Source organism: Triplophysa dalaica, chromosome 11 (genome assembly GCF_015846415.1).
Source record: "Triplophysa dalaica isolate WHDGS20190420 chromosome 11, ASM1584641v1, whole genome shotgun sequence".
Taxonomy (NCBI): Eukaryota; Metazoa; Chordata; class Actinopteri; order Cypriniformes; family Nemacheilidae; genus Triplophysa; species Triplophysa dalaica.
The window spans coordinates 531,999-604,087 of NC_079552.1; the positions used below are offsets into that span (position 1 = coordinate 531,999).

The following is a 72,089-nucleotide window of genomic DNA, read 5'->3' on the forward strand; positions in this document are numbered from 1 at the left end:
TTAATGGAGTGTTACTGTTACATGAACAAAATCAACAGTCTGTGAATCAGTGTGCACATGCACAGTCTCATGTAAACGCATTAAACGGTTTTCTTTTATCGGGGAAAGCTCATAAACGCTTTAAGCAAAAACCAATGGGCAGAAGCGGTTTTTTGCCCATTACTCAGATTTCTGCACGTAAACGCCTTTACCAGTTTTCTCTCAGTTTTGTTCATGTGCACATGTCTGAAAGTGCAGTTGTAAAAGTCCCAAACCAAAGTAACAGTAAAATATTGTATAAAAGTCCACTCTGGAATCATGCAGTTGATGTAGAAACATCAAAATGAAGAACAATTGTTGCATACGCAGGTACGGCAGACATGAGAAGGGATATAAAAATACAGCTTTTGACCGTTTTCATGCTTCATTTTTAATGACTAAACAGGCTCTCCACCGTGACCTCACTGCACACGAGAAATCCATGTAACACGTTTTTTTTTGCGTAGCTGGTTTATTACCATTCATGTAAACACATGAAAACAGTTTGTTTTTTAGCAGATTTTTGATAGATATCTGTTTATTTTGCGCATGTAAACGCACTCAGAGTGATGGAGAGCAGAGCTGATGTTCAGTCATTAGTGATCATCCAGCGGTGTGTAACGCACGATGAACTCAATAAAACAGCAGCTCATGTTGAGAATGAAACATGCGCCGAGTTCATTTGATCTACAGCTTCCTACATTACCACAAATAAAACCTAAACAAAACATGATTACTATAGTAAAAACACAGTAACCACAAATTCCACACGGTTTTGATACAGTCCCATACAGAGTGGTGAAGGGTAGTCAACTGACCCCCTCCAAAGCTGCTGTACTCTCTACACTGTTACTGTAATAAAACCCATTGGGAATTTCATCAGAGACATTATGACCGTATTACAAAACACATCTGTCATTTATTCCAAACAATAAACACAAATGATGATGTTTAAACAGAATTGTGACTGACGGCAACACATCCTGCTGAGTTTCTTGTCATCTAACGGTGAAAGAAAAACACAATGATGCTATTCAGAAATAAACTCAAACACAACTCTGCGTATCAGACAGGAAAACACAGAAGTGTGAAAGGTCGGCTTTGTATCCGCAGTGACATCATGTCTGTCTACTTCCTCTTCCTGTTTGCCTCCTGTGACAGTAGCTGCCGATCCGATCCTTAATAGAATTTGAAAATTGAATCGGTACGTCCCAAATCATAGTATGCTGAAATGAGTATTCTCAAAGTACCCTGGTGGTCTACTGCTTCCCGTGAAAATCCCACAGGAACATTAACGGCTGATATTACCAAGAACTGAAAGTATAGTGACGCTGCACTGCATTAATACAATGTGATAAAAGATGCTTTGCTTAATTAATAAATAAATGTAAGTATACAGAAAACATTACAGAAGGAATAATGAATGATTAAATACTTAAATGCAGATGTATTTTGATGTTTATGACAGCAGGCAACAACGGCCACTTCTGTTTCGTGTCAGTATGTCCCATTGAGTGCCGTTTTACTGCGCACTAAATATACTTCTACATGAGAAAGCAGTTCAAACTTTAAAGGCAGAGTATACGTAGGTGAATGAGGACACAGCGAGTCAAGAAGAGCAAACTGCTCGACTGATGACAGATCCCCTGAAAATCATTACGTCATTGACATGAAGAATTCATCTAGATTGTCAACATGCTTGAGGTAACACATGTGATGATGCAAATATTGCTTTAACTATGCTTGATGGGGATTACTCTGTGGTAAAACCCTGATGGTACTTTGTAAAAGAAGCAGATGAGAGTGGATGACATTAACAGGTCATGCCCTTCACATGATTTCATCTGAGAGACAAACATCAGCAGCATCTGAACATCTGCTGAGAAGATAAGAGTTTGATTTAAAGGGTGACGACACAGAATCCATCACAGGTCACAGAGGAGACTTTCTAAACACATCTCACACTCTCTCCTCACACAACAACACACTTCTGTCACCCCTCAGATTTCAGAAGACAAGGAACATAATGTTCAAGTCTGAAAATCCAACAGGTTTGTGTCAACATGAGTGTGAGAGATTATCTGAGGTGAACACGTCTCGCTGCATGATGATGTCACACACATGGAGACGTTTCCATTTGCTCTCCGTGTAATCTCACTGATGTCCAGAATAAATAACTGGAGACAGTGAAACACAAACCTCTAAAGTAGAGGCTCTAATCATGTCCTGATACTAGAAGCAGATATGATTTGAAATAACTTTTTTTCTCATTGATGTTGATTCTCTGTGTGTTTTATTGATAAATGCACATCAGCAGGAGCCAAACACTGTGAGTCAATGATGATGATGATGATGATGATGAGGGTGATACTCACAGTTTCTCCAGAGCTCTTAGGCCGCTGAACGAGTGATTTCTCACCACTGAGATCTTATTGTTGCTCAGGATTCTGAGGAGAGAAAACAAACACAAACCCATAAATACAGATCTGCTCTGGACATTTTTAGGATTTACACAAACTCACACAAACAGAAAAGAGGAAGATTTATATGACGCAACGCGTGCCGTAAATCTCCTGGTGGTTTGTAACAACAACACTTTCTCTGGGAACAGAGCCCTTAAAAAACATTGCACTTGGTTATGAGGGCTGACGTCTCGTCTTCCTTGTTCTTTTGAAATAATAAAGATGATTTTAATATACTTTTTTGGGGGGGGGAAATAACCATAGAAATGTTAATGATTTTACTCTGTAGGTACAGCTCTGTGCTGCATTCATCCTCTATACACGTGCACTGTAAGTGTGACAGTAACTGGGAGATTGTTTGTGTAGTTTTGTGTCTCGTTGTGTGAAGCGTGAGGTCGATCACCTCCTCGTGCCTTATACAGACATCTGTCTAACGTCCAGGAAACAGCTAGAAAAACATAATTGTACAGAATGTAAACAGTGCATGACGAAAATCTAATGTCCTTCCAACTCTCTATTTACAATATCAATAATGTCCTGAGAGAGTTAGAGAAAGAGAGAGAGAGAGAGAGAGAGAGTTAGAGAAAGAGAGAGAGAAAGAGAGAGAGAGAGAGAGAGAGTTAGAGAAAGAGAGAGAGAAAGAGAGAGAGAGAAAGAGTTAGAGAAAGAGAGAGAGAAAGAGAGAGAGAGAGAGAGAGAGAGAGAGAGAGAGAGAGAGAGTAAGAGAGAGAGAGAGAGAGAGAGAGAGAGAGAGAGAGAGTTAGAGAAAGAGAGAGAGAGAGAGAGAGATTGCGAGAGAGTTAGAGAAAGAGTGAGTGAGTGAGTGAGGGATAGGGATAGAGAGAGATAGTGTGTGTGAGAGAGAGAGAAAGCGAGAGAGAGATATGTAAGAATAATCTCATACAGTTACTAGAGAGAGAGAGAGCAAATGCTTTATGTCATTGCAGTCTTTGAGTGTGATTGCTCCTGGAGCAAAAGGCTCAACACACACATCAACAGACACATGCGTGTGCATGGGTGTGTGTGTGTGTGTGTGTGTGTGTGTGTGTAAGCATGTGTATGCTAGCTTGTGCATGCATGTGTGTGTGCTTTGTGTGTGGATCAACACTGCTCACTTCTGTTTGAACACTACACAATAAATCAGAGAAGCAGATAGTGGAGCAGCTCCTTTAGCAGCACATGATGTGGATCAGATCTTTCTGTGTTCAGGTTCTGAGCGCTTCATATGTGTGTTTGTCATGTGTTGACAGCTGAATGAGAGATTCTGTGTTTTTACATGATTCACACACACACACTAAACTCCACCCAACAGCTGCTGGATGTCCGTCCCGGAGCTCCGCCGCACCTCAACTCTATTATTATATGAGCGACAGAATAAAATAAGCTGAGTTTCAGCGTTCCGCAGGCACCAATCACAGGAAGCAAGCGGGCTAAAGATCACAATCTGAACTATTACAAACATCCCAAAAGATTTCTACCCTGCACTGCTGAAACCCTCCGGCCGTGTGTTTTTCTAAAATATCAGGTTACCGGGAACATCTAACCAAAATAACATATTTCACATCCACGAACGTTGACCTTGGGACACGCGGGACACGATGGAGTTTGTGTTTGTATTTCAGGAGCTCTGAAACATTCAGACACACACATGCAGTTAAACAACTGAAGACACAAACACACACTCTTAAGTACATGTAGAGGATGCTTAGCAATTATTTGTGGGTGTGTTTGAACTGTGACCTCATTTACATCACTTCTTGAATCAGATGATAAAATGTCATAGATGAACTTGGGTCAGTGCGACAGGAGCATTAATCTCCATCAACAGCGCTCAGACTCTTCCAGCACATCCTCAGCTCTTCAGAGGTCTGTCTGCTGTGGGGTCACACAGAGTTAAAGGTGACGTTCTCTGGCTGTTTTTGAAGCTCAGATGATGTTTTTGGGTGTTTAACAATGGAAAAACGCTATAGATTTCACATATTTCGAGTCTGTTGTTCACCACTGTCCCACATCTAACAAAACAACTGGATTTCTTCTGGTCTATATAAAGTCCGTCCTTCTGAGACATTTTGATTGGTAAAGCTGACCAGGTCTGTCGTGATTGGTTCCCCGGTTAGTGTGTGTGTGAAGATGTCCCACTCATACCATATCAGCGAGCTTCAGCTTCTCAGTCTGTTGTGATTGGTCGGTGCCCCTCTCACATGTATTCATAAACTTTGGCTTTGAACAATAAACAGTAACAATAACGTCATCTTCACTTCATCAGTTAAACACATGCAGATCCATAGAAGTGTAATGAGGTCTGCTAGTGCATGTGCGAATGTCAATCTTTGTTAGAGATTGTGTGTGTGCGTGCGTGTGTTTCCATGTGTGCGTGTGTGTGTGTATGTGTGTGTGCGCGCATGTACAATTTATAATAACGTCCTCAAGAAATCTCATCCTGAGGTTTTAAAGTGACAGTTTTGACTTGATATTTTTATTGCTTAGGATGCTGTTAAGAATTATTATTAATGTTTGTTTCTTTGTTGTGCTGGTCAGTACATTTCACATGCATGTATGAAAAGCTGCCAAACATCTCAGAAATGTATGAAATGACATAATGTTGACTAAATGATGTCGACAATTCTCATACTTACATCAAGAGTTAAGACTTACAGATCTGACTCTACAGGAGAAATATATAATCTATAATGCATGCAAACTTAGTTTAAAACAGATTATCTTAAAAGCACAAATAGAGCATGATTATAAAATATTGTTCATCATCTAAAAGAGAAAACCTTTAGGCTTCTTGTCATTCCACTAATGAATGAATTAAAGATGAGATTGTGCTGAAGATGTTTAATGGAGTGATGATGGCAGAATAATGTTTTCAGAGTTATGACAGAATGGTGAACATCATTAGATGTGAATGTTTTCCCCTCCACCGGCTCTTTATTTATTCAGTGCTCAGAAACAAAAGTGTGCCGGAGGAAGTTACGCCGGAATTATAAATGTGACGCTTCCTAAAGTGGGAAAAGATTTCCTGACCGACCAGAACTTAAACAAACACATGCAGGACTAACCTTTTAAACACACACACGCATGCTTGACTAAACTAAACTAAGCTTCACAGAATTACTCCATCACTTTCCTGTCAATCAACATTTTAATTTTCCATTAGAAAAGAAATTCCTTTCAGTCATCTTCAAAAAAATGAAACTGTATATGTTTTATAAACACAAATGCTGGCATTGCTCTGTTCTGTGATGCGCGTTCATGACTTCACGTAATATGTAATTATGTTGAAAATGTCACGCTTGATGTAGACGGGAGTACAAAGTCAGTGTTTATAAGTTGAACGTGCAAGTTTTCAACGTAACGTTTTACATGACGTCATGAACGCACATCGCAGAACAGAGTAAGACCAGCATTTGTGTTTATAAAGCAAATACAGTTTTATTTTTTAGCAAATGATGGTTTCTCTAGATAAGATCTTTATTCATGGTCTGGTGTGGTTTAAAGCTGCACTGAATCATTTTGACTTTTAAGAGTTTGGAGTCCATTGAAGTCACTATATGGAGAAAAATCCTTCAATGTTTTCATCAAAAACTTTCATTTCTTTTCCACTAAAGAAACAAACACATACACATGTTGGATGACATGAGGGCGAGTAAATAATCATCAACATTTCTTTTGAAAGTGAACTACTCCTTTAAGAGCATGATCAGCACATGTGTGTCCCTGAGGTCATAAACACAACAACATCTCTGTACTCTGAAGTATACAGTTCGACTTTCTGTTGTGAAACATCTAGAACCTGAAATCTTGCCTGCGTCAGAATGATGTCACAGCTGTCCAAACAGTAAAAGCATTCTTGTTCATTTACAATAAAGCTCACTGTACAATATCATGCTCACTATAAACCGTCAGTGTACTTCTGGGATTAACATCAGAAGTTCTCAAAGGGACCCACGCCATGAGAACTACATTCATCTCAATTCATATTTGCTGCTCCAGTCACCTGTGAGACTTTGCTACAGTTTAACAAATGATAACAGACCAAACAACCTACAGGTTTACTATCATACAAAGGACGGTAAATGTTCTTAAGGGCACAGTTAGGTAAACACAGATACTGTATGATGAAGTTACTCACAGTGACACCGTGCTGTTGGGTAAAGAGCTGGGCGGCATGGTTTCCACCAGGTCCGCATCGTCACACACTACCTTGATGCGCAAACTCTGTCTATCAAATCCCTTTGATCTCTCGGAGGTGCAGTGACAGCTGTCAATCATCAGATCGCGACAGTATCTGTTGCTCAGTGCGCATCTCCAGCAGCCCATGAGCGCGCACAGCACGAGCAGCGCGTTCATTGCGCACGGAGTTTCATCTATAAAACACGCGTTCACGTTATTTCACCGCGGGTAGAAGAGATTCTCGAGCATGTCACATCAAGAGAGGAGGTCAGTGGATCTCTGGTGATCAATAAAGACACCTGAACATGAAGACTCTCCAGCACGCGCCATGCGTAATTTGCCATATATCACCGCACAGCTCTGGACACTCATAGCACCCCCTGCACTATACTGCAGTTTACGTGGAGTTTCTTTAAGGTTTGCATCCTTACATGCTTCCCGTTGGATCCTTATTCATCAAGAACAAGGAAAGAAAAACGTTTAATCCAATGCGCGCGCGCCGTCACTGCGCGTTTCTGCGCATGTGAGCCTTTAGATCAGCAGGTTTTGTTGACTTCTGTAAGTTTGTCCTTCAGTCAACAGGTTGAGTAGCCGAGCATGGTGAGGAACCCTGCACTCCACAAACGACCTGAAAGAAAGCCGTCCAAACTTCAGCCGGCATTTCCTACTATGGTTGCGGCGTGGCTTATAAATATTCATGAGGAACCCCAGTGGACCGCCCTGATTCGCTGATGTTGAAAGGCGGGCGCTCGTCTCTTTGGCTCATGACTAATAATAATAATAGAACTGGAGGCGGGACTGAAACTTCCTCACAAACTTAATCAACTTCCACATGACCACCACAGCACTGCTTGTTTTCTCTAAATGAGGCTTGACAGTGTGCATCCATTCATATCTGTCGATCTGTATGTTTATACTATTCATCATTGAAATGACCTCATCATTGAAATATAGCCTCTGTATATATTGTTCATAGTTCATACCGACTGTCATATTGCCATAGAACATTCCTTCTGTAAAGTATTTTCATAGTACATGGCCATTGTATAGTATTTTCCTAATATTGTATTCTGTATTTATTCACACTGTATATCCTGCACTTGTTAATTGGACTTCTGGTTAGACCTAAACTACATTTCGTTACACTGTACTTGTATATGTGTAATGACAATAAAGTTGAATCTAATCTAAAATGATTCAGGATTGACCTCATAACTGGATTGTCTGTAAATGCATTGAAAAATAGCCATGAAATAAAGGCGACTAACTCAGAGTGGAGAATGAAAAAAGGTGTTAATAAAAAGACAATGAAGAGATTCAGAGAGACCGTTTCCTGACCCGCTGACCGTTCAGGATTTCCCATCACTCCCTGTATGACAGCCAAACATGAGGCAGGGCTTCTCATCCACCGCCGCCAATTTCTCATTATCTCTCCATTTTTCTCTCTCTCTCTTTAGATCTCTAGGGAAAAGCAAGACATAAAGAAACATTGTTGAGTTGTGCGTTTCTTTCAGGTTCTCCTCTGGAGGAGTTGTTTGGACAGATGTGCTTTCACCTCACTTCTGGATTGTGAAGATCTTCTCTCGTGAGGCCGAGTGAGAGAGAGAGACAGAGACGTCATCGTCTGTAGTGATAAATGTTCTCATGAAAAATAAAAACACATTCATGGATTCAGACGTTCTCTCTGCACTAATGAGAAGCAGAAAACATCAGCTGCCTCTTGATACTCAACAAATCTGTTCTCAGTTCACTTAAACACACAGACCAACAACGAGTTTAGCAAAGATTGTGTTCTTAAAATCATATTATCTCAAAACAAGTCTTCATTTGTTGAATATCTCTTCAGCTCTGTTTTGTTTATAGGCTGTCAAGTGTTTTACTAGAGAACAGCAGGTTATTTTTTCAATGTTCAGTGACATTAACAAGAGTCTTTATGATGAAATAAATAATGAATATAGGGAGAAGACACGTTAACATCAGTGAGAACATCTCCAACATACACCACACATCACGTGTAAACTAATGAGTGCACTTGTATTATGTGTGTTCACTAAGCAGAAAACTGTCATGATATCACATGAATATTACATGAAGGGTCAGATGAAGAAAGGAATCTCTTTTAAACATGTTTCACTGAAGCAGAATGTTCCTCTGGAATGAGCTGGACTGGACTGGACCAAGAGTGAAGAGTCTGTTCCGTCCGTTTGCACTTGTGTTTTATGTTCCCTCCGTTTGTTCACTCTTCAGCCCATGTTTAGGCGCGGCTCACTGGAAAAAAAACAAGATGGCCAGTATGTGGCTACCAGTGGAGTCTGATCCAGGATCTGTTTCTTCTGGTGCCCGTGTGAGTCTGTAAACCACGTCTGTTTTAACCCAAGAACTCTGGAAGTCTGGAGGCTTCAGTAGATCAAATGTTGATGAGAACCCGACTATAAACAAGAAAACTTGAGCTCTGGGTCTAAAGTTGTGCTGAAATAAACCCATCCGTCGGCTCAGTTTATTAGATGTCAAACAAACAAATGTTGAACTAAAGACACTAGGATAAAAGATCTGCCACGCAGGACTCAAACATGAACCTTTTATCAACACAGATAAAAAATCGCTTGTATTTGTGATATATTTGAATGATGTTTGCAGGTCACAAAAAACAGTAGCATTGAGATTTCCTTATTATTTTGATGTTAAAATGAACACTCGACCTTCACAAAAAGTCTGTTCTTTAGGTGTTCATACTAATTATCGTAAAGGAAAACTTAGAAACAAGAATCATAAACTACAGGCGAAGTGTATTCTATCCATTTCTTTTATATATAAATGACACATGTTTGATACACTTATATTTTATATAAGGAGAAGTTGTTCAGTATCATTTAAAGATGTGTTCTTCTCTCATATATTGTTTGAAGAGCTTTTTCTTCTCTCATGTCTTCAGCTCTTTGTGACTGAACTGCAGCTTTGCTTGGGCATGTCATGATCATTCAGCCAATCACAGCACTTCGCCGACAGCGTCTCTTACTGGATCAGAACTACAAGAGGCTCCAGAACGCTTCCAGACAGAGACACAAGGCAAGATCACACAATCACACAACGCAATTGCTGCAGGAATGATCTCAGGAAATCTGGGGTGACACGTACGCACATATACACACACACACACACACACACACACACTCTAACCCTAACACAATATATTAAACACACAAGAATTCATGAGAAGATTCTGATCTCATGAACAGGGTGTGTGGAAGAAAACAAGTAAGTGTGTAAGAAATGTGCAGTCAAACACAGTGTGTGTGTGTGTGCATTAAAAATAATCACAAAACAACATACTGTTTTAATATGAAGGAATTTTCCATATTCTCAACTCAACTCAACTCAATTTTATTTATATAGCTGTACATGAGACACATTGAATAAAAGTATGAATTCTAAAGCAGCCCCCCCGGCCAGGCAAAACAGTATGCAAACGGTGGTGAGGAACCCAAAATATTCATTTTGACAGTTGTTTTACCTTTTGCACATTTAGCATTTTGGCATAAACGGAAATGTCCGTAAAACAAAGTAAAATGTACTGATCATTTTCTGCCAGTACTTCTATTTTATTCAGGATATTTTAACAGTGTGTGTGTATATATGTTTGCTCAAACTGAGCCAAGAAACGCTGGAGAAATCTGTCATATTGCTCAGGGACTGCAGAGGAGCAGCTGTGTGTGTTTGCACTGACAGTCATGACGTCTGAATTCTCCTCATGGAGAAAACTGTCTCAAATATTCAAACCTGCATCATGGTGGACAGAAGATTCAGAGTAAGGAGCTGTAGTGTCTCAATCAGGTCCTCTCTGGAGATTTATATGAGTCATGGTTCACTTTAGAGAATATGTGCACTAACATGCAGCTGTGTCGACACTCACACGCATGAATCAGATACAGAAGGACAGATGACACTCTCATGTACAGTATGATGCCCGTGAATCAAATGTTTTGACACATGACAGTATTCTTGAAAACAGCGGCGTAAAGAACATTTGAGTCATTCATTACCCATGAGAATCTCTCTAGAGGACATCAGTGTCTCACATCATTCATGCTCCAGTCCAGTGAGGTGAACCTCAACACTTCTCTTCTCATCAACTCATTGTTGAAATGCAAAACATGGTTCAGACAGACGGATGAAATGATTCAGTGATTTGTTCATGAAGTGGAAGGTGTGTATATTTAGAGCTCAGGTTATTATTGTGTGCTTTCAGTGCTCTGTCATCCTTCATTCAGCTTACAGCACACAGGCACGGCATTCTGGGATATTTTTATCAGGAGATGTGCTGCTCTGTGAGTGCTTCTCATCTGAACGTTCATCCGGTGAGAAAGAACAAAGTGTCAGACACACAAGAGCTCTGAGTAAAGACGACTCAGTTTCCTCCTCCATCGTGTGCTGAATCATCTTCATGAAGAGATCTGAATATTCCACAGAGCAAACAGAGCTCCACCAACACTCACATGCTGAACAAACCCAATCGTATACAACAATGTGTGTTGTGTTCATGAGTTAGACGTTTGGGGTGTGTGTGTGTGTAAACTCTACGGACAAAATGTCCCCACAAAGACAGCAATATCCCAAATCCTTGTCCTTGTGGGGACATTTGTTGGCATTCTGTTATACAGAATGAACTTTTTGAAAATCTAAAAGAGCAGAAAGTTTTGTGTGATTGTTAGGTTTAGGGGTAGAGAATATGATATACAGTTTTACAGTATAAAAACTATTGCATCTATAGAATGTCCCCATAAAACATTGAAACCCAACATGCGTGTGTGTGTGTGTGTGTGTGTGTGGTATCAAGTGTAACAGCACTCCAAACATCAGTTTGTCTTGATGCATAAATATTTGATTGGTCTGTCTGGTTTGTCGATTGCTTTTAAAAGCCTCACTCACGCAGAGCTTCATGAATTATTATTCTGATCAATCTGGAAAGTAAACACACATCCATTAAGGATCTTCAAAGCTGCTGTGAATTCAAATGTGCCGTGAGACACCTTTAAAACATCGTTTAGACTCTACAGTATCTTTCTTACAGCATCTTGTGATTGTCTATAGAAAAAAATATGCTTTCATGTGGAATATTATTACAATATATTTCATACAACATCAGGACAGCAGTGAGCTTCTTCTTTACCTATGAACACACAAGAGGATATACAGTAAGAACATCATTTTTCTTTCTATCTGTTTATGAATTACCACACACACACACACACACATACACGCACATACACACACCTACACACACACACACACACACACACACACGCACACACACACGTACACACACACACTCACGTCTTATTAGGAAAGAAAACTAGTTATCAAGTTTCCCCTATCATAGACAAAATATTTAACATTGCTGTAATGTGTCATGAGAACTGTGTTTATGTACTAATTTGTGAATAAACCTCATAAAACCTCCACATGATCTGTTTCTCAGCTTATTCAGAATAACATTGTTAATGAACAGCGCCGTCTGGTGGCCTAAATCTGTTTATATAAAGTCACTTTAGTCTGGAGTTATTCTGCAACTAACGCTCATTGATTGTAGATTTCAATCCATGATCTGACTGATTTCCACAAACACAACGGGATGTTTTGGTTATTTTTGTCAGCTTTTCTAAATAAGACTGATTCACAACATACCTTACATGCTGTGATGCTTTTATGGCAGAGACAGACAGAGAAGATCCTCACAGTCGATTGTTAAAACAACACATTTAAATGCACATTTATTAAGTGTTAAGTGAGAGTCTGTCTCACAAGCTTCTGTGATGCCAAACAACACATTCACATTAAAATCCAATAACAGTTCATGTAAATATAACATCAATAGACTCTTACAAGGGCAAACATTCATCAGTGTGTGTTGCGCTCATCATCATCACAGACATCATCAGTCAATCTGTTTGCATTTCATTATGATGAAGTCATGTGCATCCCATTAAAGTCTACTGATACTCACTTACTGACTAATCATCACTCTCCATCACACACACACACACACACACAAACACGCGCACACACACACAAAGCAAATTATAGTTGGGTAAACCCATATATATACATACCCCCCCCCCCCCCCACACACACACACACACACACACACACACACAACCACACACACACACACACACACGTGTGCCATGTGTTTGCTCCATGACTTCAGTTCATATGGTCAATCAAGCACATTATTTGTATATTAATGGAGGTTTGATGACATCAGTGAGTAAATACACAGATGAATAACTCACCAAATACATTGTAGATGATGTTTTGTGATGTTCACCCAGCAGCTCTGTCTCTGTCACACCAAATCAGTCATACAGTACAGAAACAACTTCTGTCTGCAGGAGGAGAAATGATGGGAACATCAATCACAGTCAAATACTTTTGCATCATTTTTTTTAATTCAATTAATATTATTTCAATCCAGTTGATTCAGATAACGTGCGTGCGTGCTGATAATGAAATCAAAGCTACATGAGTGCAGTAGTAACAGAGTAACTTACCCAACACCCTAAATCCTGTAAGAGTTTATTTAATGAGAAAACACATTCTGTGCCCACTGGTGGTTGATTTCTAAAACAAGGTTTAATTTCTCCACAAAACACTCTGGGTTTGAAAGATCACACTGTTGTGAGGTTTTGTTACTGTGCTAGAGTGTTGTGATGATCTTTAACAGTGCACTGGTGTTCAGTTCTGCAACTTCTCTCCCTTCTTAAACACAAAACACTTTCTCCAGGAAGAACAATATTCTCAAGCTTCTTATTTATTTATTAGTGTCATTAATATCAGAATCATTCATTTAACATCAAGTAAGCATGCAGAGTATTTCAGTAAAACACGGTTACTAAAACCTCTTATTGGGATTCAAGAATAATTTGACAGCTTAGTAGTTATAAGAATATAAAACATAAGAGTGCAGATAGAGCAAAATGCAAGAATGAGCTTTAGAAAAAAATACAAATATTACACTGCTTTAAAGTAGATGAAGATCCTACAAGACAAGAAAAGTTCAAAAACCACAGAACAATATGAACTGGTCATGCAACACAATACAGTACACAACTGCACAAATAACATTTACATTCAGGTGTTTAGCAGATGCTTTGATCAAAGCCACTTACAGAGAAGATAAAGGAAACAATACAGTGAAGCCATTTGTCAAAAGGAGGCGATGTAAAAAAATATGGCATCCTCAGAACCTTTTGCCCAATTTCTTAAAAGTATAATATTTTGTCTGCAAAAATACGGAACAGGTAAAAAAGGGTTTACACAAGCTACAGTTTACTGGACATGATGATTCTAGGATGAGCTTGATATGATCCTGACATTCTGATGTGTGTGTCATCAGTTGTGCTTCTGAATGTTTACTGATGGACAAACGTGGGTTATTTGAGTTTACATCTTGACACTTTAGTTCAATATATTGTGTGTTTGTGTTTTCTGAATGAGAATACGATCAAACCTTTGTGAAGTGATGCTGTTTGTGTGGTGTTTGTACAAGTTGGTTTGTTGTTCTGAGAATTTGTTTTTAGTTGTCAGAAAATGGTGAATTGTGTGTTAGCAATCGAGAAAAACTGTAATCCTCAACCTACCAAATTGAAATAACGTTATCTTGTATAACACAATGTTAATTTACAGTATAATATTATAAATACAACTGGTTTAAAGTGCTGAAGAGACATGCATAAAATCAAGCACTTTGTAGTATGTACTCCAGACAGAAGGCATCAGACATATATTGAAGAATCTGACTGCATATGTTCAAAATATCTGAGTGAAAGCCTCAAAGTATGAAGAATTACTGAAGCCGGTTTTAACTCCAACACAGCCCTGAGAAGAATCTATCATTGAAAGAAATGCACTTCAGATGAGACTCATGTTCCTCCTGAAGGGGGCACTATTGTGTCCTGTTTCTCTTAGAATAAAACTGTGTAAATACTCTCTGAACCAGACGATTAAGGCCACAGTACAGCGCATTCAAACATGAATCCATATGACAAGAGCTATAATGTGCATCAGGTGTTATAGATGTGATGTGCGGCAGATGAACACCTTCAGCGCTCAGCTCATTTTACACAAACCTCCTGTAAGAGCTGCTGGATTTATTGAAGCCATAATCAGAGAGCGATGTGATGGCTTGAGTGTGTCTTCAGCACTGCAGCTGTGCAGTCATACTAATTACTTAATATATCCTACATGCACCTTGATTAGTTCAGTGAATCAAGGATGGACATAAAACAGCTTATTTCATTAATTGAAATAAATAATTAATTGCTACATAAATTATTCTTATTACTGACCAAAGTATACAAATGTGAGAAGGATAAAAATAAGTTTTAAAGTTAGACTTATAATTTTGCTGTTGTTTCTACTATTGAATATATTACACAGTATTTAGCTTAATTACTTTAGAAGTAGCTTTAAATTACAGACACAATAAGACACTTTTCAAGTGAAAAGTAATTAAATTACAGTAACTACTAGTTACACCATCACTGAGTACTGTACACAGATCCATCCGTCTGATCGTGATCAGCTGCTTTTACTGCATCAGATCCACACGCTTCAGCCTGAATGACCTCAGATAGATGGACATCAGTGATTAACACACACACACACACATCTTCAGTTCTCTGATCCTCCTGATGGCACCGTTACAACACAGATTCAATGATGAAACAGCAGCAGCATCTCAGTGTGTGTAATGTGAACGTATGACCTGAAAGTCTTTCAAAGATTTGATCTGTGTGAAGAGATGACAAATAAAAATAAAGCAAACTACACGTTCACCTTAAAAACCTGTGTGCATATTCTCCGGCTCACGTGACACAAACAGGTTTAAATAATGAAAGTGAATCGAGTTTCAGACATACATGCTAGTGTTGAGACTCAAACCTGTATGTCCCTTCCTAAACACGTCTCACTTTCACACTTCAGCTCGCCAAAACCATCATTCACACATCTTGTCTTGACCAGAGTCGAGCAGCGGGTTAGAAGTACAGGTAGTATGTCCAGTAGAGCACATTCACCATGATGAAGGACAGCGGGAAGGATAACCGTGAGTAGTTGTCTATATAATGCGGATTCTTCACATGACAGCAGTTGGTTGACCTCACAATCTTGCGCAGCAGTGAAATGTTTTTGGAGCAGCAGTTTAAGGGCTCTGACGGGACCTCCGGGGGCGTGGCTTCACTGGCAGACGGACCGGGATCTCCTCCATCGCCTGTGCTCACATCTGTGGCGTCTTTGCATCTCTTGAGCCGTGAGGAATTGCTGGCGATGGTGGTGAGCATTCCGTTCATCTCCTCCTCACAGTCGTGCATGTGGTGACCGTACTGCCAGACAAACACACACAAACTCATCACCATCAATGACGTTCTGTACATTTAGGAAGTAGAGTGTGAAGTGTGCTGTTACCATGAGGGCACCGTTACAGTCGGGGTGGTGCAGCGTGCAGAAGTGAGCGACTGCATACTCTATAAGTGCTCCAAAGATGAAGCTGAAGCAGATGCCCAGATACACGTCTATAGCCTTGATGAAGCAGTTAGCGTTGGGCAGAGATGTCCTGGCACCCATCATCAGTGTGGTCATCGTCAGGACAGTGGTCACTCCTGAAACACACACACGCAAACGTCACTGTTATGTGCGATTAATCTTGATTAATCCGCTTCATTTTTTGAATTGATTGTCAGCACTAAAAATATCACAATCAAACATTTCGCCTTTTCTCAGAGTTTATTCAACTTCATGAAGTTTAAGCTCAACGTCCTAGATTTTCATGTAAAAGATATTTAGGTTTAGTTCTGACCAAGGGTGATACTTTGGTTTGAGAAGTGAGGGGACACAAAATGGGGGAAATGTGTTTGATTTGAATCCTATCACAAATTCAACATTTTGATTCAACATTTTTGATTTTGAAAATTCAACAGTTTTTAATTGTTTAAATTGATTAAACCATGAAACCAAAAGGTGTTTCTATTGTGTAGCAAAAGTTGATGTTCATGAAGAGGAAAATGGGAGTATTGATGGAGAAACGGAGGAAAATATGGCTTGTAAACCTGAATCTGCGGTCAGAAGGAGACGAGCCGGATGACTTTATTAAAATGCTTAACATACCTAAACAACGACCAGGGAAGCCCACGTTTCTGTCAAGCCTTGTCATAAACACTAACTGTTGTGCAGGGCAGTGTTGGCTTGCTCACCGGGAGACTGCATTTCTTTATTAATTAGATATTATTTATTAGAATGATCTTGCTCGTTCTATAAACACCATGCAGTGTGCTGTGTTTTACCTTTTCTGTTTTTCCTGTTTGCCCCTTTAAAGCTGCTTTGGAACAATGCACATTGTGAAAAGCGTTATATAAATAAACTTGAATTGAATTGAAAAGAACCAGCCCTTATCAAACGAAAAAAATAATAAATGACGTGTTTCTTCCCTATATACGTCCATTATAAGGAAACAGCTTACCCAATCGAAACATATCGAACACGTAAAAATAAAATTCTATAAAATTCAATCAAAACCACGTGATGGAAAACAATCTTTCAGTGATGTATTTTTAGAGTGTGTATGCGATACGCAGGCAGACTCCTCAGTCCTTGTACTTCTCTGTGGCGATGACGGGGTGTGGTTAAAAAAAATCATTACAAACAAATTGAAAGAGAGGGAGACACAAAGGGGATTTTGAAATGTGAGAGGGACATGCATCCCTGTACCCAGTGGAAATAATGCCCCTGGTTCTGACTTCTATTTCTATTCTACTCTTTCTATCCTTAAAGGCGGAGTGTCCGTTTCCGTTTATGCTTGTTTAGACAAAATCAGGCAGAGTACCAAAACAACCTTGTAGCCAATCAGCAGTAGGGTGCACAGTGCACAGGATGGACATTAGTCGAGCCGAGAGCTTGAGAAAGCAAAAGATTGGGGTAGGGGTGTGTCTGTTTTGTTGAATTGAACATCAACAACGGCTATGAGAAAGCGAACATCCCGCCTTTAAAGCGCCACGAAACCTAAGAGCTAATTTTGCCTTCCGGGTTTAAAATCCTCATCTAGCCAATGTCAATACATGTGATGTGGTGATGTACTATAGTACATCAATGACGCGTCGGTGTCTTATTATTATTCATGAGAGTTTTCTTGACCAATGAGAAGACATTTCTCCTAATTATTCATGACAGCGCCTTGTGATTGAAGCGCCCTTCTCCCATGCCGGAACCTTCGGCGGTTTTTAACGTCTCTTCTTCTCACAGCGTTCACGCCCATTTTAATTGCTTTTTTCAAAATGACAGTGAGGTAGAATGATGATGAAAGGGGAGGTTTTGTGATGCTTTAAAAAAAAAAACTTTAGCTCTGTATACTGCTATATGAGACCTATGCTTATGTTGTGCCTATGGCTTCTATTGTTCACCTCATTTGTAAATGGCTTTGGATAAAAGCGTCTGCTAAATGACTAAATGTAAATGTAACTTCACTGTAACATTCTAGTTCAACACGAGTAGTTTAATCCAAGCGCTGAAAGAAACATCGTACCGATGCAGATGCGTGCGGGGACAGATGATTGGCTGATCCAGAAAGAGACCCATGACAAAACCACCAACAGGCTGGAGGGCACGTAAGTTTCCAGAATGAAGTACAAGATGCTTCTCTTCAGCTCAAAATGAAACGCCAGTTTCGGATAGTTTCCTGCACGGACAGAACATCATTCAGGCAAATAGGAGTCCTAAAGACATTGAGCTGATAGAGAGGACACAGATGAAGTGAGTGAGTTTACCCGTCTCATACACAGCCTCAGACGCAGACGTGTAGTGATCTTCAACAGTATACTGGGCCAGCTGAAGGGTGTCCAGACCGCTCACAGAATCATTCCCACGTGCCCAGTAAAACATCACATCGTTGACATTATAACCCCCTGAAATCAAACACAAACACATCTGACACGTGTGACAACAATGACTCATTACGTTTTTCTCTCATAAATAATTCAAATAATACTTTGAACATCATTATGACGCTTTCGGTTTTGAAGAGACCAGCCTGAAAACCTGTGTTTGTGACGAATGATGTTCTGGTGTGTAATATCATAATGTGTCCTCTCGGTGGCGCTGTATCACAATGAATGCTGATTTCTTACAGCAGGAAAATCTGGTTCTTGTGTTGGGTTGATCTGATGCTCATTGAAGCTTGTGTTCACAGATTTCTCATTTTAAAGGGACAGTTCAGCCAAAAAAGTCGGGCCCGATGGGCTGAAATACAGGGCTCTATTGCTCGCTGCGAGATGATAATGACGTCTCGCTGAAACGCTGCAATTCAAAGGGACTAAAATATTCTCATTTGAAACAAAGACGTCTTTGAACATCTCCTTAAAAACCGAACAAGCACAGCGACATTGAATCTTTCATCACACGCGGTCTCCGATTCTGTCATCGTCAAATCAATATTTTAACTCTTCAAACGTCTTCCACCTCAGCGTGTGTTGAATCTCAGAGGAATGCTGTACATTTCCAAAAAATAAAATGAGCTGGAAGACTGCGTAAGAAATGTGTCCCGGTCATATTCAGCTCCGAAGGGAGTAAGCAAATAAGCAGTGATGGTACAGAAAATGAAAACTGTTTCAGGATTATTTACCCATCAAAAACCCTACCCAAGAGTCTCTATGGCTCTTTTCCATTTCGTGAATAGCTTTTTTGGTTGACGATGGATGTTACAAAAAAACAGTAAAACCAAATGCAGCATGTTATTGAGAAACAAGGCAAACAATTCTGAATAAGACAACACTGGGCCATCAATCTGGTCATCATCTGTACAGTTTTGCATTAGGTGTCTTCTGGGAGGAACCGTACGGGTTCGTGGTCTATATTTTATATGGTCAGCCGGGTCCGGGTCAGGTCCAAAATGTATTACTGCAGGATCCGGATTTGATTAACATTGTGTGTAATACCAGAGATCCATGCGTGATGTGTGGAAAATGGGCTATTCCACTTTTTCCTCATGTTTATATTAATATGAATGAACCCTATGGTTTAATTTTGGTCAGACTCGGCTCAGAGATGATAGCAAACAAGTACTGCTAGTGTCAGCACTCATGGATGGCAATAAACCAGCGATCATTATTGTTGTTCAACAGGGCAAACAGTCAGAGCTTTATTTGAGTGGCCTTGAGAGAGAAAAACGAGGCTAACGTGCAGTCGCTGTCATTCGTCATCGTGACAGCTCGTAGACTTTTAAAGCTGGAATAATGAATGGAATTAAACATGTGCGTTCAATTGGCGAGAGAGGTGTAACATGAATGAAAGAAATGAGGATTCCATCACAGTCAGGGAGGAAGAAGGCCACTTACAGGTAAGACCAAAGGTTTCATTTTCGTATTTTGTTTACGGACAGAATTTGCTGTGGAATATGTGCAGAGTCGCAATTATTAGACGAGTCAGGATCAGACCTGTGTAGCACATTTACGGGTCTCTTCGGGTTCGGGTCCAGATTTTTGCACCGTGAAAACCTCTATTTTGCATATGTACAGAATACATATGTATGTAGTATGTGTATGTAGTTTTTTTGTCGTGCCAATAAATCACACTTAACATGAAAATGAGAAAGAGGATGAGACAGAGAGAAAAAGAAAGAGAGTGACACAATAATAATCACTCTCATATAAGCAGCGAGGAGAAGATCTGCTGCTAAAACTTCACACAGCGAAAAGAACCAGAAGATGAGAGAAAGACGGACAGGAAGATGAAGAGAGACATAGATTCTGAACACAAAACAACATCACTCAAATCTACACCGTATGAAACTATATTAGATGTTTGTGTTGATTGAAAATAAACGCTCATGTGTTCTGTACATGTGAGATGTTGTGTCACGTGATGTTTGTGGATGTATGCAGTTATTTAAGTACAGATGTCACACAGCAGAGGTCAGGAATAACACTGAAGCTGATGGAAAGAGAGAAAGTCTCACAGCTCTCCAGTTGTAAGGTGCAGGTCTGTTTGTCCATGGGATATTTGGTCAGGTCCATGTTACAGGCCACTGTTGTCGTGATCCTATAGTAAACAACACACACAGATGCACAGATCACATGCTGTACATTCTTATCATAATCTCAGATATCTTTTGTCAAAAACAAAAGTTTAATTAGATCTTTAGCTTATAATAAGGGATGGTTACCGAGAACCGGTACATAATTGGGTTGATACCAGAGTATGGATAAGCTTCATGACAAACGATAGTGTTATTGATACTTGTGTTGTTTTATCTCGGTGTAATCGGGTGTTAAATGGTGAATAAAAGTCTGCTGCTGCCGGTCATTTTTCATCCCTGAATGATGTCTGAATGGCCAAAGTTTGCTCTGATATCTACAGCCATTGTTATATGGCATTTTCTGTTTGCTCAGAACCATTTATAAACTGCAGTTCTAAAGCTCAGATGTAATAAAGAAACTTTAAATGTTTAACATCTTTCACATAATTTGTTTTGCATCAAATTATAGAACGTAGTATCAATAACAGTATTGATAAGTACCGGTATTCAGAAGCAGTATCCATAACGATGCCCATCCCTACATACCTAAAACAGAGATGGGAAAAGTATACACAACTGAACTCATTAGCCTTTACCTAAAATGTTGTGCATGTCTCCCTAATTAACACACCAAGGCTGATGAGTTGAGTCAGGTGTGTCATATTAGAAGCAGCTGGACGGTTGTCCAAAGATTTTTTTTTTTTTGAAAAAGTGATATACTGTATTTGTAGTGAAGTACAGTAAAAAGTGTCCAGAAAAAAATGATACTTAAGTATAGTACAGATACTCAAATAGTATACTTAAGTACAGTACAAGGAAATGTACTTTGTTACTTCCCGATGAAATTCGTTGACAACTATTTTCATTATCGATTATTCTCGATTTCATCGATAAATTGTTGCAGCACAACGGAAATGATTCAGATGGATTATCGCTTTAGAAGACATACTGAGAGTTAAATGTGTGTCTTTCACGGCAGTTTCTGGCAGCGGAGCATCTGTTCTACATCTCCTTCTGAAGAGACAAACCTCAGATGGTTTCAGTCTGATCTGAACAGCCTGTGGCACATTTCAACACTGATTCTTTAATAAATCTTTGAATAGCTTTGACTCCCTGTGCTTTTATCAAGTGTTGAACATGAAACTCCTCTGAGCAGATTCTCACCACACGTTTCTCTCCAAAGCCTGTCCGCGTACGGACCAATCAAACTCATTAATTGTCTGAACACACACAAGGCCTGTATGATCACTAAACGGCCGTTCAATATTTCTCATTGTGACACATACAGAAAGGCAAACCGGCCAGACGACTCACCGAAGGGCATAAAGAACAGTTCCGTTGGGAAAGATCCGGATCAGTCGGTTTTCCACAGTGATGTCATGGAGGAAGGATTTCTTTGAGTCCACTATGAAGGTGTCTGGTACCCACAGCAGCTCCACCAGTCGACCGTCCAGACTTAAACTCTTGTTACCCTCAAACACCAGCCTCTCATCCGTCCAGCGCTGTCGCAGGAAGATCGTGGCCGTGTAGTCCTGCACACAGACAACACATTGACACAATTTCTGAAACTTTTCTGAGGAACACGTGTGTCGCAGGGCTCTCCTTTAATGCTAGTCGATATTTTTTCGACGGTCTGAAGTCTGATCACTAAAGGTGATACAAGCAGCATCATTCACACCTGCAGAATTTAAACACTTGTAATCAGGGAATACGTGATGGTAACAATCCTGTCAAATATCACATCACTCTGACAATAAATCCTTTTTAGCTGTTTTTGTTACTCACCATGTTGATCTCTGATATTGTGTCAATGCTGGCAATGTCCAGACTCATGCCCACCGTTACCGGACCATCTGAAGACAGAAAACAGTGAAAATGTAACTAAATATGAAGAGTTTGGTTCCAAAAAAATTAACTAAACTAACACAATAAAACATAACGAAAACATGATTTTTCTCTCATTATGGAACCAAACTCTTCATATAGTCTTCATTTCCACTACACATCATTACTGAGAAGTGCTGTTCAGAACCTACGTTAGCAAAACTTCCAAAGGCACTTAAACCGCCAGCTTTCTTCCAATGAAAGAAGACTTTAATTTAGTCTGCCGTTTGACCAACTACAATGTCAATATAGCTTGATCTACACTAAACACAGTGATGATGAATTAGAGAGAAACGATTGGTGCTTTGGTACCCAGTTTTTAGTCAAGAAAACAAAAAAGAGCTGTGAATGAGAGGAACCATGTTTGGGAAACGCTCTTCTCCAGCAGCTCAGATCACATGAGAACAGGATTTGAGTGTTTTTGCTCATTGGCATCGCTGTGTTTATATGAAACTGCTCGACACGGAGCACAGGCGGAGGTTCCTGCATATTGCATAATATGTAAATGTCCATGAAGAACGTCTGCGCTTCAGAGTAACACAGCAGCACGCTGGAACTCTCTCATGATCCTCCTGGGTGAAAATATAGGATTCAGGCAAAAATGAATGTAAACGGACAAATAAAACCAACAGATGTGTCAAAACATGAGAACTGACGCAGTGATGTAAGCAGTTGTTTGAATATGATGATTGGTCAAAATAAATGAATTGTGGAAACGTTCATGAAACAGTACTATGAACTATGCTGTTAACATAGTAAAAAGTAAATTTTTTGGTGGTAAGGTTGACATTTTCACGGAATTGCCCTGTTGCTTTCTGATAACTTAATCACATTTAGAGAAACAATATCAAGCACAAACATGAGACATGAACTTCAAAACACCGCTCAAAACTCACTTTTTTCTTTATTGTTAAACTATGTTTTTTTTTACTTGCTGTCTGTTTTCTGTTCTATTTGTACTACTGTTTGCCTTATTTGTAAAGCTTCCTTGAGCCCTGGAAAGGCGCTATATAACTAAAATATATTATTGTTATTATTATGAAGCCTTCAATGAACTGTAAGACGTGTCATGTGCAGGTGTGGTCATGGACTCTCTCATACTAAACACTCATCATGTTTCTACAGTGTATGGATGGTCTGGCGTTTATTGATGTTTTCTTACTGTCAAAGAACGGCCTGAGGTATTTGTTGTATCCTTTTATGAGTTTCTGGATGGTGGGAGGAAGAATCTCTCCGTCTTTCACTTCAGCGCTCAGCAGAGAGTTCTCCAGAATCCTGTGGAGAGAAGGGAAACATGACGAAAGAGAACACGCCTCTTCTGCACATGTATTCACCAGGAGCTTCTCATTATTCGCTGATGAACTTCTTTCAGCCGTACTGATAACAGAAGAGTTTTCAGATCCCTCCTCATCATCTTCAAACCAGAGAAGAGAGAGAGAAGCTCTTATAATAATTGGATTACTTTGATCCGTCAGTGTGAAGAACGTATCATCACAGTTTGAGTTTTATCGCTGTTATTCTTTTGCTCGGAACAGCACATTTTCATCCCCCTCATCAGTAGGTCTGAATCCATGATGTCTAGAGAGTTACACTTTTACTCAAAGTGGCTTTATGATGCAATGCAACACAACACTGTATGCGTGTTTGCTTGATGAAGACATTATGGGGTGATTATATACAGTATATAAGGTTTAAGGGAAGGTGATACAACATTTGATTAGCTCAATTTTAACGCATTATGCTCATGGAATGCCCATGTGTGTGTGTGTCAGTGGTGAATTGTGTTTTACCATATGAACGTGTGTGTGTGTGCGTGTCAATGTGTGTTATCTCTCCCACTCTCTATCTGAATGTGATTTCCAGGGGTGGGTGAAAAAAATTATTCACATTTGAATCGCGATTCAGTCCTCTAGCGATCCTCACAGATTTAAAAACATAGATTTTGTAGTTAATATAATAATTGTTGATGTTATCAGAAACAAAAAGGCAGATTTTTTTGTGAGAGCGGTGTGGCACCATACAGTTGAGAGATCGCACAGCTTCATGGCGGGGGTTAAAGAAAAACTCCAGGGCTCCAGACTGCGACTGAATGGTCGCATACAAGTACTTGCACATGTGTGACCTGCAAATTTGTAATTTCTCCTAGTTTTGATTTCATGAGGAAAGACGAGAAGAAACGCCATCCTGCCATCAGTGCAGGCTGTGTGTGATAGTCAACTGCGCGTCAGTGTGTGGGTCACTCACATGTCACTGATGTTTCCCACGGACGCGCTCAATCCAGATCCTCATTCACAACTTTACACACACACAACGTGAGCGCATTACTACGAGTTGCTTTAACTAATTTCTTGAGCCTGCGGACGAACGATTTGATATAGGAGACGTTTAAAACGAAACATACCGCTTCAGAGTTCAGGACATGTCATTTATCTGTGGATTACATCGCTTACATCGAGAGACATCGCTAAATCATTTCAAATCTGTTCACAGCATGGCGACTGTTTTATTTTTTTGGAGAAGTTTTATTTGACGTTACGTGTTTTAAACATGAGGAAAAGTGTCCTTAATACACATTAAATCATTGAACATAACACAAAGCCTTCATTTTTCTTTAATGTGTAACGCTGTAAACAATTAAATGACATACTTTTGGAGAAGCACAATTTCTGTTGGTTCAAATGACTTCAGAATACAGTCTCTATTTAGCACCAATCAATAATGAAGCTGTAGGCATTGCCTCTTTTTAAATAAGCAGAACCAAATCTGTTGTCATTAACTTATTTTTCAGTATCAGTAATAGTTATTTTGGGGAAAATGTGAATAAATGCATTGCTGACTGATTTAAGGTGTTCCTCTACATTTTTTGCTTAAGTTTCTACAAATTCAGGGGCTACAGTGCTCCTAGTTACAGTCCCATTTTTAGTGAGGGCATGTTTTTGGAAATACTTCATATTTTATCAATGGTAAGAAGGAGCTTGACAAGACATATGCAATATATAAGGTTTGATGAGGGAAGATGAAGTAATTTGAGAACACTTAACGTAAAGACTCACATCGAACGCCATCATTTCAGCAAAATGGAATAAAATCTAAACATATATCACATCGAATTTTGAGGAAGAATCGTAATAAAAAAACGTGAATCGATTTTTTATTGAATTGTGACCCCAAGAATCGATACAAATCAAATCATGAGATAAAAAAGATTCCAACCCCTATTAAACTATGCTTACTATAGTCAAAAATATTGTTAATTTTCATAAGGGCTTTTATTGAGATATAAGCAGATGACACAAAGAAGACATGTGCATGGTTATCAGCGGATGCCACTCAATCCTCATGAAATCGAGGTGGCTGCGATAATGCAAGTTAACGATTATTTTATTGATGAGTAGTTTGTCGGTGAAGCACAGCTCTGGGATCACTAGGAAATGCTGCTGGATCTAAAAGCAGTGCGAGTTTGAATCGCTTATAACGTGCATTTAAAATAGCAACACCCGTCAAACATAATCATTATAAATATACTTTATTATCATGAAAATACCTGCGGAGGCTTGAGGATCAGTGATCAAAACAAGAACTACATGTTGTGGTCTTCTTCTGCAGTGCGTATTTGAAGTTTGTGAACGAGAGCGCCCTCTGGCTTTCAGATGTATTTTACCGTACTTCACTCACAAGTTGTGCATAAATCACGTGATATATTTTTTCGGTTAATCTTGCAGATGTCTAATGCAACGCCGGTAGTTTTCAGAAAATATACACACAGGAATTGATAAAATGAATTCAAATTTTAATCTCAAGTAACTGATTCCGATTCCTTTTGTTTCCGATCCGACTCCTAGCCTTTCCATTCCGATTCCAAATTGGACTTGATTTTCGATCGCCAGCACTAATCGCCATTGATAAAACATTACACACATGTCATGGGCTCAATCCCCAGAAAAAACATAAGGGTATGGATAGCTTGAATGCATCATAAGTCGCTTTGAATATGAAGTGCTCAACCTGACCTGTGTTCACATATTAAGTCACACATGTGAAGCTCTTCATCGTCACACATTTAACACAGCAAACTGTGACATTGCATGACAAGCATAAACAAACAGCCTTTAAAGCCACACTTTTAAACTTTTCTTCTATTAAAGTCTTCAGTAGAATTCTTCCAGTTAAAAGCTGTTCTACCACTGAAATCATTTTAGAGACATTATTTTAAGGTCGAAAAAACTACAAAGTGTTTCTTTAATACCAAATGTTTCCTCTCTACAGCAGAATCTCTACCACATTTCTGTAATCACACCACATTTATATCATCATCATGCATTCTGGCTTTATTTCCATCAGAAGTGCACCAGACTACAGTGGTGGTGAATACACAACAGTCAGCTATGAAATTCAACTTGAATTGTTGGGAACAAACACAAACAGAGATAAGAACACATGTCCTAAATGCATGTAGAGAGCTGGAATGGATTATGGCACGGATGTGAATTCTGGTGCTTGCGGGCTGTAGACACATGATATTATTTGGTACATTACAGCCATCAGTTTCGGCTGTTTTGTCGCTTGAAAACTTTGAGATAAGGAAGGAATTACTGTCCGCTCAGAGCACCTTAACGTGTTCGACGGTGTCTCTTCTGAAAGCCTCTGTAATGTATTTAACAGCGTGATCCGTTTAATTCACATTTCTCAGTTTGTGCTGGATGTCAGAGGCCTGTAAATTGATATGCTCAAACAGATAAATCAGAATATTACTTTGTATTGTGTCAATTTTGTTGTTGTTTGGAAATGCCTCACATCAGTTCTTGCTGCTGAATATGAAACTATAATAAATAGAAACAAAAACATATAACTTAAAATGATAATATATAATAATTTACGTCTCCATTCACAAACAGGCTATTTAAAAAAATAACAACATATTGAAGTTAACAAGTGTGAAACTGAATGTTTGGGCATGAAGTCTACCTGATGAGGGTCAAAACATGTCACCGGTAATAACACACAGACGGTCATGATGGCTCCTCACGACTGACAGCTTAAGTCTAACATCCGTTTCTTATCGTCTCAACATTCACAGAGCAAACTATATATGATGGGAATATTCCAACAAGAGCTCAACACAATTTAATTTGACATACACAAAATTAAAAAAATAACTAATACCAAAACTCTCCTATACTGTAAATCTCAAAGATAAATCAACATAAACACAAATAATAATACGTCTTTCTTTTTTTGCTGAAAAACACTTCAAATGACAGTTAATCTGGAAAATTAGTCTCGCAGTCAGATGTAAAGCATGCTGGGACCTACAGATCAACAGCCATTATGTAGTCTCAACACAAAATAAAAAAGTACCAATTTAATTTTAAAACAATTTTACCAATTGACCAATTTAAATGGGTTTAACATAATAAAATTGAGTTAATAATTTGTTCAATTAAAATGACTCACCAAAATTAGTAGATTTAATTCCCAAGATGTTTATGTTATTTTAAAGGTTTTTTGATAGAAAAAAGGGACATTGTTCTATTCAGGTATGTTATTTTAATAATTTATTTTCATAAAATCTATTTAGGCACATAATATTTTTTTAAAAGATCCAGATACATCGGATTTATTCTGTATTTTGTCTCAAAAAGCAGCAGCATCCAGTCATTGGGCTTTTGTGGAATCACTGTACCCATTAACATATACATCATCATCATTTTCCACCATCATATTTGAATTAAGAATAAAGACCCGTCCACATACAGATAGGACAATAATGAAAACTAGAGGTTTAAAAGCATTTTTAAACATGAAACATTTAAGAGAATAGTTAATAGCACAAAGAAATAAGCAACAGGATTATTTCAGGTGATGACCAATTAAACATTTACAATCAAAATGTATTACAATTTTAAGAACTCACACATTTAAAATGTTGAACTGCAGTTTTTACGATCTTAAAATAACCATGTTATAATCCATAGGTGTGGACGTTAAAAATTATATATTTACAGTTTTGCTTTGCTATAGAATATTTAACTGAAATTCTTTTCACCTCCGCCTGCAGAAGTGTGAAACTATAAAATCTCTTGTGCCTTGTTTAAGGAAAACAATAACTGAAATAAATGTGTTTTTGTACTAGCGTGACACACTGACAGCTCATTTAAGAGGGGAAATGGAAGAGAGCGTGCAGAGGGGGTCAAGCGTATATTAATTCAGCAATAACTGCCTCCTTCACGTCAGTAAAACGCTCCTGAGAGAAATCATCACTACATCTAACAGAGTAAATATCAGCCCGGCGCTCTTCACACATTCACACACAGAGGATTTAAAGTCACAGTATTTGTCTTTATTGTCTTTACAGTTTACTCAGCACATATGAGGAAGAAATGTTGAATCTGAAAGGATGAAAAATGAATTTTGTGGTCACATATAAAACAGAAGGTGAGCGTCCACGATGGTATATACTGGACAACAGCAGAGACCGGTAAAGATATTTGAGATTTCATTTGTATGACTGTCGGTGGGAGCTGGTGCATTATCATTATAACAAATCATCATCATCAATTCAGAAGAAATGTGTTTTATTACTGTATGTGAATCATTCAAAATGCTGTATCAAAAGATCACAGAACATTTTTTGTCATATACTGTTACTCTGATGTACAGTAAAGTGATTCTGATTGTGATAAAAGGTTTTGGTCATACTGCATTGACCAACATTACTGGACACAATGTCAACACTTAGCATCCTGTTATATACAAAGCTAATGAGCACCTTGAGTAGGGTTGGTAACGAAACCCGATACCAATATGGCTCCGGTACCTCTGTATCTTTATATGTTATATGTTAAATGGATCGGAACGTGCATGACCCGTGGATTCATCATAGTGAAAGAGCACTCCATCTCCCTCCATCAATCTCGGCGAGTTCAGCATTCATCACCTGGCGCAGTCTTTAACTTCAACCGCTGCATAAGGCCAGTTTTAAAGTGAAACTAAATGTATCTATAATTCAAGCGATCACAATAAAACTGTTGTGCGCGTTTAAAATCAATGAAGCGCGTGCTGTGGAGCTCGTTCTCAACACTGTAACGCATTTAACATGAAAGACAATCGAGACGCAGCAGTGAAAGTGCTCAAACCTTTTAACATCTGTCAGTGCGAGCTCTTGACATACAGTCTGTCAAGCTTTTTACTCTGTCTGCATGTTTAGGCATATCATTGTACTTATTAATTATACATACTGTCTGTTTTTAAAATAAATGGACTTAATCTGCTGATATATTCAAGGCATTTTCTGCCCATATTTAATACAACTATAGCGAGGATTTAGTTGTAGCTGGAGGGTAAACAAAGTAAACCGAAAACACTGTAACATCTTTCTAGCAATGTTAGTGTACATGATCATTCCACATTCACTTTCGTTGTGAATTTTTATTACTTAAAAAATATTTTAAATTAAACATTTTGTTCTTTAATGTAATCACTGGTGTTTTGTGGCTCATTTTTAAAAGTATCGATTTAGGCACCGTTTAAGTATCGGACCATGTTCTCTCACTGATTCCTGCAAGGAGAGCCTTTGTGCTGTTCAAATCTCTGTGTTTGTTTTGGTTTACAACAACTCACATTAACAAAATCATCTGCAAATTTATTTTAAATAATTTTAAAAACATCAGGCACCAACTCTCTCAATCAGCTGCACTGCTTTTTGTACATACTTTAATTCACCCTCATTTGTCATATTGTATAACAACCTGGTGATAGGCAGGTGTGACCACACTTAAGCCGGTGTACTCTCATTTTACAAACAAATTATGAAAGTGCTAGATTATCATTATTGTATCATTTTGAAAAAGTTAAATTTTGATCATTTTGATCATTTTGTATTTTACAGTGATGTATGCTTGATTTTAAAATATTATCCATAATCTTGCTCCCCCTTCTCTTAGGAGATGCCTGAACCATAACAGCATTACTAGTAGGACAAGAGCATCTGCTAGGGGAGATTAAGTAATGTAGTATAGAAAAACCGCCTTTGGACAAACAGCGTTTTCGGTTAGAGTAGTGAGGTTATGGAATTTCTAACTTACAAACATTCGAAGCATTGATAGATACACAGTTTTTTTTAATTAATCTTAAAATCTGGGTACTATCAGAACAAAATTGCAACCGTTAATGACTGTGTTGTAAGTCCCATGTATTTTTATATACTGTTTTTATTCATTTTACATTTCTGGATATATCTATTGTGATGATATATTAGTGGTGTGTATGTAATATTGCCCAGGGCCAGCAGATGTAAAATAGCTATTATCTAACTCTGGTGCAATTACTTTTAATTGTGCATTGCCCTGTAAAAATAAACAATGAAGTAAGTACGAGTGTCCACAGCAGCACACAATACCATTTATATAAGAAATCACAGAAGAAATAATCGTTCAATTAAATAAATGAGAAATAACTTTATTTTGCTTACATTAGTAGAGTGCAGGAGATCATCCTTAAAACGGTTGCTATGGCAACTACGTTTGCTTTAAAAGTTTCCAAAAATAACCTAAAATGGCTGCTCACAGATTCAAAGGGTGAACCCTGAATCAGTTGAGATCAGAATTCATAGGATGCAAATGCAGGAGTTCACCAAGGCTATGGGTGAGTAAGGTGAGGTGGCAGAAAGTTTTATGTCATAAACTTCAGCAAATTCTGTGTCTATTAATGATTAACTCTTGTGCATCAATTTAAAAAACTCACTCTTAGGCTGAAAATGGACAAAACGGTCCAAACACGGCCATAGAAATATTATATATCATTATTTTTTCACACTTTCAATGACTTTTTTTCACTGTAATCAGTTCTTATCATAACTACCAAACGTTCATCCCTTTTTAGAATTTTAACCCTTTAGATAACAGTGTGTTAACATGGTGACCCTATTGTTTTTCATGAAAAAAATGAATAATTCTAAATAGTTTCTATATACCACATGAGAAAAAGATTTGTTTGATCATTACAGTCATGGATATGCTAATAATAAGCAACAACGTGAATTTTGTTTCATTATTATTTTTTGAGCAGTGTCAGACTTAGGTTCAAAATGGACAAAAATGTCCATGTCCAAAAAAAAGGCATGGGTTTGAAACAATATTAGGGTAAATAAATGACATATGTTTTATTTCTGGGTGAACTATTCCTTTAATGCACTCAGTTGCTTGGCAACCGTAAGCGACCCACAGAGAGTCTAATGAACTATAAAACTTTTTTAATTTACTCTCTGATTCCCATTATCAATAAATGTAAGTATTTATTAAACATTGTTGTGTGTGTTTTAATACAGCAGGGTTGCAGTGATTTTGCAATGGTCATCACATTTTGTTGTGCAGGCTCTTTTAACCAGCGTTTAACTCTACTTTATGATATTATGTGTACAAAGCCCTGCAGGGATCCAGGTATAAAGAGTCAAAATCTGCTGTGTACGACTCGGCTCAGTACAGCTCGCTTCTGCTCAGTTTGCTTTTCCATTTGCAGTTTAGTACCGCTTCAAAATGGGTGGGACCATAAATGATCATTGCCATATCATGTCACACAGCATAAAATGAACTGCCAATATTACATATTAGACTGCGTATTCTTGTGTTCGAATTCAATAATGCTGGTAGTGACGATTCTCTGACCAATTAGTGATCTGTGTGTTAACACGTCACCTTTTGCTATCATTACAGAGCGCTTGAAACCTCAACAGAATTGGTACTGAAAAAAAGTATCAGGTACTGATGTAAACCCTCCAACAAGTAAGCTGTACCCATCAGTACCGTGCTGTGCCATGCAGTGGAAAAGTTCAATTTTTAATTCCATGTTGATTATTTTGCGTTGCATTCAGGCAGATTCAGAAAAATCAATCACAATCAAATGAGTTTGATTCATTAGAATCCTCTTACCTGCTGATGAAGAGAAGGACAAATAAAGAGCTGAAGACGGTCATGTTGAGAGGATGAGAGCGTCGGTCTGGTGTGGTCTATCTGAGGAAGAACACAAGCAGGTCAATGAAATGATCTCATTCCACATGCACAGGGTCAACAGACAGTATGAGCTCATCTGCAAAATCACAGAATTTTCAGTCACCATTAAAAGTATATTTAATGCTAATCATTCTGCACTGGTTTCACAAAAAAAAATGCATTGAGTTGGGACTTGGGATGCAGTAAAAAATTGCATTACATTGTGAATGTGAAACGACATCTTTCATGTGCTAAATTTAATCACATATGGCCATCTCCTTTAGGCATGTTTATTAAGTAAAATCCACACTCATCGTCACAGAACACGTTTCAAACACAAGTCTCCAGCAAACATCATCCAACTGTAATAACTCTTCCACTAACACAGCGACGGCACACACCTGCAGTTTAAACTAAAGTCATGAAATAAATCATATTTCTCACTCTTAAAGTCTCTCTCCTTCTCCTTTTTCAGTTTACTGCGAGGATTGAAGCAAGCAGAAAACCTTCCAGATGGCATCCAGTCTGACTGTTTGTTAACTAGAAAAAGCAAAAAGCCCGGTCACGACATGCAGAGTGCAGTAATTCACAACATACAAAAAAAGATGAAAGGAATTGGTAACGACAATAATAGATCTGCAAAGAAATATACAACAACACAACAAAGAAGAACAAAACACTGTCAATGGGCATGTTCATTTAGGTTTCTGGATTCACAAAAGTGCTCAAGTTAACATCAAGAAGTCTACTGCTCTCCAAGAATAGTGGTAATTCACAAATGTGCGTTCAACATTAGAGAAAGGACTTCAGTATCATTAAACACACATGTAAAGCATAGAAAGTTAAATCTGGATCATAACCCCTGAAGGGTATAAACTAGGGATGCACCGAAAGGAAAATTCTTGGCCGAAACCCAAAACTGAAAAAGAGGAAACCAAGGCCGAAAACCGAAACACCGAAAGAAATTTGGCCAATTATTAGTAACCTTGCATTTATGGCTATGACTGTGTACTAACTTTACTAAAATCAAGGCATTGCAATTGCATAATTAAAGTTTAAAAGAATAAATCAATTACAAATTATGCAAATATTTATTTAGCACATATCAACAATGCACAGTATAAAATAAAATTCAACTAAGATGTTTAACTTGACCCCACTCATGTGTATATTAAATAATAACGTACAGGGTACTGGCCTGCTGAAAAGTTGTACAATTAAATGTTCTCTCATGAAAACAAAGTGCATTTAAAAAAAAAAAATCTCTGTAGGACTACTACAAGAAAGTGCATTCAGAACAAGTGCAACTGCTTAAAGATACAACAATATTTTCTCTGTAGGCCTTCAACATAATAGTGTATCAAAACAAAGACTCCCATAGCCCATATGTTAACTGTAGAACTTTAACAACAACAAATGCACCAAGAATTGCAGATGTCTAAAGTTGATAATAAGTAGCATAAGAATAGAATAACCTACTTATTCTGTTGTCTGAAGCGCTATGATGTTCAGGAACGGAATTTGGAGAAAAACGTGTTTAAATTTAAGTTATGAAAATAAAAGCCCAACAGTCCAGTATCACAAGTAAAAATCTCTTTACAGTGGTAATAGACTTACTCTAATAAGAATTTAGTAAAAAAAAAACATTTCCTAGTGTTGAAGTCTATAAAAATACTGTACAAAACCGTTGGAATAAAACGAAAGTAAGGAAAATGGTGCAGCGCACATTTAAAGAACGAGAGCTCTGTCATTATCACTACACAAGGAAAGTGACAAACATTACGGACATCAACTAATAAGCAGTGAAGCAAGTTTTACGCTGTTTATCATGTGAATAGTGTCTGGACTTTTGATCATCTCTTGTATATTTTGCGATCGCGGTCCGGCTCGTGTGTGCAGTGGAGCGGGCATAACTCCTGGTGCTGTATATGGGGGGCTCTGTCACCTCGCGAAAACATTGTATAAAAAACTTTGCATGCCATAGTTTACACAGGACTGGCGGAAAATGTGCATTAATACTTATTCATTCTTCATGTTATGTGGTTTACTTTGATAGGTGAACTGTCTTTCCCGCGTCCCATCGCGACACCCGACGGGTTTTCCCAAATCGCATCACATGTCTAGTCAGTACAAATGACAACGACACGTAGGTCGCTTCACGAGCATATCCCGCTGAAGGGAAACGGGTGTTTACAAATTGCCCTCATTGTAATCTGCCAGAATGACGGGCGCCCATCAGATTTTTCCGTCACTGGTAAAAAAAATCTGTCATTGACGAAGAATCTTTCGAATTACGCGACCTCTGGTTCACACATGTAAATAATATTGTTCGCACTCTAGAGCCCTGAGGGTGCATGCAGTTTAGGAGACGCTTTAGTGCTGCGATTAAAGGAATAACGTCCGCTACAGATGCATCAAAGGAGCGGTATCTGTTTGTCTCATCACAAAATTTCGGCCGTATTGTTTCGGTGATAAAAGTCTTTTCGGTGGCCGAATATTCGGTGCAAACCTAGTATAAAGTGCTGTAATGAACATCTTGGAAGTCACAGGCTGTCATGTTCAGTATTAATCTGACTGCTTTGGGTCAAATCAAATATCGTCTCATACTACAGGAATGATTAATCACTGCAACATGATCTCTGTTTAAAACTCATTACCTGCCAATATAAAGAGCATCTGTATCATCTGGATCTCAGCTCTAAAAATGAAAATGAGATGTTAAATGACGCTGAACATAAGAACACAATTGTTGGCATAGTTTGCGTATCATTTGCTCTAATTATTTGAAGAATGGAAGATTAGAGGCAGGGAGAGGGGTATGATTCATGATTCTGATTCTTTAAAGAGTAACACCACTTCTGTCTAGAGACACAACATGGAAAAAGACAAAAAAACACTGTGATGCCAGATGAAGAACTGCAAATAACAATTCTAGGGATTCAGTCTTTTTCAGCTTGAATTAGACCAATAAACCACATACACACACACACAAAGTTCTGTTCTAAAACCTAGTGCGCTGCTAACCATTTTTAATCATTATACGACAGCTCGAGGGCTGTTCTTTCTAGCCGACAAACGGAAACTGTGAGACTGTTTATCCTTAATGAAGATCTTCATAAAATCCCACGTAACAAAAGCTACAAATACTCTAAAACCTCAATCCCAAACTCTCCATTGATCTGCACACAATCTCAAACATAACAAAACACAATCACAGTTCCAGCTTTATTTCCCGTCAGTTTAGTGCTTGAATGCCAAAAAGATGGCTCAAGGAGGAGGTGGTTAAGCTAGTTTATAAACCTGCCGGAGAAACTAGCATCCTATGGACCAATCAGCACTGCTAAACTCTTTGACAGGAAGGAAACAACACACACAAGCATCCAATGACACATGATGCAGGATAAAATTATCACAGGTCACAGTGGTATCTTCACTCATCGAGTCAAAAGTTCAATGTTAAGAAATCCTGTCATGTCGCTGCCCTAAGTGCCCTTAAGTGACAGTCACACAGATTCACATCTGGGCTGATGTGTTTTGTAGCAGATTACGGCTGATTCCTCATAGAATTAGACTGGAGAATGGCTTTTGAGTTCAACATGAAAAGGGCAAAAGGAAGAAAAAGTGTCAGATTTTGTATCATGTGAGAATGCATTACATAACACACTGTCTTGTCCTTTTCATCACACTTTGTGTTTTCTATATGTCCTATCCACAACTATTACATGTTTACACGTGAACTCGCAAAGATTAACCACAAACATATTTCTCCATGAACTCTGACTAACAAGTTGTCAGGTTTTGTACATTTTGTGGTACAATGAAACAAATAGATTTAACAATATACACTGAGCTGACATCATATCACTGTATTCTTTAAAGCTGTAATTTTGGCCTCTACAGTATATCACCATCTCTACAAGAGCTGTACTGTGAATAAACGAGCACACACATCCAGAAAAATACTGCACCAACTTCAATTCCCATGATGCACCTGGGCCAGAGAGCACATTAGTTTTCATCGGACAGTGTGTATGAGGCACCTGCTGCTCTGTGGCACTTCTATAATGTCTTCCCATCTGTCTACATCTGTCTACAGCAGCACGCAAACAACACGGTTAACCTGACCACCATAAATATGTCCAGCAGAAATCCTACATACTGCATGTCCCACAGGAAAGGAAAAAGCTATTGTTACAGATATCTCAAGCCAAAAGCCAAGATAGCATATAAAAAAAAGAGTTCATATGAACATTGTATTAAATGAAACAGCAACGAAACATTTGTCAAAAAAAGAAACTACATTAGATCTATTGAGCCAGGAGCAACATTTAATTGACTAAACAATCTACAAAAATGTGAAGCAATGACATAAAAATGCCACATTGTATAAGAGTTCCCTAATCAATCCAACCATCCGTCGATATCATTTAGTTACAATCAAAGACCGTCAGGCTCACACTCAACAAATCAGCAGATGAATTAAACATTTTACATGTCACTTGGGTTTGTGTTCTTGACTGATTGAATCTGAAGGAACCAAAGGTCATCAGGAGGAAAGACTATACAGTAGAACACACACAATGAAAGACAAGTAGCAACAATAAAGGAGCAGATCAAGGGGTGACAGAGTCACATACGTACAGCAACACATCAACCCTCCCACTGCGCAGACTGGCCAAAACATGATTGATGGTCAATCAAGCCAGTAGACAGATGGAGAGAGACAGCTTTAGGAAAGCCATTATAGCCCTTTCCTGAGCCGGGCATGAGAGCGCTCATTAGGGATGCTCCGGTCCATCGGCCACAGATCCGAATCGGCCGATAATCACATTTAATTGACTCGATCGGTTCTCACTAACTTGTCCAATCTCACAAACTATCTTAATTTCCGATCTCACGCAAGGACATACGTTTGTCATGTCTTGAGAATGAGTGAGCAGAGAGCCTGTGCACTTTCGCTCTCCAAACAGGGTTTGAGTTCATTCTGTGTTGAGCAGGCCGATTGGAATATGCTTTCAAAACAAAACGCTCTCGCTGAAAGGTGGGAAATATCATATGCTGATCAATCTGTGCAGCGCCAAAAGAAGTCGAACATGCCAGTCTCTAACTCTCTCTCTCACACATAATAATCAAAAGCAACAGACACAATGACAAAAGGTCGGAAGACCAAATATATGTTGCACATGGCACATTCTGAGAATATTTTTACCTGAATTGAGTGTGAGTTGTGTTTAAAAAACAGGTTACCCTTTCTTCTCTGATGCACACATAATGCAGGAGACATAAACCACACTTTTAATAAACAAAAATCAATCCTATCCAATGGAAAATCCAAGTGGTTTCCGTGTTAACTTCTTTTGCAATGTCTGTCATAAACACACAGACACAACTTTTAGTAAACATCTGCTAATGTTTGATTCATGACATAAAGACTCATTTAAACTGATTAATTTAAATGAACGGTTAAAAGAACTGATATGTCAAACCATGAACTCCGAAGACTCACTATCCGAATCCATCAAATCTGTCACTCAAAACACCTCAGAACGTTTGAGTGCTTAGACAGATTTAGTCTAAATAATCCACAGTATTTACAGTTTAATTATATGACAATGTGTAGTAAATGGCCTAGAAAATCATTAGACAGAAAAGAGGTGAAACCAGTAACCAGCACAAGTTACTGTTAGTAATTTAATTTAAGTACATGCTCAAAATAAGAACTGTAATATTTAAGAAGGGATGGTTTTAAAAGGGGAAGTATACTTTTAATTGCCCTTATATGATTTTATCAAAATATTTATCAAATAACTTATTTTGCAAACAGTGACCAGAAAGCTTATATCGGTTATATAAAGCTTAAAGCATCGAAATCGGGATCGGTATCTGCCGATTACGATGACAGAAAAACTGTACTAGGTATCGGCTGCAAAAATCCTGATCGGAGCATCCCTAGCGCTCATGTTTGTGTCCTTAAACAGATGAGAAGACACTATCACAATCATTTAAGGCTTAACCTCTCAACTCTCAGATGTTATGGGTTAAGCTTTGCATTCCTAATAAAGAAACATTATCACATCTTTTCCATCTCTCCATTTGTTTCGTCATAAATATAACTGCTTACAAAATCACATGAAATCTCAACTTGCCAAATGATTTTTTCATGTCGGTCATGTTTGTACCACATTCTACACTGCAGCAGATCTCAACCTTTTAGACTTTAACTGACCACTCTTGTCCACATCACCGTCACAATTTCTACCAAATAGAATATTCCAGAGCTTGATATGACAAAAAATGTGTATAGTTGTCAGGGCTGTGTATTGGCAAGGGCCTGGCAATATGATACATATCACCATAGATGAGTCACGATACAGTATATTGCAATATATTTCGATACGATACATTTTGCAATACTTTTTTAATAAAAAATGTAAAAAGAAAATAGAGCTGAAAATACAACGTGATGCGGACCACCTGAGGCTTTTTAGCATCCCACCAATAAAATCCACCACATACCAGTATAGACGCTATTATAGTTTCCATATAAACCAATACAATTCCCATCATACCCATTAAATCTATTACATTTTCTATTGTGCTTTGGTTAGAGCTCTATTGTTTTTTCAGGAGGGTTGTTTTGGCTGCTCTTAAGCTTGAGCATTAATGTCAGTTTGGGCATACTCTAGATTTCATTTTAGGAGAAGGAATATTTAATAACTCAGAGTTATTAGTTAGTTATTAGCACATGGATAACGCTTGAACGCTGATGTGAAATGAAGTTCTAAAGCTGAACCTCCACATGACGACAGTCTTTCAGGAGGTGATGAGGAGGAAATGTGACACTCTGAAAATCCCATTTCTGGAATGTTGATGATAAGAAGAGGGAACATCCTCCACAACCCTCCTAAAAATAAATGATGTATGTTAATCCTGTTCATTCTCACTCCTACATGGCTCTGTAATGTCATGCTTGATTCAGAGGTGCTGTCAGCTGGATTCAGTGCATGTGATCAATACAGCGCTTATATGTTACATGTCACATAACAGCTCTGGAAATATAAGATACACACATTATATTTCATTTGCTCACTTATGGGTTTACGCATACAAATGAGAAGAAAATGACACTGAATATTTTCTCAACATGCAAATATTATATCTTTAAGCCATTCTAATAACTGCAACTGTATATGGTGCCTTTATATGAAATATCTCATAAGATCGAATACAAAAGTGTAAAATAGGAAAGATGCAAATAAAATATTTATGGATGAGCACGAAAAAATAACTTATCAACTATTCAACTGCATAATAAATCAAGTGTCATCGAATGAGACGATAATAAAATTCACATTTCACAGACACATAACTCCAGCCAACTTATTAATGGGTTTCATTCTGCTAATGTCCATCCAACAAATGAGACATACGAATTATACAATATTATACAACTGCTTGTTTATACATTACACAATACAACAATGACATGTGTATACATTGTGCTCTGCAAGAATACACTAAACCTGGTTCAGTCTTAAATGGAAAAGGTTAAATTGTGAAATTCATATGCGAACAACAACATCGAATGGGACTTGAAAAGACGAACCAAAGCAGTTTAAAAGAGCACCGTACAACAATCTAAGTCATTATTACATTAACACAATTAAATGAACGAATTCATCGTTTTAAATGTCCAAGTAACTGAATTCCTGGAACCGTTTCCAGTCAGAAATCCAGTCAGATCTCTTACCTGTGACGCCGCGCGGATGAGCGCATTTCTCACGAATATCACAAAATATTGTCGAACAGCGTCCAGAGACACATTGAACTTCTCGTGGCATCTACACTCAATTCGTTTAAAGAGATTTTTTACTCCGATTCGCGCACAGTCACAAGACGCGTGAAGTGCGCGAGGCACGAGTGACACACATTCCCCGCAGCGCGCGCTATGAGTGAGGTGCGTCAGCCACGTGACTGATACCGCGCGCTCTGTCTGAGGTGCTTCAGTGTCTGATAGAATCTGTATTTCAATATGTCAGTATGACGTCAAATTGTTTCCTTAACTCAAAAGTAATGTTGCGCGATAATTAGCACAGTAACAAAAGTCCGAAAATATAACTCATTTATAAAATGTGTGCTCTACTTCACGCTGCGCAGATGTAGTGCATGATTTCTTTTTTATTCAAACATTTTGCAATTTTTTGTGCAGTTTTGGGGAAACCATACCTCTATTATGTCAGTCTATAATGCCTCTAATAAACATTTAAAAAGCATCACATGCCCAGTGTTCTTCAGTCGCTTCAGTGTGACGACATGATTCAGACGGACAGATCGATGTTCTTCACTGACTGTTGTTTTTGTTTGCATTGTTGTTTTATTAATCGAGTAACAATACGACTGTCAGTGTGTAAAGTCTCCTGAAATAACTGAACTCTATTGGAAATCAACACGGACACAGATGACCGTGAATTAAAGTGCATATTACAGGACAGGTGATTTAATCACACTCAGCATGTATGTGTTCAGATTCTTCCATGAAGCTTTCAAAAATACTCAAATGTGAGAAGTTTGCATTCATGATGTTACACACATTTAATCTGTTTAAACACAAATAAACAAAAGGAGCTTTTCTTTCTTCAGACTGATGAAGCTGTTCCTAATAATTGTGGCTCTCTTAGTCTTTAAAATTATATTAGTATAACAATCAAGGAATTAAGATCTATAAATTGCAAAGCATAATTTTTCTAGTTTTACTCTGTATCAGTTAGACGCTCCTTATGAAGGTTTGTGTAGATTAAATGTGCTTACAAGACATTCAGCAAGATGAACAACACTCATTTGTACATTAACTAATGATTAAAGTGGAACTACCTCAAATTAAATCATGTCTTCTTAAAGCATAATTCTAATAATTATGAATCATTGATGAAGCCATAAAGATGCATCAAATTTATAGACATATGCAGATATAAGGATTATATTTTTCCATGAATGGTTCCAATTGGTTATATATATAATGGAATCATACAATTTCGTCTAAATATCCGTCATATAGTGGAAACACATACATGTCCATACACGCCAAGTGTCAAAAAATGTCAGATCCCAGTTCCCTGCTGACTTGAGAATTCATGACACTGATGACAAATACAACAATTTAAAGAAATGGTGGTGAGTTACAACTATTCAGCCGAAGGCTTGTACCTCCGTTTTGATTTTACTGAAGCACATATTGATCACACATGATCATATCCATGGATCACTTCAGTGTTGGTCGTAAGTCCTCAAAGAAATCGTTGGTTTCTCATTTGAGTGTAAATACAGCATTCTCATGTCAAGCCTTTTCTACATCCCACTTCACATGAACACTGAACACTTATCACATTTATCAGAGGTATGTATTTATGCAGGAGCACTGATTCATCTGAACAGAGGGTGAACGCTGCTGGTCAAAGATACATTCACATCTGATTCAAACTAATCCATACTGGATCCGCTTCTCTCTTCACAATCCCCAGGCACAAGACGTCCTTGCATTAAACATCAAGGAAACTCAAGATCTCTTCTCAGATGCTGCTAAGAGGGAATTTTGAGAAAAGGGCAGAAAAACACTCTCATTATGAACTTATGGTGCCAAGAATTTTATGAAGAGCACCTCACATAAACCTGTCACAACAACAGTCCAAAGCTGATCTGATCTCAGCTCAAAAGCTTCTTATTTTTAGGTGATAGTGATTATTTATCTGGTAGGATATGTGATTTTCCTCACTCATTGTTTAGGTACGTAAAGTCTTTTAGAAAGTCCTCCTTTCGCGATGCCACTAAGTAACCGGAAATTGATATCCCGACTTCTGGCAACGTCTGAAGTTCATCACTATGCTATTGCACAGAGCCAATAGTGTGCTGAAACTGTTTATGATGGTAAGAATACACACTCTTCATGCAGTGATGTAGCAGGAGTTTCAGCACCACAGACAGCGGCCTTCAGCACCTCGGACAGCATCTGTTTACTGTGAGCATGAGTAAGAATGAAGCTTGTTTAAGCAAACACCACCACCACCAAATTATTCATCTCAGCAAACCTTCAATTTGTTCTTTTAAGATTCCCACAGCATGATGTTACACGGTGTCAACTGTTTGTGAGAACCTCGATAAGCTTCTGAAAAGCACAATGAGAGGATGAGGTGCAAGGAGTGCTGAAGATGCCACCCCACATGCATAATACAAACACCCTTCACTGAGAACTCTCCTACCTTTTCCATGTAATTGGTTCTCATTATATCTGTTGTCTGTGAATTTTCAATTCTCTCTCTCTCCTGTCTTTCTCTGTTCTACCTGGCTGCATTTATTGGTGATTAATTCTCAGTATCTGACTCTCCCCATCAATTCCCTCCTGCTCTCCATTTCTCATCATCCTCTCTCCAAATCACATCCAGATCTATTCTCTCTCTCTCTTTTATCTGTTTTTCTTTCACCCTGATAAATCCCGCTTTGCCTCTCTCTCACTCTGCACTCTGTGTTTAGTTTCATGTCAGGTTCTCGCTCTCTATGGCACGTCTCAATCCCTGCGGTTAAGTGGTTTTCCAGTGTCACACATTCTATGCCAAAGTGCTGGAGCATCTTCACACGGTCATGGCAGTGGTCCAGACCTCACGGCATTACACACACACACACACTCGGATAGATTAACAGAGACAGCAAAAACCTTATACATAACACATCTCGAGAGAAGAGCCGGAAGGCAGTTTCATGTCCTCAATTCCAGAGTGTGATTATTTAAGCAAGCAACTGAACGAGTGAAATGAGATATGCTGTTGTTGTTATAGAAGACTTCCACAAGAAAGTAAGTTAAAGCAAGTGCAGAGCTGCAACACTATTGAGATGTCTCCAAAGATACCCATCCAATAAGGTTAATGAGTCTCAGCGCTGAATGACACATTATATATATATTTTTATATAAGATATATGATTTTTTTTAAATAAAATTATATAATACTTTTAAATAATTGTAAAAAAAATATATTTATAATTTAACTCACTTTACTATTGTTAGCAGGATTGTCTTTTCATCCTTTATAAATTGAACCTAGAGAAGTTCCTAAAAACGTAATGTCCCTTTGGATGCTTCCATTACAGTACTCTGACTATAAGCCATTCAATGTTCTCTAGGTTTGGGAACAGAGATAAAGACGTGTGCTTGAATGCACACTGAGATGTGTCTCATCAGACAGCACAGATCTGACAGCCTTCCATGTAGTCATTTTCTATTTTTTTCCTCATGCATGCATCCACGTGCACACAAGCATGCAAACACACACGCGCAAGCATGCACGCACACAGAGAGACAAGATCACAAAGAGTTTTTGCACACCAGAATAATGAAATTAATACAGAATAGTGTTTGGCATTAAACAGACGCAAGACACTATAATGTATTTTATAGTTGACCTCTTTCTGTATTTACATCTAATACATTGACCTCTAATTTGGGGAGATACGGGATAGAACATTTCAAGCTTCTGTAGTGTAAAATTTCATAGTAAAATGAAGATAAATGCTGTAAATCATGCATGTTGAATAAAAAAACATCTTGGTTAAACAGGCACATACGATGGCTGTGGGAACAGTCTGAGTTAATTCACCCATACAATTTACAAAGACACACATCACAGAAAATTCCTAATTATTCAATTTCAATGCATAACTCATCCAACAGCATTTGTGGACATCAATAATGTCTCAAATCACATTGTGTGTTGGAGGATACTACTGTGACTACTTTTCTAAGCAATTAGATCTTAAATGATCATCCTGGTGGATCAAAAAACTGAACTGACACTGAAGGACTAATCTGAGGTGTATCTAGAGATCTGATGTCAAGGGCTCATTGACTTACACTCAACCTTCAACCAACCGCAAAGCAATGTGCTAAAGAACACTGAACATCTTAAAGCACTCGTCCCGCAAAGCCCTGGAGACCAAAGCCAAATGCCAAAACATCCACTCAGAACATCACAGCAGCTTCTTCTGCCATCATATCGGAGAAACCAGAGACTCCCTGACCAGGTCTGAGCCTTCTATGTTTGTGAGGACAATGTGTGAAAGTTTCATGTCTCAAGGTTTAAATAAGTTTAAAAAGTCCTGACAGGTGAAGGTTATATGGGCCTTACAGTGAAGACTGAGCATTCGGTCAATGTAAATCCACAGGGTTTAACGATTTTTATCATCTGCTACAGAAAAACTCCACATTTCAGCGGTCAAAAAGGATAACCTGACAGGAGGAAGAGCAGAAACTCAATGAGCTCGATATGTGGCTGTTCTAGGAGGATTTAAATCTTAATATATTTATGAATTTGAGCAAAAGATCTAGTTAAATTTATGGGATTTATTAACAGATTAACCTATGATCGCTCTAATTTCTTTGATAGAGAGGAGATAAAAAGTGAGAATTAATAGAAAACCATTTCAGTCAAAGGTCTTTAGAATAACCAAATGTTTCTTGACTTTTTATATCCTGTGAAACAGAAAGCGTCTGTGAAAGTAAAAGGTTATATCATGGAATCATGAATGATAATGAACGTTTTGGGAAGTGTTATGCCCTATATATAAATCTCTCTCCCTCTTATTCTCTCAGTGTCTACAGCCAGGTGTCTTCTTTACCGTATTACATAAGCAGACATTTCAAAGCTCTGCGCCACCTCATTAGAAGTGATGTGAGACGTCACCGGACCCGACACACAATCTGCTGGAGCTGCTGGTCTGCACACCTCTCAGACGTCTGTGATAACTGGATAAAGATCAAAACTATTTACTCTAAAGTCACTTATAAATCCTGTTTATACAGACTGTCCCCATGTTTAATTTAGCACGTATACGTGTAATGGCTAAACCACGCACATTCATATTTAGATCTTCACACAGTAAACATATATAAAGTATAAATAAAGATGATTATACACAATACCTGAAAAAGTTGGAATGGTTGGAGAGCAGCAGTCTTGAGCAGCACAGCGCGTGCACAACACAGCATCAACACCTCAAACACCAACGCCAGTGATCTCAGAGAGAACACGCTTTCAGAACAATGACTCGCCAAACATCCGCTGCATGAGAGAATCAAATGAGATATTTTAATGCATTAGAGTCATAACGCTCTGCTGAAGACTGTAATAAGATGAACACAGTCTTTATTAAATGAGCTGATTTTGTGTTTTATCTCTTCGTGAAACGCAGCACTCTAGCATCACAGTGAAACCTTTAACTCAATCTGCTCATGTCTGGTGTTTCACTTCATTGTTTTCCTGATTCCGTCTCTCAGGAAACATTTAATTCTGGAGCAGAAATCACGAGTGCAGTGCAGACAGAAACTCCTCTGTAATGCTAAATACAAGTTGTTCAAGTGCATTTTATTTCATCATATTTCTGGAAGAAGAACATTTCCTAAACCTCTGGACAGATGATGTTATTCACTTTAATCTCCCACTCTTATAGCTCTACAATACTTCACATCAACATCTTCTTACATTTATTATCAATTAATTAATTTATTATTTATTTTATTTAGATTAAGTTTTAAAATATCTTTGGTCCTATCTGAGGTCTCTTGAGCTATAAAGAGTCACAGGTTTTTATCTTTTCACCAGATCAAACAATTTGCGTGACTGTGACACAATATAAAAAATAATATATATAAAAATATAAAAAGATCACAATATAGAATACAATATATTTTTATGGGGTATATTATTTTATCTACACAAGTGTAGTCCTGGTGTACTGTATTTCACTACCGCGGTTATGCGCCTCCAAAGACAATCAGATAAAAAAAGCGGTACCGTATTTTATAAAAAGCAACACTACTGATAAATCTTATCATTTCATTATTACTTTGAGTAAATTCTCCATTTTATACACACACACACACTCACAGCCACGCTGAGATTCTCTGGTTAACTTCACTGAACACATTTTCTTCACAAAACTGCAGGAATACTGAGAAGTGTAACAAATGTACATTGTCATCTCTGTTGTGTGTTTCCTTTGATCAGTCGCACCTCAAGTGTTACACATCACACACACACACACACACACATCACACTGAGAGCAGCACAGAAGTGTCCAGACCGACTCCAAATATATAATGAGAAGGAACGAGTTCATGAGAAATGGCCGACATGCTGTAATTGGAAACAGATTTGCATAATAAAGAAAAAGAAACGCTTGAGTCGAGATGGTGCCAGAATATGAAGCAGAACATGGACTAAAAACTAAGAACCTCTCACATTTATAAATATTCTCAATAAGAAAATGAACACTGTTCAGTGCTTCACAAGGATTTCTTTAGTTTGCTCAACAAAGAAATACTGGACTGTGACTCCAGGCATGATCTCAATGAAATGGAGATTGTGTTTCAGCACTGCAGTTCACAATCTGCTAGAAACCACAGCTGATGATTTACAGTAGACCTTCAAAACATCAAACTGTCTCTTTAAATCTCAGTGATTTACTCACACGTGTCATACAGGCTTCTCCCTCGATGCCTTCTTTAAGTGGGTCATGAAACACAGAAGAAGAACTATAAGACACCACCTTCACCTTCTCAAGGAACACAGTGTCAATGTGATGCACCCTTACGTGAGAACACAGTAACCATCAGCGTTTTAGTATAATTGAAACTTTTATTTATGAAAACAATATTAGTTGGGGGGGGGGGACCAAACAAAGCGGAACCAAAGAGTAGGTATCGTTGCACCACGTTACCTAGATGACGGACGCCTTCCTCTTCTCTCAGACAGAGATTCGGAGACGAAGATGGCGGTTCGCTTTTTCACTCACTAATTCTGTGATTCTGTTTTCCAGGTTAGTATTCTGTAAAAATTGTAAGGTTGAGTTTCCTCCTGAAGTGGATGTCGCGTATTGAAACTGTGATGAGTTGGTGATGGAACTTTTGACGTGTGAAGCTGAGTTAAAAAGCCACGTTAGGCTATAATCGCGGGAAGCACATTTTGTCAACAATTACGCTAGCGGCCGAATAAGAGGCGTGTATATGGTGACCGTATGTGTGAATCTGTGTGCTGGTGTCCTCTCACTCTAATAACGATTTGTTTCGGGTTTTTAAGGTATCCTGACAGACTATATATGCCACTTAATGTTAAGATAAGATGTTAATGGGGGTATGTTGTTTAAAACTAAAAGGGGAGTTATTTCCTAATGTTATACGGAAGCAGTTTGGTGACTGTCCTGGGTTTAAAAAAAGGTATAGTAAGTTAAACAGTTTTCCCTACGTGTATGGTGATTCATGTGTTGACTTTAAAGTCATTATTGTAATTCATTTACAGCCAAAGAGGGTTTATGATTCATGATTACATTAGTATTATGGTGGATTCCTGAGGTAAAAAAAGAAAAGAAAACAAATATATCTAAGTATAAGACATGATTTATCCTTTTGATATTATTGCACTTTAACAAAAGAGTGATGTTGATTTTTGTAAAGACACAATTATTTTCATGTGAGTATGAAAGATGTTGCTCACTGATCTGTGGAGAGTATAGAAAACCTGTAATGTTTAAATTGAAATTAACAAATGTATACTGAAACATGATTACACTTGGGAAATGTTTTATTGTTTTGTAAAATTGAAATTTGTAATAAAGAGACAGAGATTCGGAGACGAAGATGGCGGTTCGCTTTTTCACTCACTAATTCTGTGATTCTGTTTTCCAGAGCTGAGAGAAGTGAACCCCAAGCTATAAAAGAAATCATTTGTTACTCCAGTTACACATTTGAAACTCGTAACATCAAGATGAACTGAGATTCATAAAAGCGCACTGAATGAATCAACAAGACAGAAAGGATTTCAATAACACCTGGAGCACATGTACAAACATCAGTGGTAAAGTGAAACTTCAGCAGAAAAATGAGAAGATGATTTATTCACTATGACAAACCTAAATGAGTTTCTTTCTTCTTCAGAACATGACAGAAGATATTTTGAATAATGCCGAACACTGAACTCCATTGCCCTGCATTGAAAGGACCCAAAACCACTGAGACATTTCTCAAAATAACTTCTGTTGCGTTCCACTGAAGAAAGACTCAGATTTACAAACACATGAGAGAGAATAAATTATGACAGAATTTAGATTTTTGGGTTCTATGTGTGCTGTGCATAAATAAAAACACAAGACACAAGATCTCAACACCGCTTAACCAACCCATCAACATAAGTTTCAACAGCAGGTTCACAGATAACTCACATGCACATATGTTGCTACAATATTCAAATATTCAAAACCTCAGCAGGATTTTTGCATTCAGCTGAGGTCTGAATATCTTCACAGATTTCTCACTGAATAAACACAGTAAATACAGACTCCATTTGCATGTGCCAGATGTGTATGTGTCGGCTGTTGTGGTCAAGAATTTGTGAAGAAATAACACCGCACAGACATCTGCTGGTTATGTGCATGAGCAACATTATTTTAATGCTGATACCAACAAGACACACATGAAGATGAAGAAACACAACCGTCAGCAGCACTACGTGAAGATAGATGACCAGTGGTCTTAAACAGGGATGTTCATTTTAGAAAGAATTATTACATACATTTAGAAGAGATTACAGTCAATGTTTACAATCTTTTGTCCTTAAGCGACACGTTTACAAGTAAAATAAGATTTTCAGGACTTAATGTTTATGAAACTACATTTGAGGTGACCGAATTTAAAAAGTAACTAGAAAGATTTTAAAAAGCTTACAGTGCATACAATGACTGATGAACAGTTTCACAAGATCTTATGTTCCTCTTCAATGGAACATTATGAAAATGATTCTCTCTTTTTAAATAATGTGCAGTAAAACATTCACACAGGGCTAAGAGATTCACAATTCTGAACATGTGAGCTATTTCTGTGAGTGTCCACTGGCAAACGACACAAACACACACACACACATCACACACACACATTAAACAAACAAACAAGCTGTGTGTCACACGTGCCTTCAGGGTTCAAACTGTCCGTTCACAACACTTCATCTTCTCATCCTCCAACTTTATTCTTTCGCCTTTCTGTCTCTTTATCTGTTGTTCGTGGATGATTTCGGGAGCTGAGCAGCAGTGCTGATGGTGTTTGTGATGTGAGAGGAAAGAGAAACATGGAACAAATCAAACGACGATGAGATTGTCTTCGTTCACTGAAATGATCAGCGTTATTCACAATCCATGAAGACATCTGTAAGAAGAAAAATCACAGAAGATATCTCTGTAATATCTGAATTATTTCTCCTATAAACATCATCGAGATGAAAGTGAAGCCAAAATGGAAATGTTTGTCATCTGCGTCTTAGATGTTTCATCTGTGTCTGTCATGAGAGTTTGAGAAGAGATGTCAACAATGTGTCAAACTGAGCTCAGATTTGTCTCGTCTGCAATCAAAAGTCAATATGAGTGGAGATCTCAATATCAACTCAAACATTCTCATTAAATGTATCCAAATCCAGATGATTTTACCTCTGCGATCTACATTCATTGGTCTCAAAACAATAAGCATTAAAATGACATGAGACCTACATCACACACCCTTCAAACGTCAAAAGTTCTCTTCAAACTGACCAAACAAAGCTTTCCTGTAGCTCAGTGGTAAGAGCATTGTGTTAACAATTCAAGGTTGTGGGTTCGATCCAAGGGGATTGCAAATACCTATGTAAAATGTATAGGATAAAGCAATGTAAGTCGCTTTGGATAAAAGTGTCTGCCAAATGCCTAAAATGTAAAAGTGTAAACCAATCAAACTACAGAAGACATTCAGACTTGAATTCTCTTTTCAACTTATCAAAGTGTTTAAGCTCACCTCAAACCTCTCTTTCAAGTCACCAAACTACAGACATCAGAATAACCTTCACACACACGTGAAAGCCTTTTTTAACCATTCAGGCATGTCAATTCACACCGTTTCTAAACGGATGCGGCGCGACACGAGAAGAGATAATAGAAGTTTGTCCACACCGGACATGGCGTGATGCGGCGTGACAATTCCATTAGAACAAGTCCTGCATCGGATCACATTGCCTCTAGTCTGGTGTAGACACGGTGTTGACCTCTGCATCTTGACTACTCTGAGCAAACATCTGAACAAAACCGAACAAAAAGGAGAAACCTGTGAGAAATAGTGGACTCAAGCAGAATCTTAACACTGTAAATCACCCCACCACCAAAAATTATTCAGGAAAAATGAGGCGACTGTACGTTCACACCACCGCCGTCGAGAGCGTCAAAAATCACTCTGGCCGCCCTGCCAACAACTCTGTAGAAAGATTTGAGGATGCTCTGAGGCTCTGACGCTCTGATGTAGACCAAAGTTTACGGGGCTGCGTTCTCTAAAAACCTCTCAAGGTGTGGACTTCTACTTTCTGGATGGTTGCCGCTGACCCATATCATAGCTCATTACCAGAAAGTTGACCTGATTTCAACTCTCCTCAATATATATATATATATCTCATTTCTGTGGTTTCTCAGGTGATACTGTTGGATCCAAGATGTTTGGATTTGTTGGGCGGCCAGTGTGAGATGTTACGGGTCCATGACTGGAGAAGAAGAGGCCAAACAGGTGGACCATGGATCTGTGTATTGTATCCAGTTGTGGACGAATAAACTGATCATGTTTTAGAAAGTCAGACACTCATATGTCCAGTGATATTGTTTATAATTCAGCACAGACTAGTATACAGATTTTTTTAATGATTTTTTTTCCCTGTCTAGGGCATCTAAAATATTGTCATTTCTGACATGATCTTGGTTTGCATTCTGTGTTTTTAAAGGTGTGTCAGATTGTCCATACACACAGATAGAAACTGAACTTGGGTATTTTCACATGATAGAGTAAACTTGAGTAATGAGAGGAGAGACTTAACCCCCAACCAAACCTGAGCACAATGATTTCTTTCTTGCCACAGTCTCCTTTAATTTGTTTACAAAACATAAACTATTTTTTATTATATGCTAGGATTTCTGTGAAGCTATGCTGTGCAACAATGCTTTAGTAAAAAACACAATAGATATCAAATTGAATAGAAAGAAACCCATTTACCCACATACAGAGAAACTGTGTTTTAGAAGAAAAGAGGGAACATATTGTGTGAAGCAAAAATAAGATTATTATCTCATATTTGTTGTTGTTAAATCGTCTCAGTATATTATTTCCTCACTGCTCAAGACATATTGAAGCCACAGTTTCTGCTCCAACAGTATTAACAGCAGAAAACACGTTTCCAAGTCATGTTTGTCACACAGGTAAAAGAACGCTGTGTAGAATATTATGAAAGAATGAGATTATTGAAATAAACACTATACAACTCCAGAAGGGTCAGCGGTCGGTGACTGAACTCAAAGACATCTGCTGATCAAACGTACAAGAGCGCTGAAACATGAAGGCAGGTGTCGACAAGAGCACTTAAAATGAAACAGCATATACATCCAACTAAAATCTGATCAAATATAACTGATGATTGGACTTGATCAAATAAATCAGCATTTTATGAGTGGAAAAAAACTTTTAGGTAAATCTCATTCGGTTCCACATATATTAAGATAAGAGATGTAATAGAAATGTTTAAAAATAAAAGTAGACCTGCTGATTAAAGGCACATTTTGAGAGCTCTCTTAAAAGATCTGATTGATAAATCAAGTGTTCCTCAGGTTTGTGCTTTCATCAAATAAGTAAACATCACACTTTAGTGTTAAACTCATCATGTGTCGCTTCTGATACAGACCTCCAACACCTTCATGTGACCTTGGCCCGTATATATCAAGCTGCTTAAAGATTTTCTGAAATGTTCTTGCATAATAAACCGATTGTGAGTGACAAAGCCTTAAAGATACATTACTGGTGTGCATCACGAGACCAAGTGATGGCACTGATATAATTGTAAGATATTTCTAGATATAAATTAATTACACATTCATTTAGTCTTGGACTAACCTTAAGCCTTGTCTGTGAAGCTGGGGCTCATTTTCATACACTGAAAAAGGTGTGAAATCTTTCAAAGAAATTGACACGCTTATATAATTTGTATTAATATAGTTTTCTTTAGATGGACTGTTAGAAACCGCTAGAGCTCTCAAACAATGTGTTCAAATACAACCCGAGACATCCCATAGTGTAGACAAGGTCACACATCGACTAAAGAAATCTCACATGAATGATCCGACCGAAACTGGCCAACAAATAATCCTTGGATTAAACTCTGAGCTGTGTTCAGAATGTTCAGTCACAGGTTTGAGTAAATATGTCAATCCATAAGAATCAATGATTGTTTTCATCTACGGTCAAGTCTGATTTAAATCTGCTGCTTTCTGTCAGACAGACGTTATAAGAAACCTGCTAAACAAATCCAGCTGCTGTTACAGTATATACATTATATCCCAGAACACTGTTTTGTTCATCTTCGTTGTCAATGACCTGAAGACATTTAGATGGTAATGCAACACGCATGTAACCGCATTAAATATATAAACACAATCACTTTACTAATTGCTAATATATTCTGTTCTTTATCTGGAGGTGTGAAGGTCTAAACTATTCCCTAAATCTGATGCAATTACAAAAGCAGTGTTTGAGTTTGTCAGATCAGTATTTGATGGGATGGTCGTGCTGTGTGTGTACGGGTCCTGCTGGGTTTCTTGAAGAGCGTTTCTGCTTTTCTGAGCCGATTTCACAGCTGGTGAGCAGAGGCCTGTCAAAGAGAAAATCACCATATTAACTAAACACGGCCTCATGCAGCGACTTCATCCCCAAAGAACACGTTTGATGTGAATTGCCAACCAATTTACAAGCCAACTGGGAACTAACAAGCTAACTGTAATTGATTCAATAGCTGTTGGGAAATACAATGCAACGCTGAAATATTACGAAACAACAGAAAAATTACTGAACCAATCAAAACTCTAAACCTCCTGAGATCTTTGTTTATAGTACAGAACTAAACATTATGATGTTGGTGTGAGGTGCCACATCAATCACACAATTCTGTCATTGCACTTATTCAGTACAGTACATAAAAAGGGATTTATTAAACTTAGATATACTATTGATCGAATTTAAGTAATAATATGAAACCTATTTCTAGGATTTTGGTAACTCAATCAGTGCTCTACACACACAATATAAGATATTCTCCAAATTAATAAGCAATCAATAAATATTTGTTAAAACGTATTTATTTTAATTTATTATATATACTTTTTTATATACATATGTTGACACACCGCAGATTTTAACTCTATTTGGTTACACCACGAGTCTTTTTAGTCAGTTTATGCGGAAGCCAAGCGTGAAATAGTCTCGCGGTGAATTGTGGGATTGACGCCGTGGCTCACAGAGAAGTGTTGACGGTTAAACCGTCATAAAACGCCAGAAGAAGAAGACTTCGGCGGTTTTTATTCAGTATCGTAATATCTTTTGGGCCCAGCTCGCTAATGCGAAAGAGATGTGTGACACGTGCGTGTCGATGTATTTACCGCTTAAGCTTCTCAAAGGACAGAATTCAAAATTCGGAAATATGCTAGAAATGCGTTTTCCTTAAGCGCAGCTCACAACGCATGCGCACCGTTCACAGTCCAGACAAGCGTTTATCTCACCTAGAATGTGGGTTAATTTCCTTATTATACTTTGCATACATCCTATAGTAAAATCATTCTGGCTAGAACAAGGAGAATTTACATTACATTTACATTTATTAATTTAGCAGAGAGTTCAGGGAGCAATACGGTGCAAATACAAAGTTACTAAAAGGATTATCGGATTAATGTTGGGTTCCAGACAACTCGGATTTGAGATACTTACCATTTTAACCCAAAAATATTTTTGGAACTGTGCTCATTCATTGTTAGGCCGCTAAATGCTTTTAATGTTGCTATCGAGACCCAAATCCGAGGTGATTTAAACAAGTGTGACTGTTTCACTTGGGAATTTAGGTTCATGCCTTATACATTTTACTTCACTTTTCACTTATTTCTCCCTGTGTTTAAAGTAGAATTAATAAAATAAATAACGCATCATATATGTGAAATTTAAACGTTAAAACAACAGTCGTGTTGAAAAATCGTGTTTTTCTCGAAGGGTTAGGTTTGACCCTGCGCGCTTCCCGTAGAGGTTTGGTTTCCGAGGCAACGCTTCCAAACTCTCGTTGCTTCAACACTTTGCAAACCGTCTGAACTCGAAATAACAGCAATTAAATCAGTAATATAATTTGTTTGTTTTCATACATTGCCGAATTTGTTGCTAATAAAAGTTCTGAATTGTTTTAAAAGGAACAAATTGAATTTAAATGTCTATTTTGAACGTGATGTGAACTTTCTTCATGGATCTTCGCATTCGTCATCATTTATCAAAGGCTCAGAAAAATAAAGGTACCACGTGCTCTTTAATAAATGTTATTAATTTAATAATTGTCATTATATGATTCTGCTGTCAAGTCGTGTGAAAATAACCTTCATGTGTTCACATGTAATATTTCTCTGTTGTGTGTGTGTTCACATGTAATATTTCTCTGTTGTGTGTGTGTTCACATGTAATATTTCTCTGTTGTGTGTGTGTTCACATGTAATATTTCTCTGTTGTGTGTGTGTTCACATGTAATATTTCTCTGTTGTGTGTGTGTTCAGATGGTGTGTAATATTTCTCTGTTGTGTGTGTGTTCAGATGGTGTGTAATATTTCTCTGTTGTGTGTGTGTTCACATGTAATATTACTGTGTCGTGTGTGTGTTCACATGTAATATTTCTCTGTTGTGTGTGTTTTCAGATGGTGTGTAATATTTCTGTGTCGTGTGTGTGTTCACATGTAATATTTCTCTGTTGTGTGTGTGTTCAGATGGTGTGTAATATTTCTGTGTCGTGTGTGTGTTCACATGTAATATTTCTCTGTTGTGTTTTGTGTTCAGATCTTGTGTCTCTGAAGAAAGCACATGAGTTGATTGGAGTGTGTGACTGTGGATCACTTCACTATGAGTTGTGTGTGCTGTGTGCTGAAGTGTCTCTGCAGGTGAGTTATAATGATGTGATGTGGGGTTCACTCAGTGTAATGCAGTGAAACATAAGCAGGAGTTCAGATAGAATCTGCCTCATTCTGCCCTACTCTAGATTGTGCCTCATGTAAGTTTAAAGTGAGGCCACATCACTTCTTTAGTGTCGCACAGCATCATTGAAACAATGAATGAAGGCCATCTCTGTATATGAGAAAATGTGCTGTTGATCTGTGAATGATACTGTTCAAATTCAGACTAGACTTGAATTATCTGGTCCAAGATGATAAACCTTTTCACATGTCTGTATCAACCCCAGAAGAGAGAGAAGCACAGTTTTGTTTCGGCACAATGCCTGTGATTCATCCCTCATGTGCTGAGTCAGTTCAAATGTCACGTCTGAAAGATGAAGTCACTTATGTTGCCGTACACTTGGTTTGGCTGAGAACAGAAGAGCTGTAGGACGTGCTGAACAGAGAAGCAGACTCAATGAGTTGTGAAGCGCACAAGTCTTAACAGATTGCCGTGTCGTTTAAACCTCAAACACTCACATATTCACCCAGAGACAGCACAGACTATCAGTTATGTTATGAATTCACAGCTCTGTAACACTCACTGTAATATAACACAAACACACACACTGGTACGCTGAGGTAAGCTGAATTCACTGGCCTGTGCGAGCGACCCGTTAAAAGAATGTTCAGTGAAACATGTTTGAGGTGTTGTCTAAGTCTGCTTAATTGTCAATTCTACCACATGTACAGTACATACATATAGAGGATTGAAACTGCGTTACTCTCAGACCCTCAGATCACACTAACACAGAATTAAAATATATTTAAAAAGATACAGATAAATACAGATTATTATACACTGTACAATATATATTTTTCTTACTTGGTATTTTTGTCTTGTTTTCCAGTACAAATGTGACCCAAGAATATAAGTCTTGTTTTTAGACAAAAAATATGAAATTTCAGTGAATTTGTGCACTATATGTAGTGATGGAAATCCGCGGCGGTTCGCGAATCCGACTAGGGAAGACTCGTTTGCGTGATTGAGAGTCGACTGCCTTTTTTCAAAGCCAATAACTTTGATATTCATTCACCTTCTGATTTACAACTTGACAGACTGCTTATATTCAAACACACGGCTACATTACACACTGTGTGTATGTATATTTTCATGATCTCATGTTATGTACTCTGAAAAACAAGCAAAAAATCTCCCAATTTGTAAAGAAAAATCATCTTGAATGAAGGTTGACCTTTTTCTTAGTCACAAAATTCAAGATTATTTTTCTTACCCCATTGGCAGATTTTTTGTTTGGCTTGTTTTAAGCACAAATTCACTGAAATGTCATATTTTTGGTCTAAAAACAAGAACATTTTGCTGATCAAGAATTTGAATTTTGATTCAAGAATGTTGGCATTTGTACTGGAAAAGAAGACCGTAAGAAAGTGATTTTTTGAAGTGTATGTAAAATACAACTTTACAAGCAGGGAAACAAACTGGGTTGTGTCATTTGTGTCAATGTCTGATAGATGCACGATAAAAATATATCTGCAAAAATGACCAGACATGGTTTTGTGGTGGAAAAGTGTTTATGTGTTGTTAAATTCTCATTTTGTGGTGTTGTGTTGTCAGCTGGGCTGTAGGAAGATCGCTCAGGACTGTGTTGGGATGTTTATGGACGGCAAACCTCCGGTGAATCAGTTTCTGTGTCGTGCGTATCTGTGTCAGGGTCAGCTCATCTCCCAACACAACATCACCACAGAGGTCAGTTGAAACGGGGTGCTGGGATCTTTGACATTACACCAGTGATCTGTTCAAATGAAAGATATTAGAGGAATCAACACGTACAGAACTTGATATACTGCGTCAACATGATGTGCTCAGTGTTTGGACACAGAATCCTGAGGATTAATCTATGTGACATCATTGACTCATTCTCAAGACCAGGTTTTGAGAATTCTTTATTCTGTAGAACAGCATTATCAACAATTCTTCAAAATATCTTCATTTGTGTTTCATTGAAAGAAAAGCACACTGTACAGGTTTAGAATGACGTGAGGGTAAAATAGCAAATGATCAAAATGTTGAATTTCGACTGAACTGTCAACTTATGTTCAGCGGATGTGATAGAGACGTCCTCAAATCCTGCGGGTTGTTAAGAAGACTTGGAATGTAATTTTTTTTATTGTTAATATTTTAAAAAAATATGGTGTTCACAAAATTCACAATTCGGATTCACAAAACTATTCTTAAGACAAAATCTAAGATGGTTCTTAAGATTAATTATAGAAAGTTGATAAGAATGTTCATGAGCGTGATTCTCAAACATTTCTTAAAACGTTCTCAAACATTTCTAAAGAACATCTTCATTTTTGTCACAAGAATAAAATAATAGGGTGAAACTCGCTTGCTCATGTGGTAACTGTAGATGTTTATCAAATAAACGTTATGTGTGTAACAAGAACATTGCATTCTTATAAAGCACATATATATACATTTATATATCAGACGCGATTTCTTTAAGACTGCAAAGAAAATTGTCAAAAAATGAATGGTCAAATATATGTACTATTATGTTAACATTTTATTGACTAAAAATGCGTTTAACACGTTCATCTCGAACAAAAACAATTTCGTTCAGAATCAGCTACTTAGGTCGGCTGACTCGATTTCCTTCTCATTCATTCCCGTAGCGTACAGTGCATTACTCTGTTGAAGCCCAGCGTACATTGACTTCAATGGGGCTGCTTTAAACAGTTTTTTTCAGTGCTTAGAAACAAGACGGTCATTGGATAATGCTGCGATAATGTCCCGCCCACGGACGCTCAGCGTCTCTGGTGTGTCATCTCTTTTTAATCCACTTTTATGTCCTAAAACGCTCGTTTTTTGGGGTGGACAGCTTATAAAAACGTATTTCTTGTTTTTTTTTTAGCTTGTTTGCTGTACACATTGTCAAATATCAGCTTTTAGACATTTTTTTTTTTTTGTCATAAATGACAAGGAGGCGGCAGCTTCTAGCAATGCAAAGAGACGGTTGGTGTGGGCGTGGGCGTGGGCGTGGTCTTCAGATTATGACGCGTATCACTCTGTGTCTCCATTTGCAACTCAGTCCCATCGCGGATTTTGCATGTGTAGTCGAAAGACAAACTATTCATTGTTTCAGTTTAACATAATTCCCACATTTCCTCTCGTTTAGTTAAATATATATATATATATTAGATCGTTTGTTTATTAATTCATATAGTCTGAACAGACAGTGCTAATATTGTCGACCTGATTTTGGCAAAGCCATTAGAAAGTCTTCCTTACGAGGAGAAACTTAGAATTAAACAGCAGGGCAGATCAACACCTAAGATTGATTTAGTGCAAAAGATAGGGAAAAATAACAGGTCTTTTCAGCTCTCCTGCTATGACAAAGTTAGCTGGCTGACTGGAAGTGCTGTGAAAAAGAAAATGTACTGCTGGCCATGTCTCTTGACATGGGTTACAGAGGATTTTCTTGAAAAGGAACGTAGGGCAGAATTTACATATAAAGAAATGGACAACTTTTATGATTTAGGCCGAAAATGAGCTTCCTCTCTATAAAAGATCAGCAGCCGCCACTGATATATATATATTTATATATATACTGTTTTAGCATTAGACGGCATTTACGACCGGATGTTAGTTTAAATGTTAGTAAGTGTTAAATAATATACGTATTAAACTATATAAAAAAAGGCAATAAATACTTGTGACCGTCACCGTTTCAAGTCACTTTGTTCCAGAAAGGGATCTAGACCTTATCATTATTATATCAAAATAAATATTCCTTAATGGCAAGTAAACGTCAAAATGATGATACTGGCTCAAAATAATACACGTCACATGTGAAACCACCAAATATATACAGTATATTAAACATCTTACCTTTTGAGATTGAAGACGTCATTTTAAGAGGATATGTATGACCGATTTTGTTTCGAGAATTTGGATTCTTCTTAATTTTTTTTTCGAAATACGTAACATTCCTAACCTTTTTCTTAAATTTGAATATAAAAAAAACATGTCAGTTAAGAAGAATTGTGAATCCGGCCCCTGAAGATCATAGATCCTTGAAACATAGCACACCAGAACATTGAGAACACATAAGCAACCACATAGCAACACCTCGGCAACCCCTCACAACAGTCTAGCACAAACACTTTGTAACACAAAATATATTTAGTTGTGGTTAGATTAGTATGTATGTGGTGTTTATTGGGCTGACAGTATTATTCTCAGGAGACTCCACAGACAGCTTGTCTCAGCTTCTGATAAATCTGTTTTTGTGTCTATTTTTATCATGGTTTCATTTCCAGGAGGACTTGGATAAAGCTGTGATGTGCTATCTGAAGGCTATTGACATCGCCAAACACAAACCCAGGTGGAGTATCCAGAAACAAACAGATTTGTGCTTCTCTCCGAGCTCCTGTGCTCCACCAAACTGACACGCTTCGGACTGAAAAAAGACAAAAAACTGAATGTGGTTTATCTACAAACAATGTTCTGTTTCAGTTTTTGAACCTTAAATTGTGTGTGCACATTACATTACATCTTAAACAAACCATTATATTCCTTTTAGCCATGTCATATCACCGCTTTAAAGTAATGTAAATTTGTAAGTGAATGAATAAATATCTTGTGAAGCCACAATATTACTTTTGTGAGAGAAAACCATTTACACACAGCTGTTTACATTTTTACTATTGTTCCAAATCTTTTGTGTTGCTTAAAAAGGAAATCTGTTGTGTTCAATGTTTTTTAATCAGACATTTAAAAGAACACATTTTAAAGGTGTTACCGGTTGGGTTAATGTACCATACCGTCACAATCTCATACCGGCCCACGCTCATGTACAGGACAGTCAGATGATGTCATCTACTGTACATGTGTCATGGGTCTGTGATGGATGTCTTATTCCTGTTTCACAGACACTGTGGAAGCTCACAGGCTTTGCTCAGATATTTTCTGCTTACGTTCATGCTTTTCTCCGGTGGATAAATTAGTGGCTGTCTTGAGTCTTTCACAGCTGTATTTCTCGTGGACTCCCGTGGCTCTTTGAAAGCCTCTTTAGATGTCCGCCGCCTCTCAGATCTGTGTATAAATTGAGATGTACTGAAAATCTTTCCAGCAGTATGACTTTTTTATGACTTTTTTTATCATTTTTTCTTGCTTCATCAGATACGGTTTCTTGGTGTTCAACGCGTCGCTGTTGTACTTCCAGAGCGTTCGGTTGTTCCTGCTGCCCGGTCGGCGTCAGCTCCTCGTGTCTTCTCTCACACAGGTGCTCGAGGCTCTAGAGCAGGTTCAGGATGAAGATCACATGTGGAGGGCTGAACTAATGACGTACGTGCATTTATGACGTTTGGAAATTTCATTTGTTTAACACCCGTAACCAACGCGCCAAAGACTGATTTGATTATTTTACGTGAACATTAAGGATCAGCTGTTTTTGGGGGAATGAAGAGTTTGGTTCCAAAATGAGAGAACTCCATTAAAAAATCATGTTCTTTACTGTGCATTCCAATTAATATCAATCAAACTACAATTGGTTTCTTTTAATTCAAGCCATAATAAATAAAAAACGGTAACTTACACAATGAAACAATGATTTTTAACCATTTTTTGAAACCAAACTCTTCATGTATAAAAAATATGTACGGAAAGAGTCACTATGTCAAAAGCATTATAGCAATGAAAACTTTAAAGGAAAAGAACTAAAATGCAAAATACTACTTTCTATATTCTGTTTGAGGGCAGAATTCATCATCATTGCACAGGTGGATGTCTGTGATTTCATTCTTGCTTCAGAGATGTTAAATTAAATTGAGTCATTAGTAAAAGGCAGACAATAAGTGTTTATGGTGTCATCAGAGTCTTTAAGGATCGTTTTATTGTTGTGGCCGTGTGACACACAGAAGACTTTTCTTTAATAAAAGTTATTCTACTCTTGTCATTGCTCACTGCCTTGGGTCGGCTGAGGTTACGCTGGAAATGTAAATTCAAGAAGGCAAAGGTGTGTTATAATGAAGTACAAGTCTTATGGTCTGCAGTGAAGACTCATGTTTTATATATTTTTATATTCAGACATCTTGTTGAATGTCTGTTTGATGCTGGGAATGAGCCTGAAGCAGCTGCTTTGGTGAAGGTCACCTCAGATTTGATAGCATCACATGAAGGGGAGGTTTATTCCAGACTGTTCTCTATACAGGTACATCTGTCTGTGTCACTCACACACTGCACATGAATCTCCTGTCTCTTACCTTTCTGCATTTCATCTGTCCTCAGGTCCGACACAACCTCATAGATGAGAACGACGTGATGAAACATAAAAATACAAAACTCCTTGTCATTTACAACATTCAAAAGCTTAAACAGTAAGTAAATTATGTTAAAGTTTATAAGCACTTATTACACGGCTCATTTGAATTCTTGATTCTGATTGGCCAATCGCGACATTCCAAATGTTGTTATTTTCAAATAACAAGCGCTCAAAACTAATAACACCCTGTAACCCGGATGCTGCAAATAATTTTGAGAGGGGCAGTTTAATATTAGACAAAAATGTAGTATAAATATGTCTTTTAATAACATGTATGACATTATATTTACACATGACAAAACCTAACGAAACTAAACGGCTTTTCCTCGAGGAAGGTCTACATTCGGTAAAAAGGGGATAATAAAATATTTCAAATTCACATTTTATGTCCAGTTTTTTTCTCATGTGGCAAGTACGCGTGTAATAAACAGGATAATGCTCAAGCAGCCAAATAAACCCCTTTAGTGAGATACAAGACCCTCCGCTTCACGTCCTGATCACACTGTTGGGGATTATTTCTGCGATAACAACCGGCTGCTTGTGCATTATACCTTACATGTTGTCGCCTTAGAATAATGATAAGTTTCTGTCTGTGATCTGAGATATTGAGCTTCAAGGTCTTGCTTTTTATAAGGGAAAATTGAGATGGGGAATTAATCTCTTTCATACGAGAAAAAGACCCTAAATGAATTCTATATGTACAATATTAACATTTTCATAAATTTGTGAATGGGGATTTTTGGAACCGGTCAAACACAGATTAAAAAAATCACTTTCTGTTTGAAACTATAAGGTTCTGTCTGCAAAACATTCATTGAAGCAATTACATTTTCAAGCAACACAAACAATTTACTTATCATTTTTGTTTAAACATCAAATTAGTGTTGTAGTAATGTGCTGACATCTATAAGAAAGTTAAATTTACATTTTTTTCATAATATAGGACGCATACCAATTTGTATAAGTTAAGCACAAAAAGCAGTACTAAATGATTATTTAACAAAGTATTTTAGACAACATTAAGTTTCTGTTGGTTTAGACACAAAGCTGCTGCTGTGACCCGATCTAGACTTTATTCCACAGAGGGTTGGACAGATCAAATTGAGAAAGGCTGAAATAACATGATCATGTTAATTGTTGTAATTATGACTGTTGACTATCTGGTATTTAAGGCTTTAAATTGTAACATTTAAGGCATTAATCGCATTATGAGAGTTTAGGTCAACACAGGAATTTGGAAGATAGCGCTGCTGGCTAGTGTTGTGTCTGTAAATATACAAACTAACTCCTCCTCAAAACTTTAAACAAAAAAAAAAATACTGTATCAATAAAACAGTCAACCTTAAAGGGAAAGTTCACCCACAATTGAAAATTCTGTCATCGTTTTCCCAGCCTCGGGTTGTTTCAAATCTGTATACATTTCTTTGTTTTGTTGAATACAAAGAAAGATATTTAGAAGAATGTTAGCAGTTTTCAGTTCTGTGACATCATCAACTACTATAGTAGAGATTTTTTTTTTCTGTTAAACACAAAGTGAGATATCAAACAGTTTTGGGACACCTTTGACTACCATTTATTTTTTCCTACTATGGTAGTCAAGGATGTCACAGAATTAAAAATTGCTAACATTTTTCCAAATATCTCTCTGTGTTCATCAGAACAAAGTAATTTGTAGAGGTATGAAATAACATGAGGGTGTAAAATATGATGATCATTTTTGGGTGAAATATCCGTGAACGGTTTCTTTTAAACATTTTTTCATCAGATATTTCCCACAGTCAATGAGGAGTCACATTACAAAGAAAGCTGATCCTGATTGGTCCTCTCGTGTGCATTCAAAGTGCCGATTGGCTCGCAAACAGAACCTTATAGAACCAAATTATAATTCTACTTTGTAGATTGAACCTTTTTGTTTTCTTACAGAAAGTCCCCAAATGTACACATCAAGAAACATGGCATAATGTAAATGAGCTGTTACATAACAAGAATATGTGAATAACTTTATTTTCAAATGAGCAGTGCGTGTCTGGGACTGAGTGTTTGTGTCTAAATCTTCTCCACAGTATGATTGAAGTTAATGAGATAAGAGATCACTTTGACAGACTCAAGGAAACTTTCCGTCTGCTGACATCACAAAACACCCAGAGCTCCAGTCCTCCACCTGACGGCCAGAGCTCCAGTCCACCACCTGACGGCCAGAGCTCCAGTCCACCACCTGACGGCCAGAGCTCCAGTCCTCCACCTGACGGCCAGAGCTCCAGTCCTCCACCTGACGGCCAGAGCTCCAGTCCACCACCTGACGGCCAGAGCTCCAGTCCTCCACCTGACGGCCAGAGCTCCAGTCCTCCACCTGACGGCCAGAGCTCCAGTCCTCCACCTGACGGCCAGAGCTCCAGTCCCCCACCTGACGGCCAGAGCTCCAGTCCCCCACCTGACACTGTCCGCTCTGTTTTGGACCAAAGATCTTATATGTCACTGGCTGACAGGTGCACCCAACATGAAACACATCTGACAGCAAAACACCTCAACAACATTCAACTCGATTCATTCAACCCTGTTTGCTGTGATTGTGTTTTTCTCTGGACACAGGATTGAGTTGTTGTTGGAGCTGTGTTTGGTGTCCCTGCGGTTAGACCAGCATCAGGTGGCGTGTGACTGTCTGACGGAGCTCAGAAACACAGACGTCACTGTAAGCACACCTTCACTCACACCGTCGTTCCTCCATTCTCATTCCTGTAAACACGAAGCTGTCCTGTCGTTCTTCTCCTGAAGGTCAGTCAGCGTGTGATGATGGAGTGTGTGCAGTGTGAGGTCGACCTTAACAAGAACTCCTCCAGATCCAGTGTGGAGGTGCTGCTTCACATTCTCTCTTTAGACTTGAATATTTCCTTCTGGCACTCTGCTTTCGGATGTGGAATGTTGTTTTGAGTAGAATGTTGATATTTTTACTGATCAAATGGATCAGGTTGTGTCTCCGGTCTCTTTCAGATGCGGTTGAGTGTTGTAGTTCGGTTGGATGCATTAGTGCAGGCTGCGGTGAGAGAGAGAGACGCTCGGGTGATCCAGGCGGTGTGTGCGGCTCAGTGGAACACCTGTTTACCTCTCCTGCAACACAACCTGAGAAAAAAGATCAAAAAACCTCTGCTTACCCTCACTCGAGCACTGGAGACCACAGACAGGTGTGTGTCTGTGTGTGTCTGTGTGTTTTGTAATGTTTCTAAACATGAACTGTAGAGAATAGATTCTGTGTTCTCTCAGCTTGTTAAAAACTCACATCCTCCAGGCAGTTGGTAAATATTTATCCATCTCTTGTCCGCCTCTGTTACCAGAAGTTCATAAATCACAACAACAGTAGAGCTCATATGAGCTTTTAATTGTGTTCCTGTAAGTGTAATGAAGCCGTACATTAGCCTGAAGGATGGACAGACTAAAATGTAGATAATTATCCACTGACACCATCACCTCTGTTACAGAACACAAGTCATTACTCTTGTGCTGCTCTTATGGTGCTCAACAGAGTTGTGGTAAATGACGAGAGGAATATCACTCTGAGGTGTTTTGTGTGTGTTTGTCTGCAGTATGCTGCTGGATGTGTTATGTGATGTTCATGCAGTGTTGGCTGCTATAGAGGAGGAGGATGACAGACTGGAAGCTTCCATGAAACATGTGAAGAGAGCTCTGCAGCTGGATCACAGAGGACTTCAGTCTCATCATCTCTCTTTCTCCTCACATCTGCTGCAGCTGCGCTCATCTCTCCACAGCTCACCTCAACGACCAGAGGACCGCACCGCACAGCTCATACAGCAGGTCTCTCTTAATCTTACTACTGTTTAAGAAAAAGATTTTTTGTTTTTATTTAACATTCATTTTGACATGTTGCAGAACTAGCTCTCTGATGACCTAATAAGATTAGATTAGATTAGATTCAACTTTATTGTCATTACACATATACAGGTACAGTGTAACGAAATGTAGTTTAGGTCTAACCAGAAGTGCAATTAGCAAGTGCAGGATATACAGTGTGAATAAATACAGAATACAATATTAGTAAAATAATTTACGATGGGCATGTACTATGAAAATATGACAATCGGTATGTACTATGAACAATATATACAGAAGGCACATATATTGAGTTAAATAGTTGTTGTCATTGTTTATTCATGTATTAAACACATTTTAATAGAGAAATGTGTGACTCTATGATAACTATGATGTTTAAACAGGCTAAAGATGTAAGAGGGCGTGGGGCAGACAGACGCCCCCTGATGGTCAGTGCTGGAATCACTCTGGCCCCTGATGACTTCAGGACGGTGCTGGATGCTGACATTTCAGAAGGTTTGGAGCTTTCTGAATATTAAAGTGCCCATCTTGCTCTTCTGATTATTGAGATGAATGTTGTATTAATGTGGTTTATATAGGCTGATATATGCTTGTGGTCAAGCTGTCTGACCCGAGCGTGATGGGGCACAACTGTGCTGACACACAATCTGCTGCTCTGTAGCCTGAAGCCAATGACGACCTTAATATTATTTTCATTTGAACAGTTTAGTGATGAACCGATGGATTGACTTCATTATTCAACATTAGACTCATGAATCCGCTGAGAGCAGACTGACCTGAGGCACATCTTCACTTCTCCAGACACACTGACCTTGTGCTTGTTCACTTTCTCCAGATGATGAATCTCAAGGTCACCTGACACGACTGGCTGATAAAGCCCAGCATCACACCGCCTGCGTTCAGAAGGTCGAAGGTCATTTGAGTGGACTTGACAAGAACTCAGATGAGCGAGAGAGGTGTGTGTGTGTGTTTGTGAGAGAGAGAGAGAGAGAGAGAGAGAGAGAGGTCATGTGCTCATACAGGTGCTTTGAGCTGGTGTGTCAGTCAAGTGCTGTATTCTTCATACAAACACACATACACAAACACACACCCATGCACACAAACAGATACCTACACACACACCCACACACACACAAACACACACACACACACAAACACACACACACACACACACAAACACACTGAGAGGATGATGACAGGTTGAAATGTCTGGTCTCGCTCTAGTCAACAGTTGATTTGTTTGTCAGGGTGAAGTTATGGGCACTGCTGGTGAAGACGTCATGGACATATGAAGTGTTTGATGTGTGCCGTGCGGCCTGTCGCTTTTGTCTGCTGTATGATGATGGACGATGGAAAAACTCCAGTAAGTGATCTTCATCAGAGGAATAATGACATCATACAGACATGTGTGCAGAAAACATCACATTTATTGAAAGTAATCTTGTGCTTGTTCAAATACTTTCTGCTGTCTTCACTCTATATTCATAGTTAATGTGACTGATTATTGAAAGCTTGGAGAGATTGAATTCAGAGAAGCGTGTTTAAATAATTCATGTGATGATTTAGTGGTTCTGTCCATGATCTGGATGTTTTATGAAGCGGACGTTCCTAAACTTCAGATTTATTGAGCGTCTCAAAGTTTCATGTTGAGGTTCTGTGTGGAATATATTCACTTGTTCTCCGTCCATCAGAAATTTATCAACTCTGATTAATCCATTGTTAGTCTTCAGGGTTTCAGTGACTCTGACCAGAAAGATTGTAAAAGTTTAAATCAATAAGAAGTCCAGGTTAAATATCAGCTCCAAACGTTCAAGTTTTGAAACATCACAGCAGTGTTTTATTGATGCTGAGATTGAGTTTGTGTTTTTCTGCTGTATGATATGAGATGATGTCAGAGGAGAGACGGGTCAGAACCAAACACATCAGAGAACACAGACAGACCTGATACGTCTGCTGGCTGAAGTTCATTTCATCAACGCTCAGGTACTGACATCATCCACACAACTGTATATCAAACACTTCATCATCAACATTATAAAACACACTTTCTGAAGGAAAGACAGATGGACAGAAGTGAGCGTGTGTTATTTTCAGCTGCTGCTTTCATGTCAAAATCAAATTGATGAAAAAGTACAATGAGGTTTATCAAAGCGCTGAACAATAAAACGTTAGCCGTTAAACTGAAGAAGCTGATTATGCACATCATGAAAACATGCACGATTATTGTATTGTTTGTCATTTACAGTATATACTGTAGTCATGGAAACGTGACGAGATTTCACTATTTGCTACTTTTGTCATTTAAATTGAGCGAGATGATGGTGGTTTCTGTGGTAAAACCCTTCAAACATGATGTCAGTCGTCTTCATGCAACTCGATTTGGATTTTGGAAAGAGCTTGTGTTTAAAAACCCATTTCACAATCAGACGTGAATGATATCTCTCAGATCACTTTCAGCTCTTTGACTCTCTGTGTTTGTCATTATTGTTTCTCCGTTTATAACTGTCACAGCTTTTAATTTTCTTCTGTTTGTTCCAAAAAAGTCATTAATCATCAGCTCATCTCCTGACAGCATTCATGAATTATTATTAAAAACGTGAAGTGAAGGAAGTGAAAGGTTTCTTGAAACTGTCACGGGTTTGACCACGACACCACTTCTGAACACTTGGAAACTTTTTCCTACATTTTCTTTCAGCAACGTGTTCACTTTTCAGTTCTTCTAGTGACAAGATCCTCTTGTTTCATGTGAATAAAATGAAAGGTGTTAAACAACACAGGAGTGAGTAGATCAGATCTTTTTTAGGTTGATAATGAAGATGATGATGATGAGGATGTCGCTCTCCGCTGTGATGGGTTTTTAACGACCGCATCGGACCTCTGGGATCCTTTCTGTAATTTTGTCTTCAGGGACGACACATTTGCTTTGAACTGGAGATGGAGAACAACAGAGGAGTCGTGACCTTGACAAAAGCAGAAGGCTGTCGGAGCATCTTCACTTTGACAGGGCATGGCTTTGTTCTTTATGAATGCATTTCCTTTCAAAAGACGACGTCTCTTTAGTTTGATGAGCGTAGTGTCCGGGGGAAGTGAAGGGATCGGGGTGGGAGTTCCTTTGATCGTCACTCACGCTGTTTAATCCGCAAGGGCCCCCCCATGAACTCACACAGGATTTACAGCAGAGAGAGAGAGACATCACTTGAGTTCAGGATGTGATCAAAACATCACGCACCGATAGAGCTGGTCGTGTTTTCAGGGCCCGAAAGAAAAACAACACGCGACTCATGGTTTTCACCGCAGGCTTTCATTGTGCTGATGTTTCTGGTGATGAGTGAGACATATTGATGAAGTATGAGATGAGATATTGATGTGTTTGTGTAGGTGACTGTGCTGAAGCTGCGCTCAGAGGGAGCGGAACTGAACACTTGTGCGGTTCGTCCTGAGAGACGAGTGAAGGCCTCACCTGAAGACCACGCTCACTGGACCCTGTACAGGTGACACATAAACACACACGGAAACTTCACATTTAACCAATTCAGCTTATCAGAACATGGCCTGTGGTCTCCTCAGTGATTGGATCAAAGATTTATCGGCTTACGCCACAGCTAACTTCCTGCGAGGGGCGGAGCTGGGGGCGGAGCTGGGCGAGGCCTGGTTGGTAGTTAATGCAGCTGTGCACCTGTGGAACAACAACCGCTGGATGCTGAAAACCAAAGGACACGGACTTCTGTTGCCCACATACAGACGTTTACTAGCCCTCCTCAGACACACAGGGCATGCTGGGTAAACTCAACTCAACTTTATGTAGCGCTTTTTACAATTTCATTGTTACACAGAAGCTGTACATGAGACACATTGACTGTAAGTAAAACAATTAAAGTTATACACCTGTAAACACAAGAAAAAGGTGAAAACACAGAAGACGCTCCACAAACAAAAAATGCACACGTACTAACACATATAGACAGACACACACACAAATGTGCACGGACGCACAGACAAGCACACACACACACTGATGCGCATGCAAACACATACATACATGGATGCACACGCACACAGAGAAACACACACACAGATAAGCACAGACACACACAAACACACAGACAAGCATGCGCACACACACACACGCGCACTTTAATCACACACAAATCAAGTGTTTTGATGTGGGAATCATGTGTCTTGTGTACAGAGAGGTGGATCTTCTGGTTCTGTTGTGTGACGCTGTGGCTCAGGGCCTCATCACATCAGCACAAGGTGATCTTGAGACGCACGAGAGAAGAGTCACACAGCTGCCAGATGACAAACCGAAGAGAGGACGAGGGAAGGCCTCAGAGAAATCCAGCTCCACACACGGGCCGCTGTTTGACACGGCTGTGACGCAGGACCTGAAGAAAGCTTTAGAGGTGAGGCTTCTGCCCACTGACATGTTTCTTATCTACATAGCACATACATTCACTGGGCAAAGCATTGTGGGGGATGTGACATAGCCAGTCAGTATTATGAGGTGTCCAACAGCCTGTGTGACGCACGGGGGTCTAAACTTAACACCTGCCAAACGGCACAAGACAGTCAAAGATGTATTCATGTCATCCACAATTTTAGAATTAAACACACACAGTTATTATTTACACAAGTTTAATGAAATCCTTGATGAAGATGAAACATTGTTTTACTCCAAATAAAAAACATGAGTTTGCTATAGTAACTGTAGTTAAAGAATGGTGTTTGTAGTGAAACTGGGATTGTACGGTACTGTTTAGTGTGTTGACAATGTTTGTCTGCTCCCTACTCATGATGTCAATCATTCACTACATGTGTCTCTTCTTCTTCATTATTCGATCTCTTCCTCTTCTCCTCACACATACAGCATCAGCAGTAATGACACATATTTAATATGAAAATGATTGACTAACCGCTTCATAACGCTGCACTATTCACTCTTGAATTAGTTGAACACTTCCAGCCGCTGCTCAGAGTGTGTGTGTGTGTGTGCAGGTGTGTGAATACGCTCTGCTGATGTCCAATGGAAACACAGAACTGGTGTCCATGGAGGTGAGGAAGCAGCTGATCTGCACATGGGTGACGGTTAAACGGCTGCTTCAGCAACAGATCGGACTCAAACTGGACATCTGTGATCAGGTGTGTCACTGTGACCTCTGTATGTCAAACACATGTCACTGCATCACCACTGATGAGGAATCTGAATGGATCTGTGACCCGTCAGAGTAAAAACGAGGCGGTGACGGCGATGTCTCGTGTGCTGGTCGGTGTGGAGATGATTCAGTGTGAGAGAAACAGCCGACTGATGGAGTTTATAGTGCCTGATGTGTCTGTGGTAAGATCTCTTCAATATCATCATCACACATCTCACAGTTTCTAGAACACATCTAAAATGTGTGTGTGTGATTGTGTGAATGATGTGTGTTGTTCAGTTAGTTCAGATGACACAGGACTGTCAGTGGTCGGACTCTGTCGTGGAGTTGTACGTGTGGACACAGCTCGCCCTGTCCGCTCATCAGACACATGACCATGATCTGGTCATGACCTGTACCCATAATGCACTGCAACTGGAGCAGAGGATGAAGATGAACACTGGTGCTCTGTGAGTGACGTCACACAAACACATTCTGTCACGTGATGGTGGGGATGTACAGTTTGTACAGTTATTGAAATGTATTTCAGAGTGGTAGAATTATTTCATATTATTATAATGAACATATTTAAAGCCGTTTTAGGGGCGATTCACACTTCACATTGTGCGGAAAACCATAGCCGCGCCGTGCGCGCAGTACTCTGGAAAGTTGACCGCACTGTATGCGCGTTGAGACCACATTGCTCCCTATTTGCGCACGGCTGCCACGTGTCTACATTTAAAATAACAAAAGATGCAAAATGTAATCGCCCCTTAAACAGATGTGTGTTTTGTCATGTTTTTGTGTGGTGCAGAAGTTGTCATGGATTCTTGGTTTGATTCATGTGTAACTTAAACCCCATTCACACAGACTGTTGATCCCAGAAAAATGCCGAAAATTTGCCAGAGTGCCTTCTGTGTGAACGCAAACGCATCCTGGATTGATCCGAAAAGTGATTCCAGAAAGGGGACCTGCTAACATTAACGGGATCAGTTGCGGACATGCACTGTATGAACAAAAGGGAGAAACAATCCCATAAAGCTGTGTAGTGATGACGCACATCTACAATAAATTGGAAATAATTTGGCTATGAACTCAAATATAGTTAAGCGAGTAATTTGTTTTGTTAGTAAATTGAAAACTAAACA

General features: G+C 38.5%; 3 protein-coding genes across 14 annotated transcripts in view; 1 reads left to right on the plus strand and 2 right to left on the minus strand.

The window, feature by feature from the left end:
• The window catches only part of LOC130432117 (adhesion G protein-coupled receptor A3), a 64,131-nt gene extending 56,865 nt beyond the window's left edge, over positions 1-7,266 (minus strand). The window contains exons 1-2 of the mRNA XM_056761361.1: positions 6,619-7,266; positions 2,394-2,465 (exon numbers count right to left, since the gene is read on the minus strand). Coding sequence (XP_056617339.1) covers positions 2,394-2,465; positions 6,619-6,836 — 290 coding nt within the window. The 5' untranslated portion in view covers positions 6,837-7,266. The remainder of the gene's footprint in view (positions 1-2,393; positions 2,466-6,618) is intronic.
• Positions 7,267-13,567: 6,301 nt separating this feature from the next.
• LOC130431545 (gamma-aminobutyric acid receptor subunit pi) lies at positions 13,568-40,500 on the minus strand. 4 transcript variants are annotated; one of them, XM_056760653.1, is made up of 11 exons: positions 40,339-40,500; positions 33,033-33,128; positions 32,529-32,605; positions 23,765-23,877; positions 22,504-22,571; positions 22,033-22,250; positions 20,659-20,741; positions 18,473-18,610; positions 18,232-18,384; positions 16,122-16,315; positions 13,568-16,039 (listed from the first exon to the last, which is right to left on the minus strand). In XM_056760653.1, exons 3-11 carry the CDS (start codon positions 32,570-32,572, stop codon positions 15,695-15,697), a joined length of 1,356 nt encoding a protein of 451 aa, XP_056616631.1. In that variant the 5' UTR covers positions 32,573-32,605; positions 33,033-33,128; positions 40,339-40,500; the 3' UTR covers positions 13,568-15,694. The 4 variants fall into 4 exon arrangements, with proteins under 4 accessions (XP_056616631.1, XP_056616629.1, XP_056616630.1 ...); XM_056760651.1 differs by having other exon boundaries at positions 32,529-32,609; XM_056760652.1 differs by lacking the exon at positions 33,033-33,128 and having other exon boundaries at positions 32,529-32,609.
• Positions 40,501-54,767: 14,267 nt separating this feature from the next.
• LOC130432230 (cilia- and flagella-associated protein 46) overlaps positions 54,768-72,089 on the plus strand; it is a 41,481-nt gene continuing 24,159 nt past the window's right edge. For 6 of the 9 annotated variants that reach the window (XR_008908444.1, XR_008908445.1, XM_056761518.1 and 3 more), the window contains exons 1-22: positions 54,768-54,995; positions 55,528-55,628; positions 57,256-57,387; positions 59,964-60,028; positions 60,826-60,990; positions 61,732-61,855; positions 61,933-62,021; positions 64,030-64,452; positions 64,556-64,655; positions 64,739-64,816; positions 64,955-65,145; positions 65,545-65,773; positions 66,193-66,304; positions 66,645-66,765; positions 67,057-67,172; positions 67,695-67,792; positions 69,188-69,300; positions 69,377-69,589; positions 69,999-70,212; positions 70,805-70,948; positions 71,034-71,144; positions 71,242-71,411. Coding sequence is in view for 7 of the 9 variants with exons in the window: in XM_056761518.1 (XP_056617496.1) it covers positions 54,947-54,995; positions 55,528-55,628; positions 57,256-57,387; positions 59,964-60,028; positions 60,826-60,990; positions 61,732-61,855; positions 61,933-62,021; positions 64,030-64,452; positions 64,556-64,655; positions 64,739-64,816; positions 64,955-65,145; positions 65,545-65,773; positions 66,193-66,304; positions 66,645-66,765; positions 67,057-67,172; positions 67,695-67,792; positions 69,188-69,300; positions 69,377-69,589; positions 69,999-70,212; positions 70,805-70,948; positions 71,034-71,144; positions 71,242-71,411 (3,158 nt within the window). In the remaining 2 variants the exon portion in view is untranslated. Of the gene's footprint in view, positions 54,996-55,527; positions 55,629-57,255; positions 57,388-59,963; positions 60,029-60,825; positions 60,991-61,731; positions 61,856-61,932; positions 62,022-64,029; positions 64,453-64,555; positions 64,656-64,738; positions 64,817-64,931; positions 65,146-65,544; positions 65,774-66,192; positions 66,305-66,644; positions 66,766-67,056; positions 67,173-67,694; positions 67,793-69,187; positions 69,301-69,376; positions 69,590-69,998; positions 70,213-70,804; positions 70,949-71,033; positions 71,145-71,241; positions 71,412-72,089 lie in introns of those variants that run through there. The other 3 variants (XM_056761520.1, XM_056761523.1, XM_056761524.1) reach the window with 3 other exon arrangements.

What these genes read in the sequence shown, in the direction of transcription:
- LOC130431545 (XM_056760652.1), bottom strand. Translation starts at nt 32,572, where the DNA reads ATGACCGTCTTCAGCTCTTTATTTGTCCTTCTCTTCATCAGCAG. An exon ending in CCTCAGGCCGTTCTTTGACA is followed by an intron (nt 22,572 to 23,764) that starts GTAAGAAAACAT and finishes TTCTGTCTTCAG; the next exon opens with ATGGTCCGGTAACGGTGGGC. An exon ending in CAATATCAGAGATCAACATG is followed by an intron (nt 22,251 to 22,503) that starts GTGAGTAACAAA and finishes GTCTGTGTGCAG; the next exon opens with GACTACACGGCCACGATCTT.